Source organism: Sorex fumeus, unplaced genomic scaffold, assembly GCF_029834395.1.
Source record: "Sorex fumeus unplaced genomic scaffold, SorFum_2.1 ptg000226l, whole genome shotgun sequence".
Classification (NCBI taxonomy): Eukaryota; Metazoa; Chordata; class Mammalia; order Eulipotyphla; family Soricidae; genus Sorex; species Sorex fumeus.
Window position 1 is genome coordinate 1,713,119 of NW_026606283.1, and position 70,397 is coordinate 1,783,515.

The window sequence follows — 70,397 nt, forward strand, 5'->3', positions numbered from 1 at the left end:
AGCTGTTTTGGCAAACGTTGAACCGGCTCGTGGCAGGCTCTCACCCATTCACCCCGTTTCTGATTCTCGTTTCCTCTGGGAGAGAATCACCCCCGGGAGACTGTGAAGTGGCGATTGTTCTCCGGATGGCCAGGGTCAGTTTGGAGGCTGCCCAGGGCGGACGCGCCCCTCCCTGCTCCCTTCAACTCTCTTTCATGGGGTGATTAGGATGTGTGATGGGAAACGTCTGGCCGCCTCTGGGCCCGCACCCAGCATTCCTGCTGGAAATGAAATTGAGTGCTGGATGCTGGGTCATGGTTCTTCCTGCTCCTCATCAGCGAGGATGTGCCTGTCTCCCCCAAAACCCCATCTTCTCTTACTCATCCATCAGACTCTTGGGCGCTCCGTGGCCTCGGATGAACTAAATAGTTTTGAGTTTGTGTTTCCGACCGTTGGGAAGGGAGATAGTGGGGTCCCCCGGCAAGGACTATAGGCCAAAGGGTACCAGAGAGAGAGAGAGAGAGAGAGTTCAGGGGAAGGGCTTTCACACGCATCTCACCCCACTCTGTTTTGTTTTGTTTTGCTTTGTTTTTTGGGTCCCACCCGGCGATGCCCAGGGCTGACTCCTGGCTCTGCACTCAGGGATCACTCCTGGCGGTGCTCGGGGGACCCCAGGGGATGCTGGGGATCGAACCCGGGTCAGCCATGTGCAAGGCCAATGCCCTCCCTGCTGTGCTATTATTTAGGCCCCTGGCCCCACTTTGATCCTGGCACCCCAAAGGACCCCCGTCCCCCCTGAGCCTGAGGGAGTGATCCCTGAGCACAGAGCTAGGAGTAAGTCCTAAGCATTGTCAGATAGACGCCGGCAGATAGGTTAGGGAAGGCCCCCGCCCTCCAACGTGATGGCAATGAAATTTCTGGGAAGGTAAATTCTATCCACCTTGTGGATACAGAAAGCAAGACCTGAGATAAGACCTTCAGCAGGGGCTGGAGCGATAGCACAGTGGGGAGGGCGTTGGCCTTGCATGCGCAGTCGACCCGGGTTCGATTCCTCCATCCCTCTCAGAGTGCCCGGCAAGCTCCCAAGAGTATCCCGCCCGCACGGCAGAGCCCGCATGGCAAGCTCTTTGTGGTGTCTTTGAGATGCCAAACACAGTCACAACAAGTCTCACCATGGAGACTTTACTGGCGCCCGCTGGAGCAAATCGATGAACAACGGGAGGACAGTGCGACAGTGCTTACTTAAAAACAAACAAACAGGGGCTGGAGTGATAGCATCGCAGGTAGGGCATTTGCCTGGCACGCGGCCAGCCAGCCGACCCGGGTTCGATTCCCAGCATCCCATATGGTCCCCAGGGCACCGCCAGGGGTAATTTCTGAGGGCGGAGCCAGGAGTAACCCCTGTGCATCGCAGGGTGTGACCCAAAAAGCCAGGAAAAAAACAAATGAAGAATGTGAGTCGATGGCAAATGAATAACATCTTCATTCACACCAAAGTCCAGACCGCGAGAACAGACAGACAGACAGACACTGTCCCTTGCCACCCATTGCCTTGTTTCTCCCCGGAAGCAACGGTCCAAATCGGAGCCGGTCACAGCTGCAGGTGGGCTGGGGTGGGGGAGGGGCGGTCGCGGGCAGGAAGGGGGCTTGAGGGTCCCGTGGACGCTCCATCCTCAGGCGGTGCCGGGACTCCTTCGTCTTCCTTGGTGGGGCTGGACTGGAACTTGCTCCCGCAGACGAGGCCTTAGTAGGGGACATTCAAGCTGCAGAGACGGGTGGAGGGAAAGGAGGGAGAGGGACGTGAAGGGGCCGGAAGGAGCACCAGGAGGGAGCTCCCGGAAGGAGTACTGGGAAGGAGCACTGGGAAGGGGCACCAGGAACAAGTACCAGAAAGGAGAACCAGGAAGGAGCACCAGGAAGGAGCACCTGGAAGGAGCACAGGAAAGAGTCCCCGGAAGGAGCACCAGGAAGGAGCACCAGGGAAGTGCATCAGAAAAAAGTACAAGGAAGGAGCACCCAGAAAAAGCATTAGGAAAGAGCACTAGGAAGGAGCACCAGGAAAGAGTACCCAGAAGGAGCACCAGGAAGGAGCACTTGGAAAGAGCACCCAGAAGGAGCACCAGAAAAGAGTACCCAGAAGGAGCACCAGGAAGGAGCACTCAGAAAGAGTACCGAGAAGGAGCATCGGGAGGGAGCACTCGGAAGGAGCACTCGGAAAGAGCACCCAGAAGGAGCACCAGGAAAAAGCACCCAGAAGAAGCAGGAAAGAGCACCAGGAAGGAGCACTAGGAAGGAGTACTGGCAAGCAGGGAGAGCCTGGGAAGGGAGTGGAACCTTCCATGAGTGGGCCGTGGCCTAGACCTGAGCGGTGCTGTACCCCACACCCGCATCTCCCCAGCGTCCCCAAGGCTGATACTCAGGGCAGACGTGACGGCCCCGGTCTGCTGGGATCCCGGCCCCGTGCCTCACTGTCCCGTCCTGAATCCTTTGCTCCTCATCCCTGGAGCAACGGGAGGCAGGTCTGAGGGGGCGGTTCTGCCTTTGGGTCTGGTGGGCTTAAGGGAGAGTGCAGGAGGGAGAGACAGGCGGGAAGGGGGGAGGTTGTAGGGGGAGGCAGCCAACCTCGGCTCGAGCCCCAACACACGGTTTCCTGAGCACTGCCAGACCCTGAGAAGCTTTCGAGCACTGCCAGGTGTGCACCGTACCCCCAATAAATAAATAAAGAGAAATCAGAAAAAAAAATGGGCTGGAGCAATAGCACAGCGGGTAGGGCGTTTGCCTTGCACACGGCCGACCCGGGTTCGATCCCTGACATCCCATAGGGTCCTCCGAGCACCGCCTGGAGTGATTCCTGAGTGCAGAGCCAGGAGGAACCCCTGAGCATCGCCGGGTGGGACCCAAAAAGAACACTGTCACTGTCCTGTCCTCCCGTTGTTCATCGATTTGCTCAAGCGGGTCCAGTAACGTCTCCATGGTGAGACTTGTTGTTACTGTGTTTGGCATATCGAATACGTCACGGGGAGCTTGCCAGGCGAGATACTCTCGTAGCTTGCCGGGCTCTCCGAGAGGGGCGGAGGAATCGAACCCGGCTTGGCTGGGCTGGCTGCGTGCCAGGCAAACGCCCTACCGCTGTGCTATCGCTCCAGCCTTACCCAAAAAGGAAAAAAAAAACAAAAATAAAACAAAACAAAACAAAAAAACACCTAAATTCCTGACCTAAGTCAGAGGGAAAAAAAAAACACATCAAAGTTCCATGAAACGTGGTTCTAACTCACTCTGTGGGGATATGTCTCAGGGGAAGGGGCCCGCTGGGTTTCCTGAGACGAAAAGATCCTGGCGTGTGGGACGGTCTGATTCTTGGAGAGGAAGGGGAGACCTAGAGGTTGTCTGTCTAGATGCCACCTCTTACAGGAAGCCCTCCCTGCTGACATGGCTCTCCGTCTGCTGCCAGTTTATGCCAGCTGCAAATGTGCCTGCATGACTCGGCAGAAGCCGTCCTCTGAGGTGGGCACTGTACCTCCTTCTACATCTCCATGGTCACTTTCCCCCGAATTCAGACCCGAGAAACCCAGTGAGGTGAAAAGAACCAACGGCGTCGAGAATGCCAACAGCCCCGGTGAGAAATGGAAAGAAAGACTGAGTGACGCTTCTCCAAAGACGGCGCGCAGACGGCCAATGGGCTCACGGAAAAGTGCTCATGGCCACTGGTTAGGCCAAAACACAGGTCAAAAGGACAGTGAGACACGGCCTCACGCCATGAGAATGGTCTAGAACAAACAGGACGGGGATGTGGCCGGGAATATGATTCCAGCACATTCTTAGCCCAGGTGACAGCTTGAATTCCCTCCCCAGCGGGTGTGGCCCCCACTTTGAAAAATGTTTACAGGGCCAGAGCGATAGCACTGGGTAAGATTAGCACGCGGCTGACCCGGGTTCGATCCCCAGGATCCCATAGGGTCCCCTGAGCACCGCCAGGAGTGATTCCTAAGTGCAGAGTCAGGAGGGACCCCTGAGCATTGCCAGGTGAGACCCCAAAAAAAGCAAAAAAAAAAAAAATCACAAATGCTGGGATGGCTGAGGAGAGAAAGAAATTCTACCTCTTGGTTGGTGGGAATGAAACTCTGCTCAGCTTCCATGGGAAGCAGAAAAGAGAGATTTCTCCCACAAACGGCACTGGAATCGTCGTTATATACTGAAATTCCACTTCTCAATCTTTCACCAAAGAATTCTTTTATAAAATTTCAATTATGAAGGGATAGCGCGGCCAGTTGGGCACTTGCCTTGCACAAGGCAAAGCCGGGTTCGATCCCCAGCATCCCATGTAATCCGCCAAGTCTACCAGAAGTAATTCCTGAGCACAGAGCCAGGAGTAACCCCTGAATATTGTCAGGTGTGACTCCCCCAAGCAAAAAAACCTGGGAGTTGGAGTGATAGCACAGCGGGGAGGGCGTTTGCCTTGCATGAGGCCAACCTGAGTTCGATTCCCAGCATCCCATAGGGTCCCCTGAGCACTGCCAGGAGTAATTCCTGAATGCATGAGCCAGGAGGAACCCCTGTGCATCGCCGGGTGTGACCAAAAAAAGCAAAAAAAAAAAAAAAGACAAAAAAACAAAACAAGCAAACAACCTTTCGTCTCCTCATAGAGAAGCACCTTCATTGTTCCCTGCAGTGCTATCTGGAACTAACCCAAGCACCCAGCAATGCACTGGAGAAAGTTGTGGGACCAGGGACGGGGTGCTATGGGCTGGACAGTGCTGAAGGGGCGTGGGTGTTTTGGGGGTGCCGTGGCAGTTTTGAACACCAAAAGCCTATAAACTTGACGCTCATATAAACCAAGTCGACTTGGAGGAAAAAATTTAAAAGAGGCAAAAGAGAATTGAAACCGCCAGTGCCCCAGGAGACAGATGGTGATCGGCCAACCCGGAGCGACAGAGGAGCACCAGGGACCATCAGCGTCTGCTCAAGGACTGAGAAATAACCAAGGTGGTTGTTTCACCTTGGGTGTGTTCTGGCAACACACCCTGTTTCCCCTACTCCACCCTTCCTCCGTTTCGCTGCGGTTTTTGTGTGATGAAAAAATCATGGCTGGAGAAGCAGGAGGTCTAGGAATTGGAGTCAACAAGCTGGGAATCGGGAGTTCTGAGGTCCGGAAGAACCGAGATTAAGTACCTGATCCTTGGCTAGAAATCCTTGGTCACCGGGAGTGACCTCTCTCTCTCTCTCTCTCTCTCTCTCTCTCCCTCTCTCTCTCTCTCTCTTTACCTCTAAAATAGGGAAACCAATCATAGTAACCCACAGGCACTGTCCTCCTGTTGTTCATTGATTTGCTCGAGCGGGCACCAGTAACGTCTCACAACACATTGTGACACTTGTTGTTACTGGTTTTTGGCATATGGAATATGTCGCGGGGAGCTTGCCAGGCTTGCGAGATACTGTCAGTAGCTTGCCGGGCTCTCCGAGAGGGGTGGAGGAATCGAACCCCGGGTCGGTCATGTGGGCCACCTGCAAGGCAAACGCCATACCCGCTGTGCTATGGCTCCAGCCCAACCCAAGGCAATCGTGATTAATGCAAGACTTGTAAAGCGTACAGCATGGAGGACGTTGAATAAACTTTTATCGCTGGAGCGATAGCACAGCGGGTAGGGTGTTTGCCTTGCACGTGGCCGACCCGGGTTCGATTCCTCCATCCCTCTTGGAGAGCCCGGCAAGCTACCGAGAGTATCCCGCCCACATGGCAGAGCCTGGCAAGCTCCCCAGGGTGTATTCGAGATGCCAAACACAGTCACAACAAGTCTCACCACGGAGATGTTACTGGTGCCCGCTTGAGCAAATCGATGAACAATGGGAGGACAGGGCTACAGTGCTACCAACTGATACCCAGGCAATACTATGGATCTGTTGTCAAGAGAAGCTGGGCACCGTACTTGATGACCCAAATCTTAGCCAGACAGCAAATTCTATAATTCTGTGACTTAAAGTCACTGTGCTCGAGCAGTGAATGGTAGGGATTCCAAAGCCGCTGGACAAACAAAGGATTCTTCTTTTCTAGATCTTTCTAGAAAGTGGGAATTTTTGGGGGGTGGGGCAGGGATCTTTTTGGGTCACACCCAACAATGCTCAGGGGTTCCTTCTGGCTCTGCACTCAGGAATCATTCCTGGCAGTGCTCGGGGGACCCTATGGGATGCCGGGGATCGAACCCGGGTCGGACGCATGCAAGGCCAACGCTCTCCCCACTGTGCTATCGCTCCGGGTCCTAAATCTCTTCTTCCACCCCAAATCCATCAGCCGCCACCCTCTTCTCCCTTGCATGTCCCTGACAAACATTTCCTGCGATTTCTGTCCTCACAATTCAATGCAGTAATAAGAATCTCGGGCGCTCAGGGCAATTGACTTCGCCCCAGCTTTGTCTCAGGCTCAGCCTGGTTCCAATACGGGGCCGTTTCCCCCGGGGTGGGGGGGGGGTGTGGAAAACGTAGCACGACCCGTTTCCACGGAGCAAGACACACCCTCCCCACCTCTGCAGGCAGAAACCAGCTCTCTGGGCAGATGGTAACTGTTGAAACTTTCACTCCTTGGATGCGAACAGTAGCGAAATCGTTACATCTTGCGGTTTCCTGACCACAACTCGGGGTGGGGTGTGGGGGGTGGGTAAGAGCAGGCCCCCAAAAAGGGAAGCCGTGTGGTGTCACCGAGAGGGCTCAGAGGGTCCAGGGTCCATCCTGTCCCCTCCCACCCCCACCCCTTCCCAACAACCCTGAAGCCTGAGTCACCTCCTCCACCTTTATTTACTGTCTCTCTCTCTTTCTCTCTCTTTTGGGTCCCACCTGGCGATGCTCAGGGCTGATTCCTGGCTCTGCACTCAGGAATCACTCCTGGCTGGTGCTCGGGGGACCCTGTGGGATTCTGAGGATCGAACCCGGGTCGGTCGCGTGCAAGGCCAACGCCCTCCCTACTGTGCTATGGCTCCAGCCCCATTTTTTTTTCTTTTTGGGTCCCACCCGGCGATGCTCAGGGCTGACTCCTGGCTCTGCACTCAGGAATCACTCCTGGTGGTGCTCGGGGGACCCTATGGGATGTTGGGGATCGAACCTGGGTCCACCGCGTGCAAAGCAGATGCCCTACCTGATGTACTGTCTCTCGGACCCTGATCTATCTCATTTATTTTTTGTTTTGTTTTGTTTTTAGGTAACACCCAGCAATGCTCAGGGGTTACTCCCGGCTCTGCACTCAGGAATCACTCCTGGCAGTGCTCGGGGGACTCTATGGGATGCTGGGGATCGAACTTGGGTCGGCCGAGTGCAAGGCAAACGCCCTCCCCGCTGTAGTATGGCTTTGGTCCCTGTTTATTGATTTCATCTGCTGCGTTGGCATCTCCAGGGAACAGCGTAACCTCTCTTGTCCTGCCCCGTTTCCTTGCTGAGGTCAGGGGGAGGGACGTTGAGGTGGACGGAGAATGAAGAACTTGAGAAGTTGTGGTGTGTGTGTGTGTGTGTGTGTGTGTGTGTGTGTGTGTGTGTGTGTCTTTGGGTCCCACCTGGCGATGCTCAGGTCTGACTCCCGGCTCTGCACTCAGGAATCACTCCTGGCAGTGCTCAGGGGGGACCCTATGGGATGTTGGGAATCAAACCCGGGTCGGCCAGGTGCAAGGCCAACGCCCTCCCCGCTGGGCTATGACTCCAACCCCCCTCCACCTCCTCTTACCTCCACACCCCTGCAGGTTTCTGACACCCGCCAGCCCTGCTAATACTCCTGTTACACCCCTCCTGCAGGGGCCAGCTGGGTTGGAACATTTAGAAAGTAAACGTTCCATCCCCGCCCACTCTCCAGCTTTGTCCTGGATGTCCCCCGTGCTGGTCACCTCCTGTGGCATCAGGACCTCCTCTGAGCTCAGGTAACCCCCCTGCAAGGCAGCCACAGGAGGGGGCGAATTGGGATGCCGATGGCCCCAAGGGTGCTCACGTTGGTGCTGTCTCGGGCGCTGGTTTAGGGCATTAGGACTCAGGCCTGGCTTCCTGCTTTAGAACCCAGAAACTCCCCCAAGCCCCTTTCTCCCTCCCAGCCTAGCCCCTGCCGTGTTGGTTTGATCTTCCTGTTTTCTCGTGAGGTTGGAGCGATAGCACAGCGGTAGGGCGTCTGCCTTGCAAGCCGCCAGCCCGGCCGAGCTGGGTTCGATTCCTCCGCCCCTCTTGGAGAGCCAGGCAAGCTCCCGAGAGTATCCCGCCCGCACGGTAGAGCCTGGCAAGCTCCCCATGGCATATTTGAGACGCCAAAAACAGTAACAAAAAGTCTCAGCATGGAGACGTTACTGGTGCCCGCTGGAGCAAATCGTTGAACAATGGGAGGACAGTGCTGCCTCATCCCAGGGTCTCCTGACAGGCCCTTGAATAGAGGCACTTGGACCCAAGAGACTTTGGATTCCATCCTCAGGACCACCCATCCCTTAGGCTGATTCTTACAGTTCCCTTGAGGTCCCAGGGGAGAGGAGGGAGTGGGGGGTTGGGGGAGGGGTAATCTCCCTGAGCACAGAGCTGGGCTCAGCCCCTGAATGCCACCTGCTGTGCCCTCAAACCACAGAACAGGAAAAGAAAGGAGAAGAGAGAGAGAGGGGGAAAGGGAGAGAGACAGACAGACAGACAGAGACAGACAGAGAGACAAATTCACAAATCCGGAAACTCTTCAAAAGGGAACTTACTTTTGCCGAGACTTTTGACCTAAAATGAGAAGAAACAGAAAAGTGTCGTTAGCCAAAGCAAATACCATTCTTTAAAAAAGAAGTTTAAGAAGGAGGAAAAGGAGAAGGAGAAAGAGAAGAAAGAAGAAGAGAAGGAGAAGAGGGAGGAGGAGGAGGAGAAGGAGGAGGAGGAGAAGAGGAAGAAGAAGGAGCAGAAGGAGGAGGAAGAGGGGGAGGAGGAGGAGGAGGAGGGGGAGAAGGAGGAGGAGGAGGAAGAAGAAGGGGAGGAGGAGGAGAAGGAGGAGGAGAAGAAGAGGAAGAAGAAGAAGAAGAAGAAGAAGAAGGAGGAGGAGGAGGAGGAGGAGGAGGAGGAGGAGGAGGAGGAGGAGGGGGAGGAGGTAATTATCTAAAATTTTAGAATCCCAGGAGTGCGCAGCCGCCCTTGCAGCCGTGCGACATCTTATACTATTCACAACAAGCAATACAAAAGAGAGTCTGGGGGAGATTGTCTGCTACGGAGGCAGGGGGAGGGCTGGGATGGTGGGAGGGATACTGCGGACACTGGCGGTGGGAGATGAGCACTGGTGGAGGGGTGGGTGTTCCGTCATTGCATGCCTAGAACTCAAACAGGAAAGCTTGTAACTATCTCACGGTGATTCAATTAAAAAAAATAAAAATTAAAAAAAAAGAGAGAAGGAGGGTTGGAGCATTAGCACAGCGGGGAGGGCGTTGGCCTGGCACGCGGTCGACCAGAGTTCGATCCCCAGCATCCCATAGGGTCCCCCGAGCACCGCCAGGAGTGATTCCTGAGTGCAGAGCCAGGAGTCAGCCCTGAGCATCGCCGGGTGGGACCCAAAAGCAAAAAACAAAAAAGGAGAAGAAGGAAGAGGCAGAGAGAAAGGTGTGGTTCAAAACCCAAAAGATAAAGGGGAAAATATGAAATCGAAACCCGCAGGAAGGCGGGGCGGGCTCGTGGCTGGCAGTTGTTGAGGTGGGAGTGTGAAGCGGGTCGTTAAGAGCTGGGCAGTGTCTGTGAACTGCCTTGTTTTGAATTTTTCTGCCACGAGAGAGGGTCTCCGTGTGGCACCACCCGCCCAGGGTGGGCTGGGGGCGTGGCCGGCCTTCCGGTCCCCACCTGAGAGAAGTCGCCCTCTCACACCCTCCTGCATGGTGAGGCGTGGAGTTGCTTCTCAGGATCCGGGGGGGCTTCACCCAGGGACTGGAAGGCCCCCATGTGTACATCAGAGCCAGCTAAGCCTCTGCTCTCAACAAGGGCACGAGGAACCGGCTTCTGGGCATTCTCTTGTCCCCAGTGGACATTTATCAGAGACCCATCCTGTCTTAGGGGACAGAGTTTATGCATCTTTTTTTTTTTTTTTACAGAATTAAATAAACACAAAGGACCAGTGGAATGTCCTATTAGGGGGCCCAGGGCCTAACAGAGAGAAAAGACTTATTTTTTATCTTTATTTATTTATTTTTAAAATTAATTTATTTTTATTTTTTAAATTAATTTATTTTTATTTCTTTGCTTTTTGGGTCACACCCAGCGATGCTCAGGGTTGACTCCTGGCTCATGCACTCAGGAATTACCCCTGCTGATGCTCGAGGGACCATATGGGATGCTGGGAATCGAACCTGGGTCGGCTGCGTGCAAGGCAAATGCCCTTCCCGCTGTGCTATCTCTCCGGCCCCACAAGACTTTTTTTTTTTTTTTTGCTTTTTGGGTCACACCCAGCAACGCACAGGGATTACTCCTGGTTCATGCACTCAGGAATTACTCCTGGCCGTGCTTGGGGGACCATATGGGATGCTGGGAATCGAACCTGGGTCGGCCGCGTGCAAGGCCAACGCCCTACCCTCTGTGCTATCACTCCAGCCCCACAAGACTTATTTTTAAAATATATATATATATATATATATATATATATATTACAAGATTAGCCAGAGACAAAGCAAGACTCAACCAGTTTGTCTCAAAGAAAGAGGGCTTGAGAGGTCATCCTGTTTGGTCCTTGATCTACTCTCAGCACACATCTCCCATCCCAAGCGACCCCTCCATCCATCACTGACTCAGTGACCCCTTCTCCATCCCAGCTGCCTTCTCCCCCAGCTCATGAGGCAGGCTGCCAACCATGGAGCAATCCTCCTGGCCCTTGTCGCTACGTCCTTGGGTGTCAGTCTCATATTATGTTATTTTATTTATTTATTTTTATTTTAGTTCTTGCTTTTGGGGGTCATACCCAGCGATGCTCAGGGCTGACTCCTGGCTCTCTGCTCAGGAATTACTCCTGGTGGTGCTCGGGGGACCATATGGGATGCCGGGGATCGAACCTGGGTCGGCTGCATGCAAGGCAAATGCCCTACCTGCTGTACTATCGCTCTAGCCTCAGTGTTATTTTATATCTCACGGTGATTATATATATATATATATATATTTAAAAAAGGAAAAGAAAAAGAAAGAAAGAAAGAAAGAAAGAGACAGGAAGGAAGGAAGAAAGAAAGAAAGAAAGAAAGAAAGAAAGAAAGAAAGAGGGCTTGCATAGGTCTATGTATACCTCCAGACATGGGTGTCTACACTGCATGGAGCTTGGAATCCAGTTGCCTCTCCCACACCTCCCTGGGTTACCGTTTTTGCCTTGCCTGTCAGAGTTGACTTCTCATGCCAGACTCACCTTTTCGGAGCCTCCTGGCCAACCAGAGAAGAAACACCAGCCCCACAAACGCAGTGACCAGCACGCCCAGCGGGATGAAGAGGGGCTTGTAGTCTCCATCCTTAATCTGCGAGAAGCTTCTGTCTAGTTCTGAAAGAGACCCCAGAGAGATCCAAGGGGTGATGGGCCATCTCTGAGTGAGACCCCAATCTCCTAGCAACGCCCCACCCCCTTACATTCTCCTACTAATCACCTCCGTCCGTGCCAGTGGCCAGGTGGGGGCGCTGTGGGCGGACATCCTTCTCACACACGCTAGGATGGATGCCAGGTACTTCATGTCCCTATGCTGAGACCTTTCGAGTGACTTTCAACCCCGCACCCCAATGTATAACGGGGGACAAGCTCACGTTCCCACAGGACCCAAACAAACAGAGGGGACCTCCAGGCTTCTTTAAGGACCAAACGGGATGGCCTCTCGGTATCTGTATTGCAAACCAGAATGCCCCAAAGTAGAGAGAGAGTCTGGGGGAAGTTGTCTACCATAGAGGCAGGGGGAGGGGTGGGGTGGGGGGATACTGGGGACCTTGGTGGTGGGGAATGTGCCCTGGTGGAGGGATGGGGGTTCCATCATTGATTGAAACTCAAACATGAAAGCTTTGTAACTGTATCTCATGGTGATACAACTGAAAAAAAAAAAAGAATGAAACAATGGAACTGGAGCAATAGTTCAGTGGGTAGGGCGTTTGCCTTGCATGCGGCCAACCCAGGTTTGATCCCTGGCATCCCATAAGGTCCCGTGAGCACCGCCAGGAGTAATTCCTGAGTGCAGAGCCAGGAAGAATCCCTGAGCACCACTGGGTGTGACAGAAAAAGCAAAAAAAAAAAAAAAAAAATGCTTGGTCCTAGACCACATGGAGATCTGCTTTTTCTGGTAACTTCCTGGATGGTCCCAGGGCAAACATGGCTCTCTGGACCCTTTCACGGGATGATATAGGAGATCTTCATTCAACCCCTTCCACCCCTCTGCCTAGACCTTGTGCTTGAGGGATGGGACAGAGAGAGGAAGAGGCATAGTCCTCCAGGCAGAGACAGATGGCGGAGGCTCCAGCGGAGTGCTCCTTGAGAAGTGCTCACTGTGGGGCCGGAAACGGTCTCTGGGGACCCATGCATGGGTTTGTGGATGAACTCACAGAGAAGTGGGTGGGAATCGGGCAAAAACATGGGTAACATTTAGATCAGTAGAGACAGAGGGGCTAGATCCTAGGAACTGAGTTGGGAGGGTTGAGAATGCTTTGAAAGAAGAAGGGAGAACAAGAGGGTGTTTTAGAGGAGATGAGTGTGTCCAGGTTGCAAAAATATTATTATTTTTATATGTCTTTTCTTTTTCTTTTGGGTCACACCCGGCGATTCATGGGGGTTACTGCTGGCTCATGCACTCAGGAATCACTCCTGGAGGTGCTCGGGGGACATATGGGATGCCGGGAATCGAACCCGGGTCGGCTGGGTGCAAGGCAGACGCCCTACCCGCTGTACTATTACTCCAGTCCCTACAAAAATATTTGAGTGGGTGGGAGCACCAAGCATTGAGTCCTGGGGTTCATTCTTGCAATAATTATTAAACCCTATATATAGTGCATTATCTCTGAGCATGCCACCTGCTGATCTGTCAATATTTGATGTTTTATAATAATTATTATTATTGCTTTTGGGGGCACACCCAGCAGTGCTCAGGGGTTCCTCCTGGCTCTGCACTCAGAGATCAATCCTGGCGGTGCTCAGGGGGCCCTATGGGATGCTGGGATTCGAACCCAGGTCAGCCCCGTGCAAGACAAACGCCCTCCCCGCTGTCCTATGGCTCCGGTCCCAATATTTGGTGTATTGGGACAAGATACTCACTTTGACATATTGGACTGGGGTACGTCCAGTTTCCAGAAGATTCACAGACGGTTCTGTTCACCCCGATCAGTTCACTTCCTTCGGAGCACGTGAAGGTGCAGGCAGAATTGGGGCTGAAGGTGGCCAGGGGGTGGCTACAGTCCATGGTCCCCAGCTCCGGAGCCCTTAGGGGTTCACACTGAGTGACTTCATTAAAACAGAAGTTGGGGGAGACGGAAAGTTGGTTAGCACAGGCGAGGTGCTTGCCTTGCATGCAGCCAACCCAGTTCGATCCCTGGCACCCCATATCGCCCCCATATGATCACTGAGTGCAAAGCCAGGAGTAAGCCCTGAGCACCCCAGGGGTAGCCCAAACCACCGTCCCCCCAAAAATGAAGAACAAAAGCAAGCCTCACTTTCTGAGCAGAGACCCGCTTTTTTTTTCAACCCAGTGATGCTCAGGGGTTCCTCTGACTCTCCACTCAGGAATCACTCCTGGCAGTGCTCGGGGACCCTATGGGATGCCGGAGATCGAACCCAGGTCGGCTGTGTGCTAGGAAAACGCCCTCCCCGTGGTATCATTGCACCAGCCCTGTCGTGGTGGTTTTTATTTATTTATTTTTTTTGCCTTTTGGTTCACACCCGGTGATGCTCAGGGGTTACTCCTGGTTCATGCACTCAGAAATTGCTCCTGGCGGTGCTCGGGGGACCATATGGGGTGCTGGGAATCGAACCTGTGTCGGTCATGTTGGCTACGTGCAAGGCAAATGCCCTACCCGCTGTGCTATCACTCCAGCCCCTGTCGTGGTGTTTTTTTGGGTGGTGACACCAGACCACGTTCAGGGGTTCCTCCTGGCTCTGCACTCAGGAACCGCTCCTGGCGGTGCTCGGGGGACCCTATGGGATGCTGGGGATCGAACCCAGGTCGGCCATGTGCCAGGCCAATGCCCTCCCTGCTGTGCTATCGCTCCAGCCCCCAAAGACCCACTCTTGACTAAAGGGCTTTGGCCAAAGCGGCTTTCCAGAACTCAATACAGTCCACCTGGGCTTGGACATTTGCCACTTCTAGAAATGACCCCTGATGCTTGAAGCGGGGTTTATCCATGTTACCATGAGTGTGGGCCTGACCGGAACGGGGAGGGTCCTGACAGAGATGTTTTTTCTTTTCCCCATGATTACCATTTTTATTGCAATGTGTGAAAACATATATTCACCTAAACTTCAGATGGCAAAGAAAGATTTGGAGACAAATCCTCAGCAAAATCAGGGCAAGTGTTTCAGAGATTTTAACACTCTGGGTGGAACTGTTTAAAGATTTCACCATCCGTTTTCTTATCTTTTCAGGAAAATCCTCTGGAGAAGTGACTTTATAGAGGCAAACATAAATGTTGGTTTCTAGGCTTTGGCTGATGGGCCAGTTCGGGGTTAGGGGGGTTGCCTTACATGTGGCGAACCAGATTCAATCCCCGGCACCAGAGGGTCCCTCAAGCGTTACCAGATGCAGCAGGAGGTCCCCTGAGAGCCACGATTATAGACCCAGGGACTCCTGAGCACTGGGGCGGGGGGGGGGGGGCTGGCAGTCTCTGACACATTCGGGCAGAAACAATAGCCCCGGCTGCGTCTGTCATTGAACCACTGGCCTAGTTAGACTGAATTTTGGGAGGGTCCCCAGAGATGTCCTGAGAATAGCTTTCAATCCCCCCCATACTATATATATATATATAATATATATATCCACTATATATATAGAAAACCTTGCCCCCGCACCAGGCTGTCCTCACCCGGGCCCCCTTGGAGGGGGGCAGGTTGAGTCTCCCTCCCCGCCCCAAGCAGAACCCCAGCAGAGGAAAACTTCCAGAACCCACAGAGGCTCAGGCCACCCTCCACATGCTCGGATGAGCCTCACACATGAAGGAACCAGCAGAGAAACCCAGGTGTGTGGGACCCGGGGCTGAGATCTCCAAGGCTGCTCGGATCGGGACTGGTCCTCCTCCACCCAGATCTCCCATTTTCCTGTAGCTTGGCAGTGACACCCACAAACTGCCCCCGGTGCCAAGTAATCTCATCTTGGCCAAGATCCAGAGACTATAAAACAAAACTCCCGGAGGAGAGTGACACAGTATTTCCTGGAGCGATTAGAAGTTGCCTCAAAAGCCATCATCCCTCTCTGAGAGCCTGGCCAGCTACCGAGAGTATCCCGCACATACGGCAGTGCCTGGCAAGCTCCCCGTGGCGTACTCGCTATACCAAAAACTGTAACAATGACAGTCCTCATTCCTCTGATCCTGAAAGAGTCCCCAATATGCCATCAGGCTACACAAGCACACGATGGGACGAATGGAGACATTACTGGTGCCCGCTTGAGCAAATCGATGAACAACGGGATAACAGTGATACCGTGATACAGTGATATATAGCATATGTATCCACATAAATATATATATATGAATACTATATATGTAGGAAGTATTGAATGTACATTGCACATATGGAATCATTCCTGTAGGTTATGAGGTAGGAAGAGGAAGAAGGACTCACCAAACTGACATTGGGGGCCGTGGTACCCCAGATCACAGTGGCACGTGATGTTGTTGAGGGTTTCCACACATGTTCCATGGCCGCTGCATGACCCCGGCTGACAAGATACTGGGAAGGGGGGGGGGGCAAAAAACCATCAGAGGGAAATTTCATATTTTAGACCTAGATGTAACCTAGATGCCTTCAAGCTAGATGCCTTCAAGAGCGTCGAAGAAATAACTAAGAGGACAAAGAACCTCCAGCTCCGAGCACATCTCTTCGATTCTACTGTTCTTCCTGCATTAAATATGCCTCAGAGACCTGGGCCCTGCGCAAACAGGATGAGAACGCTATTCGGGTCTCCCAAAGAGGAATCGAAAGAGCTATGCTTGGAGTATCACGCTTCACTCAAATGAGAGAAAGAATCCGGAGTTCTGATCTCCGTCAACGCTCAAGAATCAGGGACGCTGTCTCATTTGCCAAGACATCAAAAATCAGATGGGCTGGACACGTAATGAGGTTTACAGACAACCGCTGGACTAGAGCCATTACTGACTGGATTCCACGGGACATCAAAAGATCGCATGGACGCCCACCTACAAGATGGTCAGACTTCTTCATCAAGACCCTGAACAATCGGTTTGAGGCTCTGCATGTTCCTAGAACGAACAGATGCCATTGGGCTACGCAAGCACGCAACCGGGATGAATGGAGACGTTACTGGCACCCGCTCGAGTAAATCGATGAATAACAGGGGATCAAGTGATCAAGTTATAAAGACCTAGATGATGCGGTGGCTGAAGTGAATGTAATATGCGGGACAGGCCAGTTTGTACCTTCACACCATGTCTTACCTTTCTACATGCGCCCGGAATAGTCTCACAGCCATGAAGATCTGTTTTTAGAATCAATTGACAATATGGGGCTGGAGCAATAGCACAGCATGGAGGGCGTTTGCCTTGCATGCGGCCAACCCGGGTTCAACTCCCAGCATCTCATAGGGACCTCTGAGCACTGCCAGGAGTAATTCCTGAGCACAGAGTGCTCAGGAGAAACCCCTGAGCCTAGCCGGGTGTGACCCAAAAAACAAATAAAACAAAACATAAAAACAAAACAATTGATTGGTAATATTGATCTTTTTTCACGTTTGGGGGAGATCGTGTCTACCACCAAAACTCTCAAAATGACTGATTCTATTTTTTTTTAATTTTTAAAAATTTTGTTGTTGTTGTTTTTAGTTGAATCACAGTGAGATATCCTGACTGGTCTTTATTCAACTTTAAAAAATTGTTGTAGGGGCTGGAGTGATAGCACAGCGGGGAGGGCACAGCGGGGCCTTGCACACGGCCAACCCGGGTTTGATTCCCGGCATCCCATATGGTCCTCTGAGCACCGGCAGGAGTAATTCCTGAGTGCAGAGCCAGGAAGAATCTCTGAGCACCACTGGGTGTGACACACACACCCAGTACTACCCACTGTACTATTGCTCCAGCCCCTACAAAAATATTTGAGTGGGTGGGAGCACCAAGCATTGAGTCCTGGGGTTCATCCTTGCAATAATTATTAAACCCTATATATAGTGCATTATCTCTGAGCCTGCCACCTGCTGATCTGTCAATATTTGATGTTTTATAATAATTATTATTATTGCTTTTGGGGGCACACCCAGCAGTGCTCAGGGGTTCCTCCTGGCTCTGCACTCAGAGATCACTCCTGGCGGTGCTCAGGGGGCCCTATGGGATGCTGGGATTCGAACCCAGGTCAGCCCCGTGCAAGACAAACGCCCTCCCCGCTGTCCTATGGCTCCAGTCCCAATATCTGGTGTATTGGGACAAGATACTCACTTTGACATATTGGACTGGGGTATGTCCAGTTTCCAGAAGATTCACAGACGGTTCTGTTCACCCCGATCAGTTCACTTCCTTCGGAGCACGTGAAGGTGCAGGCAGAATTGGGGCTGAAGGTGGCCAGGGGGTGGCTACAGTCCATGGTCCCCAGCTCCGGAGCCCGTAGGGGTTCACACTGAGTGACTTCATTAAAACAGAAGTTGGGGGAGACGGAAAGTTGGTTAGCACAGGCGAGGTGCTTGCCTTGCATGCAGCCAACCCAGTTCAATCCCTGGCACCTCATATCATCCCCATGTGATCACTGAGTGCAAAGCCAGGAGTAAGCCCTGAGCACCCCAGGGGTAGCCCAAACCACCGTCCCCCCAAAAATGAAGAACTAAAGCAAGCCTCACTTTCTGAGCAGAGACCCGCTTTTTTTTTTCAACCCAGTGATGTTCAGGGGTTCCTCTGACTCTGCACTCAGGAATCACTCCTGGCAGTGCTCGGGGACCCTATGGGATGCTGGAGATTGAACCCGGGTTGGCTGTGTGCTAGGAAAACGCCCTCCCCGTGGTATCATTGCACCAGCCCTGTCGTGGTGGTTTTTTTTTTTTTTGCCTTTTGGGTCACACCCGGTGATGCTCAGGGGTTACTCCTGGTTCATGCACTCAGAAATTGCTCCTGGCGGTGCTCGGGGGACCATATGGGGTGCTGGGAATCGAACCTGTGTCGGTCATGTTGGCTGCGTGCAAGGCAAATGCCCTACCCGCTGTGCTATCACTCCAGCCCCTGTCGTGGTGTTTTTTTGGGTGGTGACACCAGACCACGTTCAGGGGTTCCTCCTGGCTCTGCACTCAGGAACCGCTCCTGGCGGTGCTCGGGGGACCCTATGGGATGCTGGGGATCGAACCCAGGTTGGCCATGTGCCAGGCCAATGCCCTCCCCGCTGTGCTATCGCACCAGCCCCCAAAGACCCACTCTTGACTAAAGGGCTTTGGCCAAAGCGGCTTTCCAGAACTCAATACAGTCCACATGGGCTTGGACATTTGCCACTTCTAGAAATGACCCCTGATGCTTGAAGCCGGGTTTACCCATGTTCCCATGAGTGTGGGCCTGACCGGAACGGGGAGGGTCCTGACGGAGATGTTGTTTTTTTTCCCTATGATTACCATTTTTATTGCAATGTGTGAAAACATATATTCACCTAAACTTCAGATGGCAAAGAAAGATTTGGAGACAAATCCTCAGCAAAATCAGGGCAAGTGTTTCAGAGATTTTAACACTCTGGGTGGAACTGTTTAAAGATTTCACCATCCGTTTTCTTATCTTTTCAGGAAAATCCTCTGGAGAAGTGACTTTATAGAGGCAAACATAAATGTTGGTTTCTAGGCTTTGGCTGATGGGCCAGTTCGGGGTTAGGGGGGTTGCCTTACATGTGGCGAACCAGATTCAATCCCCGGCACCAGAGGGTCCCTCAAGCATTACCAGATGCAGCAGAAGGTCCCCTGAGAGCCACGATTATGGACCCAGGGTCTCCTGAGCACTGGGGGTGGGGGGCCCTGGCAGTCCCTGGCACATCCAGGCAGAAACAACAGCCCAGACCAAGGCTCTCTCATTGAACCACTGGCCTACTTATACTGAATTTTGTGAGGGTCCCCAGAGATTTCCGGAGAATAACTTGAGACCCCGCAAAAATACTATATATAGTATATCACTGTATCTCTGTATCACTGTCATCCCACTGCTCATCGATCGACTCGAGCAGGCACCAGTAACGTCTCCATTCACCCCAACCCTGAGATTTCAGCAGCCTCTCCCTACTCGTCTTTCCCAACGCTGCCGTATTGGAGGCTCTTCAGGGTCAGGGGAATGAGACCCGCTATTGTGACTGTTTTTGGCATATCGAACGCGCCAAGGGAAACTTGCCAGGCCGTGTAGCCTGGCAAGGATACTCTCGGTAGCTTGCCGGGCTCTCCGAGAGGGACAAGAGATTATAAACAAGTATGTTAAAACCAAGCACATGTGTGCTGCTTTTACGTGCACACATGTGTTTGGTTTTAACATATAGTAGTGTATATCAATTCTTCCGCCCCTCTCAGAGAGCCCAGCGAGCTACCGAGAGTATCTTTTTTTTTTTTTTTTGCTTTTTGGGTCACACCTGGCGATGCACCGGGGTTCCTCCTGGTTCATGCACTCAGGAGTTACTCCTGGCGGTGCTCAGGGGATCATATGGGATGCTGGGAATCGAACCCGGGTCGGCCGCGTGCAAGGCAAACGCCCTACCCGCTGTGCTATCGCTCCAGCCCCCCCGAGAGTATCTTGCCCTCACGGCAACGCCTGTGGCAAGCTACCTGTGATGTATTCGAGATGCCAAACACAGTAACAAGTCTCACAATGTTACCGGGCCCGCTTGAGCAAATCGATGAACAACGGGAGGACAGTGTCATAAGTGTCATTGAATGTACATTGCACATATGGAATCATTCCTGTAGGTTATGAGATAGGAAGAGGAAGAAGGACTCACCAAACTGACATTGGGGACCGTGGTACCCCAGATCACAGTGGCACGTGATGTTGTTGAAGGTTTCCACACATGTTCCATGGCCGCTGCATGATCCCGGCTGACAAGACACTGGGATGGGGGTGGGGCAAAAAACCATCAGAGGGAAATTTCATATTTTAGACCTAGATGATGCGGTGGCTGAGGTGAATGTAATTGGCAGGACAGGCCAGTTTGTACCTTCACACCGTGTCTTACCTTCCCACGGATGCCCCGAATAGTCTCACAGCCATGAAGATTTGGTTTTAGAATCAATTGGTAATATGGGGCTGGAGTGATAGCACAGCGCAGAGGGCGTTTGCCTTGCATGTGGCCAACCCGGGTTCGATTCCCAGCATCTCATAGGGACCCCTGAGCACTGCCAGGAGTGATTCCTGAGTGCAGAGCCAGGAGGAACCCCTGAGCATTGCCGGGTATGACCCAAAATACAAAACAAAACAAAACAAAACAAAACAAAAAACCAATTAATCCTCCCAGGATGGGAGATGCATGCTGAAAGTAGACTCTAGACCAAACATGATTGCCACCCATTGCCTATTTTGCAAACCACAGCACCCAAAAGGAGAGAGAGAACAAAAGGGAATGCCCTGCCATAGAGGCGGGGTGGGATAGGGGGATGAGGGGTGGGAGGGATACTGGTATCCATGGTGGTGGGAAATGGGCACTGGTGGAGGGATGGGTATTCGATCATTGTATAATTGAAACCCAAGCACAAAAATTTGTAAGTCTACAACTGTACCTCATAATGTCTCACTAATAAAAATTTTAAAAAAACACAATCAATTGGTAATGATCTTTTTTCACGTTTGGGGGAAATAGTTTGGTCTACCACCAAAACTCTCAAAATTACTGATTCTAATTTTTTTTAATTTTTAAAAATTTTGTTGTTGTTGTTTTTAGTTGAATCACAGTGAGATATCCTGATTGGTCTTTTTTCAACTTTTAAAAAATTGTTGTAGGTGTTGGAGTGATAGTACAGCGAGTAGGGCGTTTGTCTTGCACAGGGCCAACCCGGGTTCGATTCCCAGCATCTCATAGGGTCCCCCGAGCACCGCCAGGAGTGATTCCTGAGTGCAGAGCCAGGAGTCAGCCCTGAGCATCGCCGAGTGTGACCCCAAAAGCCAAAAAAATAAATTGTTGTTTTTTAAAAATTGAATCACAGTGAGATCCGCAGTTGCAAAGCTGGTCATGATTGGATTTCAGTCATATAATATTCCAGTACCCATCCCTTCACCAGTGTACATTTCCCAGCACCAGTGTCCCCAGGTTCCCTCTTGAACCTCCTTTTTTATGCAGGCAATTTTCTCCTCCCCTTACTCTTTCTTTCTCTGTCTCTCTATGTCTCTCTCTCTCCTCTTGAGCATTATGGTTTGCAATACAAGTAACTGAAATATTATCAGGAATATCCCTCTACCTACTTCCAATACTCAGTTCTTGTTCAGAGTGACCATTTCCAACTACTATTGCCATACTGGGCTGGAGTGATAGCACAGCAGGTAGGGCGTTTGCCTTGCAATGTGGCCGACCTACTGACCCGAGTTCAATTCCTCCGCCCCTCTTGGAGAGCCCGCCAAGCTACCGAGAGTATCTCGCCCGCAAGGCAAAGCCTGGCAAGCTACCTGTGACGTATTCGATATGCCAGACACAGTAACAAGTGTCACAATGGAGACGTTACTGGGCCCACTCGAGCAAATCGATGAACAACGGGAGGACAGTGACAGTGACAGTGATTGCCATACTGGTTGACCAATGGCATTAGGAAGAAGTGAACGAAGAAAGACGGAGCCAGAAATAGAAGGGAATTGTTGGGTATTAACTTGGACGCCGCACTGAAAGTAGACTATGAATCAAACATGATGGCAGCTTAGTACCTATATTGCAAACCATAACACCCAAAGGGAGAGAGAGAGAGAGTAAAAGGGAATATGTTTGCCACAGAGGCAGGGTGGGGTGGGAAAGGGTGGCGGGAGGGATACTGGGAACATTGGTGGTGGAGAATGGGCACTGGTGGAGCGATGGGTGCTCGATCATTGTATGACTGAAATGTAACCGTGCAAGTTTGTACGTCTGTAACTGCATCTCACAGTGATTCATTAGAATTAAAAAATAAAAAACTTGGACACTGCGTGAGTCAGGTGGAAGGGGGCTAGAATTTGGGCCTCCCCAAAGCAACGGAACAGGAGAAGAAATCAGAAACTAAGCTGCCCCGGGCTGCTGGCAACTCCACAATCCGGGAGGCATCAGGGGGCTCTTGCTCCTTTTGCGTCTTCCTTACTTCATTTCAGTAACGAGACACCCCCCCCCTACACACACAAGTCCGCCCCCCTGCCCAATCAGTGCCCTAAGCTCAGGAAGCATGCCAAGACCTTGGCCAGCGGTTCCTGTGTTTTCTCTGCCCGCAGCCCAGGGTCTGGCTGTAGGCAGGGACTCACCCCGACAGGTTGGTGGCTGCGATGACCACTGTCCCCAGGGGCCGCAGGTAGTGGCCGTGGCCCCCCGGACTTCGGTCCCCTCGGAGCAGTTGAAGGTGCAGTGTGAACGGAAGTAGAAGTTGCCCAGGGGGTGGTCACAGGTCATAGTCCCCATCTCCGGCGCCTCCAAGGCCTGGCACTGAACCACTTCAAAAAAAAAGAAAGAAAGAGTTGGGGCTGGAGCGACAGCACAGCGGGGAGGGCGTTTGCCTTGCACACGGCCGACCAGGGTTCGATTCCCAGCATCCCATAGGGTCCCCCGAGCACCGCCAGGAGTGATCCCTGAGTGCAGAGCCAGGAAGAATCCCTGAGCATCGCTGGGTGTGACCCAAAAGGGAGAAAAAAAAGAGAGGGTGTTGGAGTGGGGTGGGAGGGCTGGGGTGCCCCCACTGGACACCCTGAAGCAGGGGAAGTTGCTTTAGCGGCTCTCTAGAGAACTGGCTAGAGTTGGGAGCTGGGGGTTCAAGCAATAGCACAGCGGGGAGGGCGTTTGCCTGGCACGCGGCCAACCCGGGTTCGATTCCCAGCATCCCAGAGGGTCCCCAGAGGAGGAATTCCTGAGTGCAGAGCCAGGAGGGACCCCTGTGCATCGCCGGGTGTGACTCAAAAAGATTAAATAAATAAATAAATAAATAAAGTTGGGAACCGGGGGCATTAAACGCTTCCACCAAAATGTGGGTTCACTGAGCCTGGCTCCCAGGAATCCCCGTGACATCCCAGCCGGCAGGTTCCCTGGCGTTGTCTGGGGAGAGGGAGCTTAAATCTATCCAGGTTTGCATGGGACGCATTAATTCCACTGGGAAATAACTCAACACGCGTAACTGAGCTCCCCAGAGTCGGAGAAGGAAGTATGGAATTCCACACAGGGGAGAAAGTTTTCTTGGCCACATGAAAAGTAGAGTTTTTTGTTGGTTTTTTTTTTTTTTTACTTACACCCAGGTGTGCGGGACCCAGGGCTGAGATCTCCAAGCCTGCTCGGATCGGGACAGCTGGGCCTCCTCCACCCAGACCCCCCATCTTCCAGTAGCTAGACAGTTACACCCACCAACTGCCCCCGGCGCCATGTAATCTCACTCATCAACAGCCAAGATCCAAAGACTACAAAACCAAGCTCCTGGAAGCGACCTCTTATTGTCTAGTTCTCACTCAGAGAACCCGGCAGGCTACTGAGAGTATCCTGCCCACCCATATGCCTACTGGGAACACCTGGAAAGGTGGTTAGAGGCTGCCCCAAAAGCCTCCATCCCTCTCGGAGAGCCCAGCAAGCTACTGAGAGTATTCCGCCCACACGGCAGAGCCCGGCAAGCTACCCATGGCATACTCGATATGCCAAAAACAGTAACAGTGATGGTCCTCATTCCCCTGACTCTGAAAGAGCCTCGAATATGTCATCGGGCTACACTGGCACGTGACAGGCACGTGACAGGGACGAATGGAGATGTTACTGGTGCCTGCTCGAGCAAATCGATGTACAACGGGAAGACAGTGACAGTGACAGTGACTTACACCCAGTGATGTTCATACTCCTGGCGGTGTTCAGGGAACCCTATAGGATGCTGGGAATCGAACCCGGGTCGGCCGTGTGCAAGGCCAACGCCCTCCCCACTGTGCTATTGCTCCAGCCCCAGAAAATAGAGGCTTTAGGAAGCCTGTCTATGTTAGCCGCAGAACTTGGGTGCTTCTGAGCTGACAACCCTCTCCCTCCCAGTTCTGAGCAGGGTTGAGTTGCAAGATCCCAGCGCATGAGGAAACCTTGACGGAAAGTCTTGGCATTGGGCAAGCTCGGCCTTCCGGTGGCTACTTCCCATTTCTCAGAATGGCTTATCAGTCTGTGCCCCCAACTCCAAAAGATGCAATGACCTGAGCACCCAGAGATAGCACAGGGACCAAGGCGCTTGCCTGGTACACAGCTGACACAGTTCAATGCACGGCACCAGCCCAAGTTACCACCAAGCCTGGCCTCCTAAGCCAGGCGAATCCCCTCCCACACCCAAGTCGAATCCTGGAGCTTGTATCAGGGGCCGGAGTGATAGCACAGCAGGGAGGGCGTTGGCCTTGCACGCGGCCAACCCAGGTTCGATTCCCAGCATCCCATAGGGTCCCCCGAGCACCGCCAGGAGTAATTCCTGAGTGCAGAGCCAGGAGGAACCCCTGAGCATTGCCGGGTATAACCCAAAAGCAAAAAAAAAAAAAAGAGGAAATGAAGAAGGAGCAGTGACTCACCAAACTGACATTCGGGACCGTGGTACCCTGAGTCACAGTGGCACGTGTAATTGTTGATGGCCTCCACGCATTCTCCACGGCTGCTGCATAACCCCTCCTGGCAAGACGCTGGGGTGGGAAGAGGCAGAAAAACCATCAGCAGGGAATTCCTCGGGGAAGGACGGTTTGCGTTTCACGGTTGAGACTCAGTTAACAAGCGGGGAGAGTTGTGTACATTTGCACCATTTCTATGGCATGAAATCCTATTCCAAAAACTCTCAAAATAACGGGGCTGAGAGATAGGGCCGTGGGGGGAATGTTTGCCCAGCACGAGTCTGATCCAGGCTCAAGCCCGCGGAATGATCCCTGAGCAGGGTCAAGGGTGCAGACAAAGAAACAAAACTAAAACCGACAAATGACTGTTTATTTTATTTTATTTTATTTTATTTTGCTTTTTGGGTCACACCTGATGATGCAAAGGAGTTACTCCTAGCTCTACACTCGGGAATCACTCCTGGCAGTGCTCGGGGGACCCTATGGGATGCTGGGAATCGAACCCAGCTTGGCCGCGTGCCAGGCAGACACCCTTACCCACTGCGCTATTGTTCGTTCCAGCACCATGACTGATTTTTAGAGAGTTAGTGGGCTAGATGGTGACCAGAGGCTTGGCAAACATTTACTTTCTTTCCTTCCTTCCTTCCCTTTCTTTCCTCCTTCCTTCCTTCCTTCCTTCCTTCCTTCCTTCCTTCCTTCCTTTCTTCCTTCCCTCCTTCCTTCCTTCCTCCCTTCGTTTGCTTTTTGGGTCACACCCGACGATTCTCAGGGCTCACTCCTGGCTCTGCACTCAGGAATCACTCCTGACGGGGCTCACGCAGCCGACCCGGGTTCGATTCCCAGCATCCCATAGAGTCCCCCAAGCACCGCCAAGCGTAATTCCTGAGTGCAGAGCCAGGAGGAACCCCTGTGCATCGCCGGGTGTGACCCAAAAAGAAAAAAAAATTAAATTTATCATTCAAAACCAAATGAGAAGCAAAATCATCTAAGAGCCTCCATGAGCAGAGGGTCTGGCTTCGAAACAATGTTGGGGCTCAACATGGCGTGGGGTTACACTCACAGAAAACTAGACTGTTCTGGAAAGGACCAGAGTATTCTAGAACGTTCTGGAAAAAAACTAGATTTTTTTTTTTAGAACATTCTAGCAACATAGCCCTTGCCCTAGTCTTCCCTTCCCTCGGGGGCCCTCCCCAGGGTGCCTACCTGTGTAGCAGAGGGCCACCTTCTTCTTGTGACAGCCGTCATCATTCCATTTGCCCGAGTCTTTCTCCCTCTTGATGTAGATCTCCACACAGTCCTCATTCAGCGTCTTGCCGTTGGGCTCCCCTTGGCCCCAGTTCTCGGCTTCTGGCGTGAGGGACTTGTTGGTGCCCACCCACATCCAGACATCCCCCACCTTCCGGATCCCGATCCAGTAGTAGTTTCTGTGGCGGGGCAGGTGTTCGTTCAGGTACTCAATCTCCTCCTTGTTCTGGATAGCCACCAGATCCGTGTAGTTCTTTTGGCAGAACTTCCGGGCCTCGGCCCAGTTCATGGGCTTCTCAGAATAATGGTAAGTCCAGCCCTCGGCCCCGTGCTGGGCAAGGAAATCTGAAAGACAGGGGCACGTATGACAGAGCCTGGCAGTACTAGCCAGGACCCCACACAGGTTGTGTCTACACTTGGGGAGGGGAACTGCAGGCATGGAGGATGCGGTGACTCTAACAGCCTCACACTGAGTTCTGGCAGCTGTGTTTGTTCGTTTGAGCCGTAGCTGACTCAGACATCCCTCCTGGCGATGGTCATGGGGGAAACGGACAGTGAGCCAGAATTCAAAGCAGGGACGCAGTTAACTCTAGGCAAGAGCCTTCCTTAGCCCCTGGACTAGCATTCCGGCCGTATGTGCAGTTATCTTTTTTTTTAAAAGATGTTTTCTTTTTTAAAATTTTTATTTTTTTATTGAATCAGAGCCCGGCAAGCTACCGAGAGTATTCGATATGCCAAACACAGTAACAACAAAGTCTCCAATGGAGACGTTACTGGGCCCGCTCGAGCAAATCGACGATCAACGGGAGGGCCTTTACCTTTACCTTTACCTTTACCTATTGAATCACTATGGGATACAGTTACAAAGCTTTCATGTTTGAGTTTCAGTCATACAATGAACACCCATCCCTCCACCAGTGCACATTTCCCACCACCAATGTCCCCAGTATCCCCCCACCCACCCTCCCCCTGCCTCCATGGCAGACAATCTCCCCCAGACTCTCTCTCGACTTTTGGGCAATACAGATACTGAAAGGCCGTCATGTTTGGTGCTTTTTCTACTTTCAGCACACATCTCCCATCCCAAGCGACCCCTCCATCCATCACTGACTCAGTGACCCCTTCTCCATCCCAGCTGCCTTCTCCCCCAGCTCATGAGGCAGGCTGCCAGCCATGGAGCAATCCTCCTGGCCCTTGTCTCTACTACTGTCCTTGGGTGTCCGTCTCATATTACGTTACTTTACATTCCACAAATGACTGCAGTTATTCTATGTCTATCCCTCTCTCTGACTCATTTCACTTAGCATGACACTCTCCATGCCCATCCACTTAGAAGCAAATTTCATGACTTTCATCTTTCTTAACAGCTGCATAGTATTCCATTGTGCAGATGTACCAAAGTTTCTTTAACCAGCTGTCTGTTCTCGAGCACTCGAGTTGTTTCCAGATTCTGGCTATTGTGAACAGTGCTGCAGTGAACATACAGGTGCAGGTGTCATTATGTGCAGCTTTTAAGGAACCTGGACCCTGTCTTGCTCCCTTCGATCTCCATCAGACATGCCTTTCTTCACTTTGGTGGTTTTCTAGATTTATTTTCAGAAAACAAAATTTTTCCAAGGGGCTGGAGCAGTAGCACAGCGGGTAGGGCGTTTGCCTTGCACACGGCCGACCTAGGTTCGATTCTCGGCATCCCATAGGGTCCCCTGAGCACCACCAGGAGTAATTCCTGAGTGCAGAGCCAGGAGTAACCCCTATGCAATGCCGGGTGTGACCCAAACAGAAAAACACATTTTTTTTTTCAAAATTCAGTCAAGATATATTGCACCAATATTTTTTTTTGCAATTGGGTATTTTTTTTTTTTTCTGGTCATGGTCACGGTCGTCCCGTTGTTCATCGATTTGCTCGAGCGGGCCCAGTAACGTCTCCATCATGAGACTTGTTGTTACTGTGTTTGGCTCTTAATTTGGTTCTTTGCTTTATGGTGCTCATCTCATGCTATTCTTTTTTTTTTTTTTTTTTTTTTTGCTTTTTGGGTCACACCTGGCAATGCACAGGGGTTCCTCCTGGCTCTGCACTCAGGAATCACTCCTGGTGGTGCTCGGGGAACCCTATGGGACGCTGGGAATTGAATTTGAGTTGGGGAATTGAATTTGAGTTGGCCGCGTGCAAGGCAAACCCCCTCCCCACTACAAAAGAAATGATCTCGCATCTGTTTATGAAGCAGGCTTGAGTGGTGGTGGGAAAATTCGAAATAATGGTGGGAAGGTGTCATGGTAGTGGGGCTGGTGTTGGAATAGTGACTGCGATCCATTACTGTGAACAGCTTGATGCAAATAAAATTTAAAAAAGGAAAAAAAAAGAAAAAGCGCTCATCAATACACAAACATTCAAATAGGCAAACGGGACCCACCAGAGAACAGCACCATCCACGCCCACAGTTTGAAAACATCCCATACGACGTGCTCGGGGCCCTGGTATCTCCATGGCAACAGCTGCAATATAAAACAAGGACTTTAGACTCACTTTTCAGTCAGAGAGAGAGAGAGAGAGAGAGAGAGAGAGAGAGAGAGAGAGAGCGCCCTTGTGATGTATCTCCAGTCCACAGCCTTGAGATTTTCTTTTGGTTTGTTTTTGACCAACACCCAGCAGTTCTCAGGGCTGACTCCTGGCTCTGTGCTCAAGGCTCACTCCTAGCTCTGTGCTTAGAGCTGACTCCCAGCTCTGTGCTCAGGGCTCACTCGTGGCTCTGTGCTCAGGGCTCACTCCTTGCTCTGTGCTCAGGGCTGACTCTTTTTTCTTTTTTTTAATCCTTTTTTAAATTTATTTATTTATTTTCTTTTTTGGGTCACACCTGGTGATGCACAGGGGTTACAGCTGGCTCTGCACTAAGGAGTTACTCTTGGTGGTGCTCAGAGGACCATATGGGATGTTGGGAATCGAACCCGGGTCGGCCTCGTGCAAGGCAAATGCCCACAGGGCTGACTCTTGGCTCTGTGCTCAGGGCTCACTCCTGGCTCTGTGCTTAGGGCTAACTCCCGGCTCTGCTCAGGGCTGACTCCTGATTCTGTGATCAGGGCTGACTCTTGACTCTGTGCTCAGGGCTCACTCCTTGCTCTGTGCTCAGAGCTCAATCCTGGCTCTGTGCTCAGGGCTGACTCCTGGCTCTCTGCTCAGGGCTCCTGATTCTGTGCTCAGGGTTGACTCCCAGCTCTGTGCTCAGGGCTCACTCCCGGCTCTGTGCTCAGGGCTCACACTTGGCTCTCTGCTCAGGGCTGACTCTAGGCTCTGTGCTCAGGGCTGACTCCTGCTTCTGTGCTCAGGGTTGACTTCTGGCTCTGCACCCAGGGATCACCCCAGGAAGAGCTCAGAGGACCCTAAGAGATGCCGGGGATCAAACCCAGGTCAGCCACGTGCAAGGTAAGTGCGTTACCTGCAGTACTGTCAGCCAAGAGCCCTTGACAACCTGGTGGAGCAACCTTTAATTCAGTTCCTCCAATTCAACCCAAAAGGGCCTCCTACCCCCCTGTCCCGGCTCTTGCTTTGCATCCTCGGGTGAGATTTGAGGCTTCGATGTGCCTCCAAGCAGACGCCTGGGTTTCTTGCTCCTCACTAATTCTCAAGCTGCAGGTGTGGTGGTTCTGACATTTGCCTCGTGTCCTGGAGGAACTGTGGAGCTGATGAGGGGTGGGCGCGGATTGAAACACGCTCCTTGGGGCTGGAGAGATAGCACAGCAGGGAGGGCATTTGCCTTGCACGCACCCGAACCGGGTTCAATTCCCAGCATCCCATAGGGTCCCCTGAGCACCGCCAGGAGTGACTGCTGAGTGCAGAGCCAGGAGGAACCCCTGAGCGTCTCTGGGTGGGACCCAAAAAAGAAAAACAAAACAAAACAAAACAAAAAACACGCTCCTTGGTGGGGCTGGAGAGAGAGTTCAGGGTGCTTGTGGGAGGACTCTGTTCAGATCCCTCCACATCGGCTATGGCCCCCTGAGCCTCGGAGTGTGTCCTTGCTTCTAAAAGAGGAAGTTTAGGGGCTGTTTTTAACTAGAGAGCAAAAAAAAAAATTTTTTTTTTTGGCTTTTTGAGTTGCACAGTGATTCCTGGTTCTGCACTCAGGAATCACTCCTGGTGGTGCTTGGGGGACCCTATGGGATGCTGGGAATCGAACCCGGGTCAGCCCTGTGCAAGTCAAACGCCCTCCCTGCTGTGCCCTGCAATATTTTTTTTCTTTTTTTCATTTTGTTCGGTTTTGTTTTGTTTTGGTGTTTGGGCCATGCCTTGCAATGCTCAGGAATTACTTCTTAGTGATTCCTGCATTCAGGAATCACTCCTGGCGGTTCTCGGGGGACCCTCTGGGATGCCCGGGCTGGAAACCAGGTGGGCTGCGTGCCAGGCAAATTCTCTCCCTGCTGCTATTTCCCTTAGCTCTGGCCCCAAGTGCATTTCCTTAGCACGGCTCTCTCTCCTGGCTTAGAAGCTTCTAGAAATGCTCCCGGTGTCCAGGCCAAAAGGGCCTCCTCAGAGCAGTTACTTCTCTGGAGGCCTCCTCAGAGACAGCCTTGGGGCGAGATCAGGACCCACCACCCCCTGGGCCTCCTTTAAGGCCCCTGTGTGCAAATCCATGGGGCCTGGAGCGATAGCACAGCGAGGAGGTGGTTTGACTTGCACGCGGCCGACCTGGGTTCGATCCCTGGCATCCCATAGGGTCCCCCGAGCACTGCCAGGAGTGATTCCTGAGTGCAGAGCCAGGAGGGACCCCTGAGCATCGTCAGGTGTAGCCTCCAAAAAAACAAACAATAAACAGAGTCAAAGATTTCTTTCTTGAGCACAGAGATAGCACATTGGTAAGGCACTTGCCTTGCATGCAGCCGACCCAGGTTCAATTCCCAGCATCCCATAGGGTCCCCTGAGCACCGCCAGGAGTAACTCCTGAGTGCAGAGCCAGGAGTAACCCCCGTGCATTGCCGGGTGTGACCCCCCCCAAAAAAAAAATCAAACTCCTGATGAGCTGGGCCTCCTTGCTCCTGGCCACTCCCGCCCCTGTCCAGCTGCCCGGCGACTCTCACCATGTCTGCCTTTTCCTCCAGGCTCTGTTCTCTCCGCGGGGGTCCCTGCAGATGCTTTTGCTTCAGTGAACCTGCAGGGACAACAGAGGAAGAGGAAACCGTCATGACAACAAAAAGTGTGTGGTTTCCGGTGAGCTTTCAAATCTGGGCTGGTCCCTCCAATTGCTCCCTTCTCCTTCCCTCCCCCAAAACAAGGAGCACTGGTCAAAGAGCTCAGAAATGAACCGTGTCCTCGAACCCGAGCTCATCCCAGCAGCGAAGGGGTCACCCGGAGACGTGTGTGTTCCAGGCAGTAGGTAGGGAGGGGATTTGGTCTCTTGGTCCCCGTGGGTCTGAGCTTGTTCCCCGCCAGGCCTGGGTTCCAGAGGCTCAGAACAGGGAAGATGCATCTTCTTCAGGGGAGGGATGAAGAATGCTGACTCTAATCCTGGACCATATCTAATTGTTCTCGAATCCTGGCGTCGGGAACAGCCATATAAAGGTTTGTTGATGTGTCTGAGCAACTAGGTTTGAGATGGGCAAAGACTATGACAGAAGGACTTAGCTTTGTTGCCCATAAATGATGTGTTTTGGGGATAGAGCCGGAGATGCTCGGGGTTGACACCTGACTCTGCACTCAAGGATCACTCCTGGCAGTGCTCGGGGGACCCTATGGGATGCCGGGGATCGAACCCAGGTCAGCTGCATGCAAAGCAAGTGCCCTATCCATTGCTCTATTTCTCCTGCCTTTATTATTATTATTATTATTATTATTATTATTATTATCATTTTGCTTTTTGGGTCACACCCAGCAATGCTCATGGGTCACTCCTGTCTCTGCACTCAGGAATTACTCCTGGCAGTGCTTGGGGGACCATATGGGATGCTGGGAATCGAACCTGTGTCAGCTGCGTGCAAGACCAACGCCCTACCCGCTGTGCTGTAATTCCAGCCCCCCTTTTATTATTTCTTTTCTAATGTAGGTGTACTGCTATTTATTCAGTTATTGAGTAGCTGATTGAATTGGACATGAAGTCCACATTACTTTTTTTTATTCCGTATGCTAATTTTATTTGATTATTTGATTATTCTTGTTTTTTGATCATCGTGAGATACAGTTACAAAGCTTTCCTGTTTGAGTTTCACTCATACAATGATGGAACGTCCTTCCCTTCACCAGTGCACATTGTCCACCACCAAGGTCCCCAGTATGCCCCCTAATCCCACCCCTCCCCCTGCCTCTATGACAATCTCCCGATACTCTCTTGTTATATTGCTTGTTATGAATAGAATAAGATGTCACACAGTGCTCCTGGAATTCTACAATTTTATTTTATTTTTTCAGCTTTTTTTTTCTTTTTGGGTCACCCCCGGTGATGCACAGGGGTTCCTCCTGGCTCTGCACTCAGGAATTACTCCTGCCGGTGCTCCGGGGACCCTATGGGATGCTGGGAATAGAACCCCGATAGGCCATGTGCAAGGCAGATGCCCTAATCGCTGTGCTATCGCTCCAGCCCCAATTCTACAATTTTAGATCATTAGGGTCTGGAGAAATATCTGCAGCGGAACTGTTCGGTTTGGGGATTCTTTTGTGTGTCTCTGGATCATGGCTGTTAGTGTTGGGATCGGGAGTTCCCTAGCCCTGGGAGGCGCGGAGAGACCAGATAGACACAATTCCTGCAGGAGTAAAAACGGGGTTTATTTAGACCAGCATGCTGGGGCTCCGCAGCATACCCCAAAAACGGGCAGTGGCTGAGAGCCCCGAACTTCTTCAAAGGGGATCTTATATAGGCCTTCACTGGCCGTTACAGCAAAGCCCGCGCATTTCATAGCCAATAGATTTGTAACAACATACACTTTCTTAACCAATCCATTTAAAAGTACCTCACTCCTTAGCCTATAGATTCAAAGATCAGCATTTACGTACATCATTGTCAGCACAAGCAAGGTTATAGCTGGAATCATTAAGCCTTAGGTAATCTCCCTTGACCATCCTCGTTTTGAGTTACCCAAGTCTGCAGGGTGCTTTAGTGAGACAATACACTCCAGGAAAGGGCAATTTCCCCCAACCACCCGCATCCTGAGTTATCCTTTACTCAAATCTGCAGGGTGCTTTACTGAGACAATACATTTCAGGGACAGTAAATCACTTTCCAAGTCCCCTCTCCCCCAGGTGCAAAGCAGCCAAGCAGTTTTACAGAAAGCAATGTTGCAAGTTAGCTAAAGTACACAAAAATTTGATGCCCTAATATGGATTCTTTCATTAGGAGCTTAAGTAACAGCCAGCCCGGAGGCAGTTGGTGGGTGTCACCTCCAGGGTCCCATGGGGATGGGGTGGGGGGGATGAGAGGGACCTGCCCATCCTCTATCTCTTGAAACCTGAACCTGCCCACCTGTACTTCTCACTGAATTCTGAAAGTTGGCAGCCACTGGGGTTTTTAGGGGGCAGGTGGGACGACGCCCGCCCCCATCTGAGGCGCCCCAGTGAAGTCAGCCTGGCTTTAAAGTCTGGAGGAATCTCCCCAGCAAGCTGTTCAGGTTGGAGATTCTTTTGTGTGTCTTTGGATCATGGTCATTAAGGATGCTCTGACCTTTAAATGGGAGATGCGTGCTGGAAGCGGACTATGGACCAAACATGATGGCCTCTTAGTATCTGTATTGCAAACCATCACACCCAAAAGGAGAGGGAGAGGGAGAGGAAAGGTGCCTGTCACAGAGGCAGGGGGTGGAGGGATGGGGTAGGGGTGGTGGGAGGGATTCTGGGGACATTGGTGGTGGAGAATGGGCACTGGTAGAGGGATGGGAGTTCAATCATTGTATGATTGAAATGTAATCATGAAAGATTCTAGGTCTGTAACTGTGTCTCTTGATGATTCAATCGAAAAATGTTGACGATTTTGACACAGTTTAGCGATATAAGGTCCCAGATACGCATAAATCACACTCATGCCCAGCACTAAATATAAACATGTTTATTATTAACCCTGTATAGTGCCCTGTCAAATACAGTGGATGACAGAGCTTAAATAAATACTTTACAAAATGATAAAATAGTTTAAATTCTCCTTTTAAATATTTTATACAATCCATACAACAGTCATCAAATCCAAACACAGACCACATTTAGATTCCACACAGATATTTCCAACACGGTATATATAAATATGTACAACCCTTGATGAATCAGCTCAGAGAAATATTTCTCCTGGACACAGTACATAGCAAAATTGCCCTCATTGTTTTTTTTCCCCCCCTCTGGTGGTGATTTCCCAGAGTTGTTTTGTCTTTATAAGTGCCCCTTTGATCCTGGTCATGCTTTTTCTGTTTGCTCCAAGCTGGGCTTTTGCTGCTATGTCGTCAGCAATTTTCTTTGAATTTTCCTTCTTCCGTAAGTACTAAGTTAAGAAGAAGGTAGCAAATTGAATTCTCACAACTTGGGAAGTCACAGCAGCCTGGTCCCCGGTTTCCTGAGCATTTGTCTCTGGTAATCCTCAGCCAGGAACCAGAGATTCCTTAGATTTTTTTAAGCTCCCTCATAAATAAATATAAATATTTGCTTTATGGGCTTTCCTTCACTTTCAGGGTATATGGACACAAAAGAAAACTCTCAAGACTTGATTATGAGGCAGCATTATTTTAAAAAAATATTCACTGCATGTACTATTCTCCTAGTGACTCCTGGCACTATTTTTTTTTTTTGCTTTTTGGGCCACACCCAGCGATGCTCAGGGGTTCCTCCTGGCTCTGCACTCAGGAATCACTCCTGGCGGTGCTCAGAGGACCACATGGGATGCTGGGAATCGAACCCGGGTTGGCCATGTGCAAGGCAAACGCCCTCCCCGCTGTGCTATCTCTCCAGCCCCCCCGACATGTTTTTAAACCTCATCACACACAAGAATTTCATGTGGCTCGATCACATCCAACAAAAACCCCTCCTTCCTCACACACGTTTCAACAAAGACAATCATAAAACTGTCCCTTCACCGACCCACTCGCCAAACCTGAACATCTGGCGCCCTGGATAGTTTTCATCTTGGAAACCATCTTCAGAAAAAAATAGGATGGACCCACCACTAGGGGTGATTCTCCTGGTACTTCTCATATTATTGAAATCAACGGTCATAAGACATTTGTGACTTTCCACTGACTGGTGATCTATGTAGAGGTCAGTGTTTGCTACCCTCCGTGTGTGTGTGTGTGTGTGTGTGTGTGTGTGTGTGTGTGTGTGTGTGTGTGTGGACAGAACGGGAGAACATAAATTTACTACAAATACAACATACAAATTGCTCGTCAAGAAAGAGGTGACCATGTGGGACAAATAATGCCCCCTGTCATGGTTCTCCCTTCTACACATTGTAAAATCTTTTGCACTAAGGGCAGTTGGCAGCTATTTTCGGGCAAGTCAGAGGAAGTCAGGATTTTCAGGTTTTTTTCAGACGAATCCTGAAAAGCACGGTATCCCACAGGGATCAAAGAAGACAGGGATCAAAGAAGGAGCCCTCACAGGGGGTGGAACTGAGAGTTGCAGCATGCAGCCCCAGTCACTGCATTTTCAAGTGAGTCATCAAATACCTCCCTGGTGCATGCAGTTTCCTTGAAACTGCTATCCCGATTTTCTCCTCCCCCCAGCACAACTGGGATGAGAGAGAGAGAGAGAGAGAGAGAGAGAGAGAGAGAGAGAGAGAGACAGAGACAGAGAGAGACAGAGAGAGACAGAGAGAGAGACCGAGAGACCATAGCTGGAAGATTCCAGCTTCATTTCTTCATTTCTTCATTTCTTCCAGTTTGTCTGGACAAGACGCATCTTCCCTGCCCTTTCTCATGTAACAGGAAAGGAAACGGCAGTGCTGGGGTCTCAGCAGTGGCTGGCTGGTCCCCTGGATGTTGATCTGGGGCAGCCTTGTTGGAGGTCCTGCGGGGCAGGACAGCTGCTTTGCCTTGGAGGCCAGGAGCGTGGTGGGTTTCTGGACCTGTGAAGAGGAAGACATGAGGTAAGAGAACATCAACCCTTCTTCCAGCTGGCCAGGTCGCCAGAGCAAAGTGCTATTTTTCTGCTTTTCTGTCACACTCAGTGGTGCTCAGAGCTCACTCCCAGTGAACTTGGGGGACCATATTTTGTGCCAGGAATCTAGCTGAAGGGCTCACTCCACACCCATCATTATCCACCTTCATAAATTAAGTCACTTGAGGGGGCTGGAGCAATAGCACAACGGGGAAGGCATTTGCGTTGTAAGCGGCCGACCCGGGTTCGATTCTCAGCATCCCAAAGGGTCCCCCCAGCACCGCCAGGAGTGATTCCTGAGTGCAGAGCCAGGAGCAACCCCTGTGCATTGCCGGGTGTGACCCCCCCCAAAAATTAAGTCACTGACTCAATTCCGGGTCCTTGCCCCTTCTCTCTCCTTCCACAACAAAATGAACCACTTTCCATAAAACTCAGCATGGGAACCAGAGCGATAGTCTAGTGGGGAGTGCATCTGCCTTGCATGTGGCCGACCCGGGGTTCAGTTCCCAGCATCCCACAGGGTCCCCCAAGCACCGCCAGGAGTGATTCCTGAGTGCAGAGCCAGGAGTCAGCCCTGAGCATCGCCGGGTGAGACCCAAAAAGCAAAACCAAAACAAAACATAGCACGATCTACACCCTGCCCTCCTCAAGCCTGCAGTTGGCAGAGTTCCTGGAGCAAGAACCCGAGAGACAGACCATCTTCCCCAGAAAGCTGACGTATCGCTCAATTCCTACCTGATTAAATCAACTCCGAGGCCATCTGGTAGGACCCATCTGATTCCAGGCTCTGGCAACTGCTGTGGGAACAGAACCAGGGGTAAGTCAAGGGCTGGTCACCTCACACCAAGCAAAGGGTCGGCATAGATGGGGCATCGGGTGCTTTGAGGGAGAACTCAGCTTACCTGGCGGGCACGAATTTCTTGGCTGCAAGAGAAAGAAAAAATGTCAATACGGGCCAGATTGGGGCTGGAGCGATAGCACAGCCGGGTAGGGCGTTTGCCTTGCACGCAGCCCACCCAGGTTCGATTCCCAGAATCCCATGGGGTCTCCCAAGCACCGCTAGGAGTAATTCCTGAGTGCATGAGCCAGGAGTAACCCCTGAGCATCGCCGGGTGTGACAACCCCCCCCCAAAAAAAACCATGGGCAGATCACATTAGCAGAACTCACGCAGTTCAGAAGCAAATCAGCTTCAACCAACGCCTTTAGGGGGTTGGGGCCCCCCATAATGTTCAGAGCACAAATGCAGTTGGCCTTGGGACGACCATGCTCTGAGGTATCCCTCCCCAAGGGCCCTGCAGCCCCCCAAGGCATGCATGTCTCAACAGGGTCAACCCCCCCCCCCCAGATGTGCCTTGGTGTTTTTCATGAGTTTTTCAAAAACACTATGACATTTTTCTAGTTTATCAAAACTTGTAACCAAAACCTTCCATAACGGGCAACATGCGGATGTCAGTGTGACCAGCGCCCCCTGCAGCCGGGGAATGGAATTACCAACTAAAAATCCCATGTCAGGGGCTGGAGCCATCGCACAGTGGTGAAGGCATTTTCCTTGCACAAGGCCCACCCGGGTTCGATTCGCAGCATCCCATAGGGTCCCCCGAGCACCTCCAGGAGTAATTCCTGAGTGCACAGCCAGGAGGAACCCCTGAGCATCGCCGGGTGTGACCCCAAAAAGCAAAATTAATTAATTAATTAATTAAAATAAAAATCCCATGTGTATTTCAGGAAACTCCATCCTTGGGTGGGGCAGGAGAAACTCTCTCCTTCATTTCCTGCTTCCCGACCAATTCTGAGTCGCTCTGGAGCCAACAAACACGAATGACCGTTGGCATGCCCGAATTACGACCGCTCATACCTGCAGCGGTGGTGGGGTGTGTGTGTGTGTGTGTGTGTGTGTGTGTGGTGTGTGGGAAGCCCACGGTTTTCATAAACGGTTTTGGGGTGCCTTTAGGGGGTCTCACCTTTCTTGCGGAGACGCTTCAGAAGCCACAGGAGAAATGATGACCCGCCCAGGAGGGACGTTCCCGCTGCAGACAGTCCTACGGCCAGGGGTGTGCTGGAAACCTCCAGCGCTGAGGAAGCAAAGAGGAGAGAAACGGTCAGGTTAGGGGGGCTCTGGGGGTACCTGTCCTGCCCACTGCAAACTGTCCCATGCCTATGGATCACCGGAAGCAGGAACGCCTGGAAGAGCCTCATCTTATTATTATTTTTTTTTTCTTTTTGCGTCACACTCGGCAATGCACAGGGGTTACTCCTGGCTGTGCTCGGGGGACCCTATGGGGTGCTGGGAATCGAACCCGGGTCGGCCGTGTGCAAGGCAAATCCCTCCCCACTGTGCTATCGCTCCAGCCCCAAGAGAGCCTCATCTTAGAGAGCTCGGAGCTCTCTCTTCTTCCTCCTAAGCAGGCAGGAGTTTCAGCCTTGGTTCCCGTGATACTGTGATCAGAATTCCAGTTCTTTTTTTGGGGGGGGTCCCACCTGGCAATGCACAGGGGTTCCTCCTGGCTCTGCACTCAGGAATCACTCCTGGCGGTGCCCAGAGAGAGTGTGTGTGTGTGTGTGTGTGTGTGTGTGTGTGTGTGTGTGTCCCTATGGAATGCTGGGAATTGAACCCGTGTCAATTTTTTTTTTTTTTGCCAGGCAAACACCCTTCATGCTATGCTATCGCTCCGGCCGGCCCCAGAATTCCAATTCTCTTCCTTCACCTTATCTTTTCCGTTTGCTTTTTGGGGGGGCCCACACCTGGCAGTGTTCAGAGCTCAGTGCTCAGGGATCTCCCTCCTGCTGGAGTTCCTATGGGTGCCAGGCAAGGCCAGCACCCTCCCCTCTGGATATCTGCAGGGTCCAGCACCTGATTCTCCTCTGTCCCCTGCAACCCTGTAGCACCCGCTCGGACGTTCCTACATCGCCCAAAGCAGAAATTCCCCTCTGCATGCAGTTAACCCCCTCTCTCCCCTCTCTCCTCGCCTCCCCTTCATTTACCTTCACAGGTAGGGACCGTCCCTGACCACTGCCCCCGGGCCCCGCAGGTCAGCACGGCCGAGCCATTAAGCATCCAGCCCTCGGGACACGTGAAGTTGCAGGCAGTGCCCGGCACGGGGTCCCCGTTGCAGCTGGCGTCCACCTTCCCAGGAACATGCAGGCTGGGACACTGCACAGCTGGAGAAGAGAGAAGAGGGAGGTGGAGGTGAACCCTGACCGCCCCTACGTCCACCTGCATGCAGGGGCTCCAGGCTGGGCCGGGGCGGGCTCACGGGCTTACCTTGGCAGGAGGGGACGGCGTGAGACCACTGGCCCTGGGCACTGCAACTCAGCTGGGAGGCGCCCAGAAGCGTCAGGCCTTCCTGGCAGCTGAAGGTGCAAAGGGTCCCGGAGGTGAATTCGCCGGCAGCGGCGTGGGAGCAGGTGACGGCGCCCCCCGGAGGCAGGTGGACGGTACTGCACTTTGTAGCTGCAAAGAATCAAGAGAGTTTGTTTTTGCATCCCACTACCCACGGGGTCCTCCTCGGGGGTCCCCAAGAAGAGAAGAGAAGAACAAATTCTACCTTGGCAGGTGGGCACTTGTCCGTTCCACTGCCCTGTGGGGCCACACCACAGCTTGGAGGGTCCCCGCAAGGTGTAACCGGGCTGGCAGGAAAACTCACAGCTGCTGCCACTTTGGAAACTTCCAGAAGCCCCTGGGAGACACCGCATGTGGCCTCGTTCTGGGCTGGACAGGGCTGGGCACTGCAGAGCTGAGACAGAAGATGGGAGAGTGGGGAGGGTTAGGAAACACGGAGGGGAAGGCGTGGGGTGGGGAAGGCGCTGGGCCATCTCTGAGCAGGGAACTGCATTCGTTTGGAGGTAGGTGAAGGCAGAGAATTGTTTGTGTTGGGGTTTCCGAGGGGGGGCGTCCAACCCCCTCCTTGGCTTCCAGGGGTCCCTATAGGCTCTATCCTTCCTTGGGAGAGAAAGGAAGGTCAAAGGGCAGAGCTTGGGGGCTGGAGCGATAGCACAGCAGGGAGGGCGTTTGCCTTGCACCCAGGTTTGATTCCCAGCATCCCATAGGGCCCCCCGAGCACCGCCAGGAGTGATTCCTGAGTGCAGAGCCAAGAGGAACCCCTGATCGTCGCCGGGTGGGACCCAAAAAGCAAAAAATATTTTAATTCCCACCCTCAGTTGTGGGCTGGAGCCGTAGCACAGCGGGGAGGGCGTTGGCCTTGCATGCGGCCGACCCGGGTTCGAGTCCCAGCATCCCATAGGGTCCCCTGAGCACCGTCAGGGGTGATTCCTGAGTGCAGAGCCAGGAGGAACCCCTGTGCATCGCCGGGTGTGACCCAACAAGAAAAAAAAAGGAGAGAGCTCACGGCTGAGTTAGACGCATTGCAAAATGGTCCTGCTCTGCAGATGCGTTTTGGTCTGGGGCCCTTTCTTGTTCCCTCCTGGGAAAACAGATCTGGCTCTAGGAACGCTTCGAGCAGGTAGAAAAACTGTGGCCCCTTGTCCTTGCTCTGGTGAACGGCACCTGAGCACTCATGGAGGAGCTGAGAATGTCTGTCTAAGTGAGCCTAAAATCTACATCCCTAGGGAGCACTGTAGGGCGAGTTCAGAGTCGAGTCGCGTGCTTGCCCTCCTACTTGATCATTTTCCTGCTGTTATTTCTTGCCCTGTCAGCTCTGGGCCTGCACTGGACGGTGAGAACCTAGCTGAGACGCCCCCACCCCCCTCTCCCCTAGATGGGTCTAGATTCTTTTGTTATTTTTATTATTATTATTGCTTTTTGGGTCACACCCGGCGATGCTCCGGGGTTCCTCCTGGCTCTGCACTCAGGAGTTACTCCTGGCAGTGCTCGGGGGGACCCTATGGGATGCCGGGGATCGAACCCAGGTTGGCCGCATGCAAGGCCGATGCCCTCCCCGCTGTGCTATCGCTCTAGCTCACCCCGGGTCGAGATTCTTTCCAGGAATCTCAGAGGTGGAAAATGAAGCCATCCCTGGAGGTCTACTGCCAGTGGCCCTCTGACCCATGTGGACTTGGGGACCCCACCTGGGGTCCACCCAGGGCTGCAGTGTGCAGAGCTGCCGGGACACAGGCATTGAGTGAGCGGAACCCTCACCTTCACACACGGGAGCGGGCTGGGTCCAGTGGCCAAGCGTCGTGCACTGCACCAGGTCGGAGCCCTGCAGCCGGAAGCCGGGCGCACAGGTGAACTTGCAGGAGGTCTGGGAGGTGAAATCTCCGGCGGGCGCATGTGTGCAGCTCACGGAACCGTTGCCAGGCGGGCCCAGGGCGCTGCATGTCACGGCTGGAACACAGGGGCGTGGGGCATTAGCAAGGCGGCGGGTACCAAGGGGCTGGGGTGGGTGGGGCGGGACAATGTCCTGGGGCCAGCATCTCTACCTCTGCACGTTGGCCTCTCGTGGTCCCAGGTCCCGGAGGAGGAGCACTGGAGGAGCGAGTCTCCCACCAGCTCAAAGCCGTCCTCACAGCCGAAGGAGCAGGTGGTGTTCCAGGAGAAGAGGCCGGGGACCGGGGAACAGTCCATGAAGCCATGGGGAGGTTGGGCTAGCGTCTCGCAATCCACCACTGCAGGAGAGAAAAGATGCCGTGAAGATGCAGAATTTTTAATTTTTTTTTTCTGGAGGGGGTTTATAGCAGGACAAGGCAGCTCTGCCTTCTGGGTCAGACCCCCAAGTTCTAGGTTAAATCTCAGGTTCCTATATCCAGGGACATGTACTCCCCCCCTTTTCTTCGGTGGGGGCTGGAGAGATGGCCAAGGACGGCAGAGACGGCCTTCCTGAGCGAACAGTGGGCACGGCCACCGCCAAGACCGGGGAGAGAACATTCTAGAACATTCTGGAATAGTCTGGAACATTCTGGAACATTCTGGAACGCGTGGTCCCCACTCACCCTGGCAGGTGGGGCGCGGGGTGCTCCACTCTCCGGAAGCCAAGCAGCGCTGGGCCTCGGGGGTGCTGGGCTGGTAGCCCCTGGCACAGGTGAGCTGGCAGGAGGACTCGTAGCTGAAGTGGCCCCAGGGGTGGCTGCAATCCAGGCTTCCGTGCTCGGGGACTTCTGGGGCCGGGCAAGTGACAACTGAAAAGGGACAAAGCGTCAACCCCGTCCACGCCTTGCCGTGTGGGAAGGGGGGGGTACAGAGCTGAGGACCCTAAGGGACAGTCACCCGCACTTCCTGCTTAGTGGGGGAGGGGCTTTGCTTATAATTTGGAATTGGCTGGGGTGGTCATTGGAGGACCCCGTGGTACGGGGGAACCCAGTCCGCTATAGCTTGAGTTTAGTCCGTCCTGTTGGCCTTTGGCCAAATGGTAGCTGGCACACTGGGTCCTCCATCCCGGTGAAAAATCCACTTAGAGCAAAGCTGCACCCCCCCCCGGCCCCCTACTTTTCACCCAGGATGGGACGGAGGCCTTCGGGGAATGCTCCCTGGGCTCCTCCTGCTGTCTGGGGACCTGTGTTCATAGACCCAAGCCAGCTAGAGCAAACGCAAAGTCATCACGGAACTCCTCAGGCAGGGAATGCGGGCCGGCAGTGCTGTGACTGGTGCCCTAAGTATGCACCGCCTGTTTACAGGAAGCTGCGTGCCAGCAACCTTTGGTGGGCTTTTCTGAGTTTAGAGAGGGAGAGTCGTGGACTCGATGAAGCCCCTGGTCGAGCGCTAAGAAACGGGGACTGGGGGCCTGAGCGATAGCACAGCGGGGAGGGCGTTTGCCTGGCATGCGGCTGACCCGGGTTCTATTCCCGGCATCCCAAAGGGTCCCCCGAGCACCACCAGGAGTGATTCCTGAGTGCATGAGCCAGGAGGAACCCCTGAGCATCGCCGGGTGTGATGCAAAGAAAAAAAAAAAGAAGAAACTGTGGGGACTGTGGGGTCGGAACTCAGCAAGGGGACCCTCTCTTCTGGCTTCGGTCCCACCCCCTGCCCTCGGCTGGTGGGACGGGCAGAGACGAACCTTGCTCGCAGGTGAGCCCGCTGAAGCCCGGGTAGCAGCGGCAGGTGTAGTTGTTGATGGTCTCCACACACTCCCCGTGGCCGCTGCAGGAGTCGGCGGTGCAGGCAGCTGTGGGGACACAGAAGTGAGTGTCGGCCTCGGCGGCTACAGGCTCGCGACCATCCCGGTGCCTGTCAGGTGCCCACAGCCGAGTGGGCGCTCCAGGACGGGCCATTGGCGTGGGTGCAAGGAAAGAGATGGCTCGGACGCCGGGCGTGGGGACGGATCTCAGCACAGGGAGAGCACTGGTGGTAGGCGTGAGGCCACGGGTTCGATTCTGACACCACACACAAACACACAGACATACAGACAGACAGACACACAAACACACACACAGACATACATACAAACATCACACACAGACATACATACACACAGATACACACTCAGACATACAGATACACAGACACACACAGACATACATACACACAGATACACACTCAAACATACACACAGACACACACACACATACACGGACACACACAGACACACAGAAACACAAACACACTCAGACACATACAGACATACACACACATAATAGGGAATGCATTTTTCACAAATGCTAAACAGGTCACCCCAGGTCCAATTCCCAGCACTACAAACACACAGACACACACAGACACACATAGACACACATACAGACATACACACAGACACACGCAGAGACACAGACACGCACACACACACACCCGGGAACGCACTTTGCCCAAATGCTCAGCAGACCGCCCCTCCAGCAGGTAAGGAACCGCGGGCCTCGAGTGCCCGTCCTGTGCCCGTGTGCCCCCCTGCGCCCGCCCGGCCCCTGCGTACCCGTGTAGCACAGGGCCAACTTCTTCTTGGAGCAGAGCTCGTCGTTCCACATGCCGGCGTCTCTCTCCCTCTTGATGTAGATCTCCACGCAGTCCTCGTTCCTCCTCTTGTTGTTGGGCTCGCCGGGGGCCCAGTTGGTGGCCTCGGGGGTCAGGGCCTTCTGGGTGCCGATCCACGTCCACGTGTCGTTGACCTTCCGGATGCCGATCCAGTAGTAGGTGGGGTTGTGGCTGAAGAGGGCGTTGAGGTGCTGGATCTCCGCCTGGTTCTGGATGGCCACCAGGTGTGTGTAGTGCTCCTGGCAGTAGGCACTGGCCTCGTCGAAGCTCATGTTGTGGCTGGACGCGCTGTAGGACCAGGCCCCGCTCTCCTGCCACCGGAGGAGCACTAGACGGGAAAGAACAGTGAGTCTCATCGTGGCTTGATTTTTGGTTGTTTGTTTTGCTTTTGGGGTCACACGCACCCAGCGATGCTCAGGGTGCATCCTAGCTCCTAGCTCTGCACTCAGGAATCACTCCTGGCCGTGCTCGGGGGGACCCTATGGGATGCTGGGGATCGAACCCGGGTCGGCTGCGTGCAAAGCCAACGCCCTCCCCGGCTGTGCTATCGCTTCAGCCCATTGATATTAAAAAAAATGTAATAGATTACAAGATGAGCCATTGGGTCACTTTGCCCGATATATCTTACTTGGGTGCCCCTTATGGTGGCAAGGATACATTTCCCACCATACTCGGCCAACGGGGACCTGGACAGTTCAATGAAAGCCTGATGGTGTTGGGCTCGGAGCATCTTATCCTGGGGATTAAGGTCCAGGCCCCGGACCGATAAGGCATATGTAATCACCCCAGCCCAAAACTAGGCTTCAAGGGGACCCTTCCACTTGACGGTACTGTCTGAGGCTCAGGACTTAAATCAGGGTCCTAGACCTTCACTGTTCCTTGGAGAAAATACGCCTTCTAATCAGAGACCCAAAACGGTGTAACTGCCTCAAGTCAGGATGCCACACAGGCTGAGGGGTGGGGATCACACTGAGCATCCTCCAAATGCACCCAGAGAAATTGCCAGAATAAAATGCCAATTGCACCAAGGCATTGAGGTCCTCAGGGGCACCAACCTACCCAAGGCGAGTGTGAAGAGAAGGTGAGAGGCTAACATGGTGTCCGGACTTCTTGCCTTCGATGGAAGATGCTTGAGATGTGTTTCTGAGGAGAGAGAAGAGTTATTTAGAGCAGAAAAAAATTTTTCTATTTCCGGGGCTGGAGCGATAGCACAGCAGGTAGGGTGTTTGCCTTGCACGCAGCCAACCCGGGTTTGATTCCCAGCATCCCGGGCACTGCCAGGAGTGATTCCTGAGTGCAGAGCCAGGAGTCAGCCCTGAGCATCACTGGGTGGGACTCAAAAAGAAAAAAGTCTCTGTTTCCTATCCACTGGTTACAACCAATGGCTATTTCAGCCTACAATCATATCAAATGAATGTCCCACAAGGACAGAGCCTAGCAAGCTCCCCATGGCATATTCAATATGCCAAACACAGTAACGACAACAGGTCTCATTCCCCGGACCCTGAAAGAGCCTCCAATCTTTGGGGAAAGACGAATAAGAAGAATCTGCTAAAATCTCAGAACTGGGAGGAATAAAGACGTTACTGGCGCCCGCTCGAGTAATGAAATGACCATCAACGGAATGACAGAGACAGTGATAGAGTGATTCACATCAAAGGCATTAGCTGAAGGAGTGGTAGAAAGTCTCCCACGGTTCTCCTAGAGGCCAAAGGGAAACACCAGATTCTAACTAATCCAAGTGCCCAACAAGCTTGCATGCATTTATAATAATCTAGAGGTTTTTGGTCTACACTGGCCAAGTTGGTGGTCTATGCCTCCTGGCTCTAGGGAGGACCCAGTACTTACTGCTTTCAACAAGCGGGTGTTTTTTCCTCGAATTCCTTGCGAAGCTCAGCTGTCTGGACTTCTGGTGGCGATTCTGCAGGCATGGAAAGTGATCAGGCAGGAACATGCCACGGGCTCGCTTCAAAGCCCTTTATAGTGGCCGCTTCCTCTGAGTCACGGAAGGATATGCCAAATTCAGTCAGAAGGAATTCCCCGACAGCCTCCCAAAAAGATTCCCGGGAATATCCATAGTGATTAAAAAAAAAAAAGTGACAATGCTATCAGCAAACCCATCTCTCTCTCTCTCTCTTTTTTGATGGAGACTTTTTAGCTAATATGAATTCTTTTGATCAGTGATGTGGCTGGGGTTTTTCATGCTGATCTCTATTGGGTCCTTAAAAAGCTCTGAGTATCCCTCCCAACCCCAATCCCCCCTATCCCACCCTGCTGTCTCACTAATAAAAATTTAAAAAAAAAAAAAAAGCTCCGAAAAGGGTATTTGTCTGCTTTTGCTTCAGGCTCCGCTGGAGTTGTTGGAATTTTGTGGACATAAAGTGAACTAAAAATAGGGTTATTGGAGGCTGGAGCGATAGTACAGCGGGGAGGGTGTTTGCCTTGCACGCGGCTGACCAGGGTTCAATTCCCAGCATCCCATATGATCCCCCAAGCACCACCTCGAGTGATTGCTGAGTGCAAAGCCAGGAGTAACCCCTGTGCAGGTGTGACCCCCCAAAAAAAGATGGGGGTGTTGTTGGATTTTCGGGTAATAGTGGGGAAGGCGTTTGCCTTGCACATGTCCAATTTGAGTGTGACCCCTGGCACTCTGTATGGTCGATGTATCACAGCCAGGAGTGAACCCTGAGTTCAGAGCCAGGAGTAAGCTCTGAGCACTGCCAGGACTGGCCCCCAAACAAATGTTTCATAAAGATGGGGTTCAAGGCTGGAGCGATAGTCCAGTGGGTAAGGCATTGGCTTTGCATGTGGCCTACCCGGGTTCGATCTCCAGCATCCCTTAGGGTCCCCGGAGCACTTCCAGGAGTAATTCCTGAGTGCAGAGACAGAAGTAACCCCTGAGCATTGCCAGATGGACCCAAAAAGCAAAAAGTAAATAAATAAATAAATAAATAAAAATGGAGTTCTAGGGACTAGAGCAATAGCACAGATTGTACAGTAGAGTCTAGGGTTCTTGCCTTCCATGCAGCCATCCCGGATGGTCCCTGGCATCCCATAGGGTTTCCAAAGCACCCCCAGGAGTGATTCCTAAGTGCAGAGACAGGAGTAACCCCTGAGCATCGCCGGGTGGGACCCCAAAAAGAAAAAAAATGGGGTTCTCTTGGGGTTGGAAATATACTTCCTTTAGCAAGTAGGGCGCTTGCCTTGCATGCAGAAGGTGACTGGGTTTGGACCCCTCCACATCCCATGTGGTCCCCTGAGTACCACCGGAAGTAATTGCTGAGCACAGAGTGAGGAGTAAGTCCTGAGCACTGCTGAGTATGGCTTCGAACAATAAAACAACAACAAAATGGGATTCTCGTCATTGGTCCATGAAATAGCAGATTTCATGGCTCTCCAGTGAGCCAGCCTCTTGGCTGATATAGGTAGATGCCAACAGCTACCTGCACTCTTTATTTTTTTGTTGTTGTTGTTGCTTTTTGGGTCACACCCAGCGATGCTCAGGGGTTCTTTCTGGCTCTGCACCCAGGAATCACTCCTGGCGGTGCTAGGGGACCCTTTGGGATGCTGGGAATCGAACCTGGGTTGGCCGCGTGCAAGGCAAATGCCCTACTCGCTCTGCTATCATCACTCCAGCCCCTACACTCAGGTTTTGCTCACTCACCTGCCAACCCACCTGAGCCACTATTTCAGCAGGCTGAGACTCTGACTTTTTTTTTTTTTTGCTTTTTTGGATCACACCCAGCGATGCACAGGGGTGACTCCTGGTTCTGCACTCAGGAATCACTCCTGGCGGTGCTCGGGGGACCATATGGGGTGCTGGGAATTCAACTCAGGTCGGCTGTGTGCAAGGCAAACGCCCTCCCCGCTGTGCTATTGCTCCAGCCCCAAGGCTGAGACTCTGGAGTTGGGGTTGGGTTAGGCTGACATATTCAGAGGAAGAATATCTCCCCTGAAACGTTGGAAGGCAGCCCTGCTTCCTTATCAGTGAGGACCAGGGAAGAAGGCTGAGGTGTTTGTGTCTGGAAAACTGTGAGACAGTTTCAGGGAAAACAGAGAGACTTCCCGTTCACCCAGATTCTCTTAAAAAATCTTCAAAGCTGAATTGCCAAGAAAAAGATCAGACAGAAATGGGAATAACCCAGGTGATGTCTCGTGGCGGTTGATTGGGGGTGAGTTTTTTTTTTCTTTTCTTTGTTTTTTTTGTGGGGGGGCGGCACACCCGGTGATGCTCAGGGCTGACTCCTGGCTCTGCACTCAGGAATCACTCCTGGCGCTGCTTGGGGGGGCCCTATGGGATTCCAGCGATCGAACCCAGGTCAGCCAAGAGCAAGGTAAACGCCCTATCCGTTGCTGTACCATCGCTCCAGCCTAAGTGGGGTAATTTTGACAACCTCTGTGACAATGCTTAACATTCGCAGTTTTGGCAGTGGGCCTCCATAACTGTGTCAAAATCCAGCCCCTTCCTTATTTATCGCATGCGAGTATCAAATAATGCATGGGTGGGTCTCTTTACATTTGACTACCTAGGAGCAATTTGCTTTGTATGTGGCCAAACCGGGTTCGATTCCTCCATCCCTCTCAGAGAGCCCGGCAAGCTACCAAGAGTATTCTACCCGCACGGCAAAGCCTGGCAAGCTCCCCGTGACGTATTCAATATGCCAAACACAGTCACGAGTCTCACAATGGAGACGTTACTGGTGCCCCCTCGAGGAAATCGATGGTGAGCAACGGGAGGACAGTACTACAATGCAGTGCTCCTACGAGACCATATTAGGGGCTGGAGTGATAGCACAGCGGGTCGGGCGTTTGCCTTGCACACGGCCAACCCAGGTTCGATTCCCAGCATCCCATATTGTCCCCTGAGCACCGCCAGGAGTAATTCCTGAGTGCAGAGCCAGGAGGAACCCCTGAGCATCGCTGGGTGTGACCCAAAAAGCAAAAAAAAAAAAAAAAAGAAACCATATTAAATATTAAAGTTTGGTGGTGGAATAATACTTTCTTTTACTCCTTGAGGTTCCAATTGTCTGCCCTAAAGCTTTCCCCGGTATCCCCTTGTCTGGTTCTGCCTCCTGGTAGGGCTCCTGGGAGCTGAGGGGTGTCCTCAGCCAAGGAAGGACCCTAATTGAGATGCAGTAGACCCCCACGAGAGACCCCAGCAGAGAGACTAGCAGCAGCCTGTCCCCCATGGAGGAGGAGGAGATGGGGAAAAATCAGGTCCTGGGGGAGACCCACAATTACTTCTGCACCCCCTGTTAAAGGAATTTCCCCAAGTCATAGATGAGTAGAACCTCGAGACCCTGGGTGTCCCCCCACCCGCCAGCCCTGTGATGGAGTCAGCCCCCCCCCCCCCCCGCCAGAAGACTCGGTTTTCCTCTCTGGCCCCAAAGAGGCCCCCTTGGCACGCTGCCTCTTGGGTGGATAAATGAGAGATACGGGTGCTGGCACACCCCAGCTCCGGGAACTGACCCAGCTCCACCCCGAGGCGCCAGGAGCTGCCCGCCACCTCAGCCCGTTTCCTGGAAGGTCTGTGCCCCCTCTTCCGCCCCTGACACCCCAAAAGGAGCCTTGAGGACTTGCAGCCCGTTTGCATCTCTGCCCAGGCTCAGTCTCACCTTCGTGGAGAAGGGGCATATCCGGGTGGAGGTGATGAGGAGGAGGTGAGTGAGAGTGGCCGACCCGGGTTCGATTCCCAGCATCCCATAGGGTCCCCGAGCACCGCCAGGAGTGAGTCCTGAGTGCAGAGCTGGGAGGAACCCCTGAGCATCGCCGGGTGGGACCCAAAAAGAAAAAACAGAGGGGGAGGTTGTTGAGTCCCCAAGGTTGGTCCTGTCTTTGCCTGTGAGAGGCGACTTCTCGAAGGTTCTTCTGGGCTGGCTAGCTGGGAGCCCTGGAATGTTGGGTGGTGAATGCACCTGGATTTTAAAGCATCATTTATTTAAACTTGGTGCCAGCCAGAGAAGCCGAACTTTGTCAGTTTTCTGATCTCTGAGCTGCCTGATAAGAAGCTTACTTTTTTTATTATAGTGAATAATATTTTGTTATATATATGAATATATAACACTGTAGCACTGTCCTCCCGTTGTTCATCGATTTGCTTGAGCAGGCCCAGTAATGTCTCCATCATGAGACTTGTTACTGTGTTTGGCATATTGAATACATCACGGGTAGCTTGCCAGGCTTTGCCATGCGGGCAAGATACTCTCGGTAGCTTGCCGGGCTCTCTGAGAGGGGCGGAGGAATCGAACCCCAGGTCAGCTGCATGCAAGGCAAACACCCTACCCGCTGTGCTATGGATTCAGCCCATGAATATATATACACTAATGAATTATAATATGAATATACACTATTATGAATTGCTGGGTATGACCAAAAAAGGAAAAAATTAGTGTGTGTGTGTGTATATATATATATATATATATATATATATACTAATTTTTTTTTTTTTGCTTTTTGGGTTACAGCCAGCAATGAACAGGGGTTATTCCTGGTTTTGCACTCAGGAATTACTCCTGTCAGTGCTTGGGGGACCATATCGAACCCAGGTTGGCTACATGCAAGGCAAATGCCCTCCCTGCTGTGCTATATCGCTCCAGCCCTATACACTAAATTTTTTAACCTTTCACCACTGGTTTGTGTTTTGTTTCTACTAGGGTACTGTGAACAAAAGTATGCAAAGCATGTATGCATAGCACTTGAACAAATATGATGTTATCAAAGATAAATAATAAAAAATAACTTATGGATATGAAAAGCATACTCGTGGGAAATACACCGAAGGAACCAATAAAATATTTCAACAGGCAGAAAAAAAGAATCAGTGAATATGAAGATGACGTTATTAGATGTGTTCAATAAAGGAAACAGGAAAATGAGGGAATGAAGACAATGAAGAACAGGAATGGAACTGGAGCAATAGTACAGCGGGGAGGGCGTTTGCCTTGCATGCAGCTGACCTGGGTTCGATTCCCAGCATCACATATGGTCCCCTGAGCACCGCCAGGAGTAATTCCTGAGTGCAGAGCCAGGAGTTAGCCCTGAGCATTGGAGGGTGTGACCCAAAAAGAAAAAAACAACAGGAATGAAGACAAATTAATAGAGCCTGAGGCATCTGTTGGACACAATTAATTGTTCCGATACATGGCTAAACACTTCAGTAGGCTTACTCTTAAAAGTCTAGGTCTGGGTCTGGAGCGATAGCACAGCGGGTAGGACGTTTAACTTGCATGCAGCCGACCCGGGTTTGATTTCTCCATCCCTCTCAGAGAGCCCGGCAAACTACCAAGAGTATCCCACCTGCACGGCAGAGCCTGGCAAGCTCCCCGTGGCGTCTTTGAGATGCAAACACAGTAACAACAAGTCTCACAATGGAGATGTTACTGGTGCTCGCTTGAGCAAACCGATGAACAATGGGCAGTGCTCAAGGGACCCTATGGGATGCTGGGAATCGAATCCGGGTCGGCCGCGTGCAAGGCAAACACCCTACCCGCTGTGCTATCGCTCCAGCCCCTTGCCCACAGTCTTGAGCAAGCAGAGGGTACACAAGCGAACAGACAAGAGTGGTTACTGCATCTTGTTACGTTGACTTGACTCATCCCTATTATCTGTGGTCCCATGTCTGGGCATTCACATCCTGGCCCTTGGAGTCCGGCATATTTATTTATTTATTTTTTAATTTATTGAATCACCATGAGAACAGTCACAAAGCCTTTCAGTTCAAGTCTTGGTCAGTCATACAATGATCAAACACCCGTCCCTTCACCAGTGCACATTTTCCACCACCAAGAACCCCAGTAGACCCCCTCTCCCAGCCACCCCCCACCTGTGTGGCAGAGTTTCACTTTACTCTCTCTCTCTATGTTGATCACTTTCAATATTCCAACAGAAGACACAACATTGTTATTTGGAATTTTCCCCAACATTCAGACCTGCCACAAGGACATCACTAGATAATTTGTTTTCTAAAGCTGATTACGAAGAGCATATGATGTCATGTGGCCGCAATAGCGGCCACGTGAATTTGAATTTCTGATATTTTCGTAATAAACCTAGAGGGATCACTGCCGAAAGTCCCAGGGTTCCGAGATTGGTATGTGTGCCTCTGGGTTCATGGTCTGTCAGAAGCCGGAGGAGGCGTTTGAGGGTGGCAACCCGGAGCACTGTCATGGCAGGGGGACAGGGCTGATTCCATGAAGGGTCTGGCACATTTTTTCTTACTAGTTTGTACACTCGTGACCCTACGGCACAAAACAGAGTCTGACTTTCCAAAATGGGCTCTCAGTGGTTCTTTCGAAATCTCTGGAACCCCACGGGTGGCTCATGTGAGGCGGGGAGGAGAGAGACGGTCACTTTCTCCCCATCCGCCTCTGCCACGCGGGACCCGGGGTTACTGGGTTCTTGTCTGGCCTCGCAGAAAGGAATTTCAGGAGTAGATGGGCACTGAAGTGAAACAGATTTCATTTGGAGGTGTTGAAGGGAAGGAGGGAGAGAGAGTAGAGAGGAACACGCCCAAGAGAGAACACAGACTTCTCCAAGGACACAGAGCCCTACGCACACCCCAGCATTAGACAGGAAAGCATGCAAGTCCCCATCTCAAGAGGGACCTGAGATGCGGGTGACATGTGCGCTCGGTCACGTGGGTGCAAGCATCACTTAGGCTCAGACAGCATATGTGCCCTTCCTTTGTTCAAGGTGGCCTTTACAGGGTCTCTCCAACCGGCCCCCATGTGGGACCTCTACCTAGGTCAGAGTCCCTTGCTAGGGCGGTTGCCTGGGAGTTGAGTAGGGAAGGTGGGTGGTCTTCCTTGAAATTCCTTTCCTGGCCTTTTATTCCTGCTGGCGCTTATCTCTGAAGGGTGTCCAGCATCTCTGGTCTGTTGCTGGTGTCAGGTGAAACTCTTATCAGGCCTTATGTGGGCCCTGACAACCTTAAGGCCAGGCGGTTTGGTTACACCCTAGGAATTCCATTTCCTTGGGCCTCTCTCGTCTCTTGCCTACATCAGATTCTGTGTTTTGGATTCTCACACCTGGAAGGCAAATGAGGGAGTGAGTAAGGGGGCCTTGGGCACCAGTTGTATGGTAGAAGTTGGAAACGAGGAGGGTTGGAGCAATAGCACAGCGGGGAGGGCGTTTGCCTTGCACTGGCTGACCCGAGTTCGATTCCCAACATCCCATAGGGTCCCCTCAAGCACCACCAGGGGTAATTCCTGAGTGCGGAGCCAGGAGGAACTCCTGTGCATCGCCGGGTGGGACCCAAAAAGCAAAAATAAATAAATAAAAATAGAAGAAGAAGAAAGAATAGTAGCTGAAAAAAAAGTTTTGTTTTCCCTTTCCTTTCCTTTTCTCCGCTGACTCAAGAGGCTTCTAACCCCATTAATCCCCTGTCTGAATTTCCTAGAGGATTCTGAGCCTTAAAATGGCCATGTTCTTCCTGGCTTCCTGTTTGGCAGGCCCTTATCTCAAGACTTCTGTTCTCAGCCTCGGGAGTGAAGCGTTAATATTGGGAATATCTGGAAAGTCAAGCGCGATGGCATTTCCCCGTGTGGGAGATGGCGCTGCCGGCGGGGGATCAGCGGCCACAGCATTTCCTGAGAGCGACAGACAGTTTGTCGACAGTTATGAACCGGGATAAAAGCTCTGGGTTTGAGAAAGCCCCTGTTTATTTGGCTACACTCTCGGGTCAGGCTGAAGTGCCCGCAATACTATTATTAGCTGGATCTCCAGGGCTCACACAGAAAAAACTCCTGGCCATAGGTCATGGTTTGAATAATGGATTTTTTTCCCCCACCTCGCTGTGCTCTGGGGCATGGAGCCAACCTCACTGAAGCAGGGAATTCTCATCTAGGACCCAAAGAAGCTTGATTCTCATCCCGGCCAGAAAAATAGAAGGCGATCTCATTTCAAAACACAGTGAAAGGCGTCATTCTGATGTCGGGGGCCCCCACGGGTGGCTTATGTGAAGTGGGGAGGAGAGAGATGGTCACTTTCTCCCCATCCGCCTCTGCCACCCGGGGTCCCCAGGTAGTGACAGTGTTCTTGTCTTGCCTTGCAGAAAGGAATTTCAGGAGTAGGTGAGCAGTGAAGTGAAACAGATTCTATTTGGAGGTTTTTAGGAAGGGAAAGGAGGGAGAGAAAGTGAGAGAGAGTAACACGCTCAAGAGAAAACCCAGGCTCCTCCAAGGGCAGGGTGACCCCTACACACACAACCAGCATTAGACAGGAGAGCATGAAAGTCCCCATCTCAAGAGGGGAGATGCGGGTGACATGTGTGCTGGGCCACGTGGTGTTAGAGTCCCGAGTTGACCACCCTCAAGGACAGAGAACAGGCCGATAATGCAAATCACATAGCAAGGGTGATTGCTCCAGCTAGCTGGAGTCCAAGTTTCCACTCCATCTCAGGGGGCTTCAACAAGGACCCCCGAGCACTAAATTCAGTGAGTTTATAAAATACTTTGATTTTGGCAAGCAACATTACTCAGCAATTTTCTATTACCTACAGAGTACATATGTTGTTGTTTTGGCCGGCAACATCCAGCCCACCTCCTTGACAGTTACATTCCAGAGACCTAATCTTATTCCTGGAATGTAGCACTGTCCTCCCGTTGTCCATCAATTTGCTCGAGCGGGCCCAGTAACGTCTCCATTGTGAGACTTGTTGTCACTGTGTTTGGCATATTGAATACGTCACGGGGAGCTTGCCAGGCTTTGCCATGGGGGCGAGATTCTCTCGGTAGCTTGCTGGGCTCTCCAAGAGGGGCGGAGGAATCAAACTCAGGTCGGCCGATTTGGCCTCGTGCAAGGCAAACGCCCTACCCGCCGTGCTATCGCTCCAGCCCTCCGGGAATGTAATCTCTGACAAAAGCATCTGTTTTTTTCTGATTTTCTCGTTCCTGGAAGAGGCCTAAGTCACTCAGAAGGCCACAAAGCCTGTCTTGGAAGTTTTTTGTCTAAGTGGGTCCTTACAGTGGGTACAAGCAGCACATGGGCACCCTTCCTTGGTTCAAGGTGGCCTTTATAGGGTTTCTCCAACCTGCCCCCACGTGGGGCTTCTACCTAGGTCAAAGTCATTGCTCAGGAGGTTTCCCAAGGGGTTAAGTTGAGAATGGTCAATCACTTGTATCACTTGTCATCCCGTTGCTCATCGATTTGCTCGAGCGGGCAACAGTAACATCTCCATTCATCCCGGTCGTGTGCTAGTGTAGCCCAATGGCGTCTCCTTGGTCTAGGAACATGAAGACCATCAAACCGTTCATTCAGGATCTTAAAGAAGAAGTTTGGCCATCTCGTAGGTGGGCGGCCAGGCATTCTTTTGACATCTCATGGAATCCAGACGGCTCTAGTCCAGCGGTCGTCTCCAAATTGCATGACGTGTCTGGCCCATCTGATTTTTGACACCTTGGCAAACGAGACAGTGTCCCTGATTCTTGATCGTCGACGGAGGTCGGAACTTCGGATTCCTTCTCTCACTTGAGTGAAGCCTGATACTCCAAGCGTAGCTCTTTCTTCTTTGGGAGACCCGAATAGCGTTCTCATCCCGTTTTCATAGGGCCCAGGTCTCTGAGGCGTATGTTAGTGCAGGGAGAACGGTGGAGTCGAAGAGATGTGACCATGAGAATGGTCAATGGTCTTTGAAGTTTCTTTCCTGGCCTTCTGTTCTTGCTGGGGTTTTTCTCTGAGGGAAGGGTCCAGCCTTCTCTGAGTATGTAGCTGGCCCAGGTGAGGGTCTTCCTGTGAGAGTGAAACTGATGTCATGACAGACTGCAACTAACATGAACTCAACTAGGGAGTTAATGTTTGATTTCCCTCTATGATTTGTTGCCTACTATCTGGACAAATCATAGAGGACTTGCAGTTTCTGATAAACTCCCAGTTGAGTAACTTCCTGAGATAAGGAATTGGGCAGTTGGGTCTGGCCAGTCATGAGGGGGGGTCACTGTGTCCTCCTTAGAAACTGTTACTAACCGTTGTCTCATTGCTGACCACCACCCTTGTAATAGGGCCGATGTTAAAAATAGATCAGTATTGGGGCTGGAGTGATAGCACAGCGGGCAGGGCGTTTGCCTTGCACGCAGCCAACATGGCCGACCCAGGTTCGATTCCCAGCATCCCATGTGGTCCCCTGAGCACTGCTAGGAGTAATTCCTGAGTGCATGAGCCAGGAGTAACCCCTGAGCATCGCCGGGTGTGACCCAAAAAGCAAAAACAAAAAAAAATAGATCAGTATATAAACTGCCTCTTCACTCTGAACCCTATAGAAACTGCATGTGAGTTGGAGTCGGGGTCCTTGTCAAGACTTCACTGTGTCGGATGAGACTCGGACCCTAGCTCGCGCTAGTAATAAAGTTCTTTTGCTTTTGCATGATCATGTGTGGACCTGGGTCTCTCTGCGATTGGGGATCTGAAACTCGGGCACAACATTACCAGGCCTGAGCTCACAAGGCCTGGGCTCTCTGCCTTGGGCTGTTGGTTAGGAGTTCCATTGCCATGGGGCCCTACTTGTCCCCATAACTGTCCCTCCCTCACACACACACACACACACACACACACACACACACACACACATTCGGCTGTGCGTGGAATCCGGCTGTCCCTCTGTCAAAAAATTCATATTTAGGTGGAGAAGAGTCAGGGCTCAGATCAAGAAGGGTCGCAGTTCGGGGAGGGTGGGAGGGTGCTGGGGGGGGGGGATAGCACAGCAGGTAGGGCGTTTGCCTTGCACGTGGCCGTCCTGGGTTCGATTCCCAGCATCCCATAGGTTCCCCCGAGCACCAGCAGGAGTAATTCCTGAGTACAGAGAGCCAGGAGGAACCCCTGTGCATCGCCGGGTGGGACCCAAAAAAGCTAAATAAAGAAATTAATTAATTAAATAAAAAGAAGGGCCGCGGGAATGATTTGGGTCCCACATTCCACAGAATTTCCCCTATGCTTGGGCGTTGGCTTCCTTGATCTGTGGGGTTGAGCAGTTCCTTCTGCTGTCCTGTCCACCGACCCCCCCCCCCCGCCCCCTCCATCATGTTGTTGATTTTGGAGAGAAGGCTTCAGGAACTTAGGGGCCTTCCTGGAATCCACAGGGGGCAGAAGCTCAAATGTCGGGCCAGAGAGGAAGAGAAGGAACAATAGAGCTGGAAGAATCTCAACCTTATCTGATGACATTAAAGGATTCCTCCAGCCTGGCTCTCTAGAGGGGAGTAACCGTGAGCTGAGGGGTTTCACAGATGCTCTATTTTCTGGACGAAGAGGGCAGGGCAGATGCTGGGAAATGAACCGTTTTCTCTGGGCGCAAAACTCCCGGGAACAAAAAGGCATTTGGTTATAGGGTCCCGAATGAGCTCTGTGTCTGCCTGGAAAGATGCAGAAATTGAAGCAAAAATGCAGGTTTTGAGGATTTCTGGGACAGATCTTCTTTCTTTTTTTTTCTTTTTATTTTCCTTTTTGGGTCCCACCCGGCGATACTCAGGGGTTCCTCCTGGCTCTGCACTGAGGAATCACTCCTGGCGGTGCTCGGGGACCCTATGGGATGCCGGGAATCGAACCCGGGTCGACCGCATGCCAGGCCAATGCCCTCCCTGCTGTGCTATCACTACTGCCCTTATCTGTCTGTCTGTCTCTGTCAATTCAGCGATGCTCAGAGCTGACTCCTGGCTCTGTACTCAAGGAATCACTCCTGGCGGTACTCGGGGAACCCTAGGGGATGCCGGGGATCGAACCCGGGTCGGCTGTGTGCAAGACCAACACCCTGCCTGCTGTGCTATTGCCCAGGTCCCTGGTTCATCACTCTTTATTGATTGATTGATTGATTGATTGCTTTTTGGGTCCCACCCGGCAATGCTCAGGGGTTCCTCCTGGCTCTGCATTCAGGAATCACTCCTCGCCGTGCTTGGGGGACCCTGTGGGATGCCGGGGATCGAACCTGGGTTAGCCACTTATTAGGCAAGGACTCTACCCACTGTACTATCCCTTCAGCCCCTAAATTTGTCTTTTTGATTTAATTAAATTCCTCTGAGTCTTTTTTCTTTAGAGTGGGAGAGGGCCACACCGGGCAATGCTCAGGGCTGACTCCTGGCTCTGCACTCAGGAATCACTCCTGGTGATGCTCGGGGGACCCTATGGGGTGCTGGGAATCGAACCCGGGTCGGCCGCGTGCAAGGCAAAGGCCCTCCCAGCTGTGCTATCGCTCCAGTCCCCCCCTCTCCCGCAAGCGTTTCTATGAGTCTCCATTTCCCTTCTCCAGAAATGGGCCTGTTGATCTAAATGAGACAAGTACCTTGCACTGTCTTTGACTTCCCTCCATCTCTTTCTCGAGACAGAGATTTTCTTGTGAGTCCCACTGTGACCAGGGAACAGCTTTTGTCCTTTTGCACATAATCGTGTAAAAGTTCGAGGTGTTTTCAAGTTTTTTGCTGAGGGATCGCTTCCCCCAAGGAAGTTAGTTGGCTTTGATTTTGCAGCGCTCAGCACGGGAGTGAGTGTGGTTTGTCAGAGCCGAAGCGTTTTTGTTTTTGTTTTTGTTCATTTGGGTGTTTGAAGGTGAGGAGGTGCCAGAGAAGCAGTTTCTCTCAAGGATGCTTTTTGGGTCCCACCCGGGGCGATGCGCAGGGGTTCCTCCTGGCTCTGCACTCAGGAATCACTCCTGGCAGTGCTCAGGGGACCCTATGGGATGCTGGGAATCGAACCCGGATGGGCCGCGTGCAAGGCAAACGCCCTCCGCGCTGTGTTACCGCTTCAGCCCCGACTCTTCTCAATTTTTTTTTTTTGCTTTTTAGGTCACACCCGGCAATGCACAGGGGTTCCTCCTGGTTCTGCACTCAGGAACCACCCCTGGCGGTGCTCAGTGGACCATATGGGATATTGGGAATCAAACCCAGGTAGGCCGCGTGCAAGGCAAATGCCCTACCCACTGAGCTATGGCTCCAGCCCCCCTAAAGAAATTTCTTGAGGCCTGTTGATGTCTGCAGTATTTCCAAAGACTGAGGGGAACTCAAGCAAAATCCAATAAACAAACAAACAACAAACAAAACAAAAACAAGGGAAATGATAAAGGTTCCACTGGGTGTGGCCCCCCCCCCCCAGATCAATCCCATCCCCCATAATAAAGGAGGCTTCAGGCAGCTTCTATCTTAATCCAGTGAGGAAGTTTAGCACCAATGACTGCAGCTCTGAGACTTGTCTCCACATGGGACAATGCCCCCTCACCCTCAGCCATGGATGACGCTTTTGTGTCAGGAGTCTCTGAGGTAAAGCCATCTTCCTTTCCAGGGTTGTTGAAACTCCTCCAGTCAGAGATTTTTAGAGTCCTTATCTTCTGGTCAGCTCAGGAATTTATTTCAAAAGGTAAGTTTTTTGGGGGGTCGAGTGATAGCACAGCGGGGAGGGCGTTTGCTTTGCACGCGGCCGACCTGGGTTCGATTCCCAGCAACCCATAGGGTCCCCCAAGCACCACCGGGAGTGACTCCTGAGTGCATGAGTCAGGAGTAACCCCCGTGCATTGCCAGGTGTGACCCAAAAAGCAAAAAAAAAAGATCGTTTTTGTTTTTTATTCCAAATGTACTGTAAGGGCAAAAGTAACGCCATGAAGGTGGCAGAAATGAGAAAAATCACCCAAGCCTCAGGTTCCGTTCCTGGAGCTGAAATAGTTTCAGGGGGTGGGATGATAGCATAGCAGGGAGGGCATTTGCCCTGCACATGGCCGACCCGGGTTCAATTCCCAGCATCCCACAGGGTTCCCCCAAGCACCACCAGGAGTAATTCCTGAGTGCATGAGCCAGGAGTAACCCCTGTGCATTGCCAGACATGTTGGGAAAAAAGAAATAAAATAAACCTATATATATATATGTGTGTGTGTGTGTGTGTGTGTGTGTGTGTGTGTGTGTTCTATAAGGGCTGGAGCAATAGCACAGCGGGTAGGGCGTTTGCCTTGCATGCGACCAACCCGGGTTCGATTCCTCCGCCCCTCTTGGAGAGCCCGGCAAGCTACTGAGAGTATCTCGCCCGCACGGCAAAGCCTGGAAAGCTACCCGTGAGGTATTCAATATGCCAAAAATGATAACAACAAGTCTCACAATTTGTTGTGAGACGTTACTGGTACCCGCTCGAACAAATCGATGAACAATGGGAGGACAGTGACAGAAATAAATAAATAAATAAAACACTTTCATTTTCCCAGCAATGAAACATATGTAACTAGCCATCTGGGAAGTTTCTGGGCCCACCAAATGGGTTCAATCAATCAATTCTCACAATGCCCCAGAAATTGCCTTTTGTCAACCCTGAAAGAATGAGTAGTGGAAACTATTGTTTAACTGTTGTCTGAACCCTGTTACCCTAGACACTGGCCAAAACACCTTTGTTTGGTAACTAAGTGAGAGTTCTTTCTGAAACAACAAGGCAAGGACTGCTTATGTAACCAAGCCCTATATAAACTGCATGCTGCCTGAAGTCTGGGTTGCTATCAAGAGACCATTCTGGGTGAGATGCTTGACCCCAGTATACTGGAATAAAACTCCTACTGCTTTTGCACTATCGAGTTAGTGTCTGTCCGTCTCTCTGCTTGGGAACCCAGAATCCCAGGCTTAACAGTACTTCGAGGGGCTGGAGCAATAGCACAGCTGGTAGGGCGTTTGCCTTGCACACAGCTGACCTAGCATCTCCAGCTTCCCATAAGGGTCCCCTGAGTACCACCAGGAGTGATTCCTGAGTGCAAAGCCAGGAGTCAGCCAGCCCTGAGCACCGCTGGGTGTGACCCCAGTAATAATAATTTTAAAAAAAAGTACTTTAAGGCTGTCTAACTCACCAGCTTATCAGAAACGGAAAAGAAAAAATGCTACGTGAATACCCTCTTGCGTGCGTCTGTTGGGCCAAGCTACCCTTCGCCTTGTTATTCCTTGGCTATCAACAACGTCTCCAAGCTCTTTATTCAACGGTATCACTCTGGAGGGTTCATTCTAAGGTCATAATTGCAAAGCGGCAAAACAACAATTAACACAGCATCCTAATTTGATTTTGGCCGCCAGATGCTGGAAAGAACCAAGTGGTTATTAGGGAAATTGTATCCAGTAAAATACTGCTTCTAGAGATTTTGTAGGGTAAGACAAGGACGGTTTCCTGGTGTGGAAAAGCGGGTTATAAATCCCAGGATTAAGGGGATAATATCAAAGAATCTAGCCTGGGTTCCATTTCTGCCACCTCTGTGCCCCCAACATCTTTTTGGGAAAGGAAAATAGCGTTAAACAGACATGTTTTCACTCTCTCTCTCTCTCACTCATCTTTTTGGGTCACACCTTGCAATGCTGAGGGGTTTCTCCTGGCTCTTCGCTCAGGAATCACTCGTGGCAGTGATCAGGGGACCCTATGGGATGTGGAGGATCGAGCCCGGGTCAGTCAAGTACGAGGCAAACATCCTCCCCGCTGTGCTATCACTCCGGCCCCATTTTCTCTTCTTTCAAAGGTGAATTACACTTCCCAGAAGTCAACCAGTTCAGACCGAGGTTTTTTTTTTCCGGAAGAGTGGATATAATAGGGGTTTCTAGAAGCTTCTAACTGTAATTGGCCTTTAAGAGCATTCTTCTTTGGAGAGGACAATTCTACATTTTTTTCTGACACAGGCAATTCCTTTCTCTCTCTGAAACTCAGTGCCCTGGATCAAGCATTCCCCTTCTTGTTACGTGGAATATCCCTGAGATCCTTCTAAATGAGAAAACAGATCATGGCCGAGGGTATGAAGTACAACAATACCCCTGGCATAGGAGAGGCACTAATGAATAGTAAGTGAATTCTAGTGAATTCTATTTATTTATAATTTATAATAAATAAATAAATTATTTATTTATTTATTATTAGCACAGCGGGTAGGGTGTTTGCCTTGCACGAGGCCAATCCGGGTTCAATTCCTCCGTCACTCTCAGAGAGCCCAGCAAGCTACCGAGAGTATCCCGCCCGCACGGCAGAGCCTGGCAAGCTCCTTGGGGTGTCTTCAATATGCCAAAAACAGTCACAACAAGTCTCACCCTGGAGACGTTACTGGTGCCTGCTCGAGCAAATCGATGAACAATGGGAGGAGAGTGCTATTTATTTATTTATTTATTTTTGACTTTCTGAGTCATACCTTGCGATGCTCAAGGATTATTTCAGAGTCTGCACTCAGAAAATACTCCTGGCAGTGCTCAGAGGACTCGATGGGATGCCGGGGATCCAACTGGGATTGGCCATGTGGAAGGCAGATGCCCTCCCCACTGTGCTATCGCTCCAGCCTCAGTAAATGAATTCTTCCCTTAAGTCACGCCATAGGGGCAGAGCTAGACGCGTCTCCCCAATGTCCCAACTCTTGTCCGAAGGATGCATCGACGAGTCGTTAGTAGACGGTGGCAAAAGGCATTTTGGTATAAGTTTCAGGGGTACCTTTCCTTTTTAAATTTTTTTAAGCAAGAGGTTTCCTTTTATTATTATTTTTTATATTCTAATTTTTTAAATTGAATCCCTGTGAGATAGACTCTTACAGAGCTGTCCATGTCATACAGCGTTCCAACACCCGTCCGTCCACCAGGGCACATTTCCCAGCACCAGGGTCCTCAGGTTCCCTCCCATCACCCCCACCCCAGCCTGCCTCTATGGCAGGCGCTTTTCTCTCTGTCCTTCTCTCTCTCTCTCTCCTTTTTGGGCATTGTGGTTTGCAATACAGATACTGAAAGGTTATCAGGGATATTCCTTTACCTTCTTTTAGCATTCAGTTCTTGTCCAACGTGATCATTTTCAGCTATCATTGTCATACTGGTCCCTTCTCGATCTTACCTACCCTCCACCCCCCACCCCCGTGGTTGATTCCAACCATTGGTGGGTACAGACTTTCACTCGTGAGATTTTTGGACTCAAGTCTAAGCCCCTGAGCTCCTAAGTAAAGGTGGAAAGCCTTTGCTCGCTGGGTGTGAAAGATTGAGACAGGGGCCAGAGCGATAGTACAGCAGGTAGGGCGTTTGCCTTGCACGCAGCCGACCCAAGTTCAATCCCCGGCATCCCATAGGGTCCCCCAAGCACCGCCAGGAGTGATTCCTGAGTTCAGAGCCAGGAGAAACCCCTGAGCATCACCGGGTGGGACCCAAAAGCAAAAGAAAAAAATTGAAAATAATGGAAGACAGACAGAGCAAAAGGGAGAGGGCGTTGGGGGAGGAAGAGAAACTTCATTTACTGTTGCTGACTTTGAAGGTGGAGGGAGAAAGTATGGCCCAGAGATGGTGGGTCTCATGAGAATCTCCTTTGGGACTGGAAGCTACCAACAAACAAGGACCTCCATCCTTATACCCCAGGGAATGCAATTCTGCCAAGGACTCAAATGAGCAAGAAAAATGGACCAGGGAGCCGGAGCGATAGCACAGCGGGGAGAGCATTTTCCATGCTGTGACCGACCCAGGTTCAATCCCTGGCATCCCATAGGGTCCCCCAAGCACTACCAGGAGTGACTCCTGAGTGCAGAACCAGGAGGAACCCCTGAACATTGCTGGGTGTGACCCAAAAACCAAACAAATAAATAAATAAATAAATGGAAGGAGAAAATGGATCATATGCTTTTTTAAAATGTTGATGAACTTATTTATTTTTAAATCTAAAAAAATTTTATAAAGTAGTTCACAATATTTGATCACGTTTAATATTCAAACGCAAATCCTACCACCATGACATCTTCCCACCACCATAGTTCAGATGTTTCTATCCTGAACCCCAATCCCTGCTCCAAAGCAGAACTGAAGTAATTTATTTTGTATTGTTTGTTATGAAAAACCACTGAAAATGCTACAAAAAAAGTTTCCTTAGAGGAAAGAGTGTGAAGATTGTTGTATTTCACTGTGGGACCATTTAGCCTTTCTATAAGAGATCATTAACATGTTGTTAAAGGTTGAGCCTTGTGTTTATATATATATACACACATATATACATGCACATACATATATATGTGTATATATGTAAAAATTTTTTTCTCTAAGATTGGTCGCCTCTTACTTTAAACCCCATCACATGTGATGCAGTACTCTTGGAGTATGGGTGGTGTGAGGTATGAGATGTCTAGGAATAGGTTTCCTCATGGGTGAGGCTTGGTCCGAGCATGTAGAGAGCAGCCGTGAGCCTGGCGGCGGGTGAGTTCTAGAGGTTTTTGGCTGCCGGGGCTGGGTCCCTTGGGGTGGGGTTGGGATCTCACCCGCCCCTCCTCCCCAACTAGGGCAACCCCAAATGAAATAGCCTAGTGCCGGGTCTGGCGCTGTGGTTCTCAACAGGAGACTCTCCCATGTGCTCTTAAACCTTGGAAGCAAGGAGGGGAGCACCACTACCACCTGCCTGGTACCCAGTTTACTGTTTATCAAGAGGAGGAAGATTTCCTGATGTAGAAAAGAGGGTCTAAATCCCCCTTTTCATCACGGTTGGTCACAGTGAACGGCATATGCAGTTAATTACAACTGGGAGGGAGAAAGCAATGATCCGACGCAGAAAGAGGGACGGGGAAGGTTTTCTGAGCCTCACGCCAGACAACCTGATGCTGTCAGACCCTCCAGCTTTGGCCGATGCCCAAATAATCCACGTCGAAGTCAGATCTGGCGGCTGCAGACTGGCTGAGTGGATGAACTGGGAGCAGATAAACTGGCCAGCAGGACCCCCTAGGCAGAGACCAGCCCCTCTTTCTCAGCTGTCTGGGTCCTCCGGCTTGGATGTCGCCCCTCTGCCCCATGAGACCCTCAGAGACAGCTCCTGGCTCCTGCAGGATCCCAGGGAAACAGCCACGCAACAATTCTCACTCCCAATGGTCCCCAGAGCGCCGCTCAACAAAGGCCGAGGGAAATGAGCTTAAATGGGGATTTCCGCCATCTCCTGTGGATTGTTACAAAGCTGCTTCCCCGGCGACAATTATACCCCGGCGTCAGCACCACACAGCCCTGGGGACCTGATATGAGTGTTTTCTCCTGGCACACGTAGCTCGTTAAGAGACATTTACACTGAGAGTCAGAGGTCACTCCACTTGTCCCCAGGGAACCAGGCCTCGCTTGTCACTTGGTTGGTCACTATCACTAACGTTCCCTCTCACCGTTCCTTCCACCATAGCAGCTCACCTACCAGGCTCGCTTGTGGCCACCATCCTCCTAAGTTTTCAACTAGGAATAAACGGGGCTGGAGCGATAGCACAGCAGGGAGGGCATTTGCCTTGTACGTGGCCAACCCGGGTTCGATTCCCAGCATCCCAGAGGGTCCCCTGAGCACCGCCAGGAGTAATTCCTGAGAGCATGAGCCAGGCGTAACCCCTGCGCATTGCTGGGTGTGATCCAAAAAGAAAAAAAATCAACTAGGAATAAACCAATCTATTTATCGTCTTGGAAGCCTCACTTTCAGTGAGATGTGCCTTAGTTCTGGTACCGCAGAAGATCTGGGTATTTTTTTTTTCCTTCTCTCCAGGTTAAAGGCTGGAACTCACAGGAAGAGCGTTACCAGCCCTCCTTCTTGGTAGACACTTTTGCTATCCTATTCTTACTACTCATCATGTTCTAAAACCCAGTACCAGAGTACCTTATCCCAGAGTACCGGAAGTAAGGCGTATGCCTTGCGTGTGTCCACCCCCAGTTTCCTTCATGCAGGCATCATATATGACCCTGAGCATCTCCCTGGAGGCCTCAAGCATCCCTGGGCTGGCTCAGGTAAGCACTGACAACAGGTAATCTAAGAGCAGCCCTTGCATTGAAATAATCGCCCAGTTGGTCAAGAATCTCTCGAAGGCACCAACTCCATCAAACAATGGGGCGAAGAAATGAACAGAAAGTTCCTGAAAAAAGAAATTCAGATGGCCAAAAGGCACATGAAAAAATGCTCTCCATCACTAGTCATCAGGGAGATGCAAATCAAAACAACAATGAGGTATGTCATACCACAGAAACTAGAACACCTAAAAAAGAACAAGAACATCCAGTGCTGGCATGGATGTGGGGAGAAAGGGACTCTCCTTCATTGCTGGTGGGAATGCCGACTAGTCCAGCCTTTTTGGAAAACAATATGGACATTCCTCCAAAAACTAGAAATTGAGCTCCCATATGACCCAGCAATACCAATTCTGGGAACCTATCCTGGAGATGCAAAAAAACATATGGTAGAAATGACATCTGCATTTGTATGTTTATTGCAGCACTGTTTACAATAGCCAGAATCTGGACAAAACCCAACTGCCAAAGAATAGATGACTGGTTAAAGAAACTTTGGTACATCTACACAATGGAATACTATGCAGCTGTTAGAAAAGATGATATCATGAAATATGTGTTGGGGCTGGACTATTCACGCAACAATTTGCATATAAGTGGATGGACATGGAGAGTATCATGCTAGGTGACATTTGTCAGAAAGAAAAGAACAGACATAGAATGATTGCATTCATTTGTGGAATATAAAGTAACATAATGGGAGACTAACTCCCAAGGATAGTAGAGTTAAGGGCCAGGAGAGTTAATTGCTCCACAGCTTGGAAGCCGGCCTCACATGCTGGGGGAAAAGGCAGTTGGGATGGAGAAGGGACCACTAAGTAAATGATGGTTGGAGGGATTGCTCGGGATGGGAGATGTGTGCTGAAAGTAGACTATGGAACAAACATGATGGGCTTTTAGTACCCGTATTGCAAACCACAACACCCAAAAGGAGAGAGAGAGAGAGTATAAGAGAGATTGTACTTGCCACAGAGACGGGGGTGGGAAGGGGTGGGGATGGCGGGAGGGATACTGGGAACATAGGTGGTGGAGAATGGGCACTGGTGGAGAGATGGGTGCTCAATCGTTGTATGACTGAAACGTAATCATAAAAGTTTCTAAGTCTGTAACTGTATCTCATGGTGATTCAATTAAAGAAATAAAAACTTACAAAGACACTGCCAGTGTGAAATAAAGAGGAGAGAGAGAGAGAGAGAGAGAGAGAGAGAGAGAGAGAGAGAGAGAGAATCTCTTGGAGGCAGAACCCCCAGCCCCAAAGAACCCACTTAAATAAAGCCCCCACTGGGCTTAGTTTGGACCTATAGCTGTGTTTGTTTTGCATTGATTTGCATGTGGACGATACTCATAAAAACACGATTATTTTAGCCTCCTTGTTTTTCTCCCTAGACAAGACGAATTCCCGAATATACTCACTCCTTAGAAAACAAGCAGTTTAAGTGCCAACGGGCCCCAGGGCAGACGGGTAAGGACCCTAGTGCCATCCGTTTGCATAGGAAACATATTGTCTCTCTTAACCTTTCAAAATTTTATGACTTGATTACTCACTTAGATCGCCATGGAGATGACTATTTAAAACAAGGCTTCATTAAGAATTGTCCCGCTGATTGTCTCCACTAAAACCACCAAGAATTTTTTTCTTGATTCTCAACGTCGATGGAAATGTCCAGTTCCAAGAAGGCCAGGAGAATTGGGCACCGTCTAAAGGAGGATGCCAAACGTTCTGCCCAGGGCAGGAAGTGGCTTGGCAGCATGGCCCAGTCCCAGAGGAAATGGAGTCCAAGCTTGGACATGAAAGGCAAGAAGGAGGAAGCAGCCCAGGTGAATACAGAGGGGACCAGGCTCTTAGGAGAGATAACAGCATGGGCAGATGGGAATAGGCCTGGTCAAGGTCAAGGAGAATTCAGGAAGGATCTAAGAAGTGAGGGATATGGCGAATGTGGAAGTTGGGCAACTGGTCAACCCCGTGATGTTCCTGCTCTTTATCCTCAATGAAGTTTTGATTGAGGGTAAGTGCAAGACTCATACCAGGCACCCAGGATAGAGCAGTGAGTTCAGGTAAAGGCCCAGATGACACAGAAATAACTTTGCAAAGAATCAACACGTGATTGAAACCTGCTGCAAAGAAAAGAAGCCAAGTTCTTATTTTTATTTATTTATTTGCTTGCTTTTTGGGTTATACCTGGCGATGCTCAGGGGTTCCTCCAGGCTCTGCACTTAGGAATTACTCCTGGCGGTGCTCAGGAAACCATATGGGATGTTGGGAATCGAACCTGGGTCGGGGCCGTGTGCAAGGAAAATGCCCTCCCCGCTGTGCTATCGCTCCAGCCTCCAAGAAGCCAAGGTCTTGAGCAGTGACAGGGTGAGGGATAGGAGGTCCATTTAACTTAAGTGGTGTCAGCTGGGCTGTAGAGGACTGAAAATTAAACTCCTATGTTCTGTGTAAAAGCAAGAAGAGGAGAAGGTACAGAAAGAGAGTAGTGCTGAAACAGGGCGTTACACACTCTAGGGGAAAAGGCAGCTCAGATAGAGAAGGGAGCACCAAGTAAAGGGTGTTGGGAAGATCCGCCCAGGATGGGAGAAGCATGCTGAAAGTAGACCCTAGACCGAACAGGATTGCCACTCAATGCCTCTTTTGCAAACCACAGCACCCAAAAGGAGAGAGAACAAAAGGGAATGCCCTGCCACAGAGGCAGGGTGGGATGGGGGGGCTGGGGGGTGGGAGGGATACTGGGATCCGTGGTGGTGGAAAATGGGCACTGGTGGAGGGATGGGTACTTGATCATTGTATAACTGAAACCCAAGCACAAAAATTTGTAAGTCTACAACTGTACCTCATGGTGTTTCACTAATAAAAATTTTTTTTAAAAAATTATAAAACAGGGCATTAGTGAATCACTAGGAGGCATCATCAGGAAACTAGATTTTATTCCAAGAATAGGGGCCAGAGCGATAGCACAGCAGGAAGGGCGTTTGCCTTGCATGCGGCCGACCTGGGTTTGATCCCCGGCATCTCATAGAATCCCCCGAGCACCACCAGGAGTGAATCTTGAGTGCAGAGCCAGGAGGAACCCCTGAGCATCGCCAGGTGTGACCCAAAAAGCAAAACAAGACAAAACCAAACCAAACCGAACCCAAGAATATCTGATCTGAAAAGTATTAGGAATTTTAAGCTAGGGTGTAAAGTTGGATTTTTTTTTGGGGGGGGGGGTCCACACCTGGTGCTGCCAGGGCTGACTCCTGGTTCTGCACTCAGGCAGTGCTTGGGTGACCATATGGGACGCTGGGGATCGAACCCAGGTTGGCCGCGTGCAAGGCAAACGCCCTACCCGCTGTACGATCTCTCTGGCCCCAAACCCAAGAATATCTGATCTGAAAAGTATTGGGAATTTTAAGCCAGGATGTAAAGTTGGATTTTTTTGGGGGGGGGGAGGAGGGGAGGGTGTTCCACACCTGGTGCTGCTCAGAGCTGACTCCTGGTTCTGCACTCAGGAATCATTCCTGGAGGTTCTTGGAGGGATCCTATGGGACGCTGGTGATCGAACCTGGGTTGGCTGTGTGCAAGGCAAATGCCCTCCCCGCAGTGCTATCGCTTCAGCCCCTGAATTTGGATTTATTATTATTTATTTTTGGTGGAGGGGGCTGTACCTGGCAGTGCTCTGGTGCCAGGAATCCAACCCAAGGTGCTCTCCGCCAGGCATACATTCCTGCCCTTTGTGCCAGCATTATCTTGGCCCTGGCTCTATATTTTTTTTTTGTACTGATTTATAACTTTTATTTGCATATTAAATTTTTATTAATATAGTTGCTTTATCAACTACACACTAAATGAAGATAACCTTTCTTTTTTTTTTTTTTTTTGAGGACAATTCTTTTTTATTTTTTTTTTTTCTTTTTTATTAGTGAAACGACATGAGGTACAGTTGTAGATTTACAAATTTTTGTGCTTGGCCTGGCTCTATATTTTTAAAAGAAACGAGAACTTTGTCCTTCTCTGAGAAAATGCAAAGAGTTCCCAGAGTTAAGACGCGGAGTAAGGTTCCAAGTGCTAGTTCGAGCACATTCATTTCCTGTTAAAGGAACTGCATTTTGCAGCATTAGAAACTTAAGCGGCACTTTTGCTAGGAAAAGTTGCTCTGAGGTTATTTTCTTCAGGAGATAGAATCTCTTCAGTCACAGGTTCCCAATTAATTTGGCCTACTGCCCTCTTTGCAGAAACAAAACAAAACAAAACAAAAAACCCACCAGTTACTCCCTCTTCCCCAGAAATCTATCTCAAGTAAACAGAAAGTGTACCCCCACCCCAAAATGCCAGAAGCTACTATAGAGGTACCCCAAGGCATATCATCCACTCTGGAAAACACAGCTATGGATTTTTTTTCTATATTTTTTTTCTTCTTGGGTCACACACAGCGATGCTCGGGGGTTACTCCTGGCTCTGTGCTCAGGAATCACTCCTGGCGGTGCTTGCGGGACCCTATGGGATGCCAGGGATTGAACCCGGGCTGGCCGCATGCAAGGCAAACGCCCTTCCCACTATGCTATCGCTCAGGTCCAAAGATTTATTTTTGTTTGGGGGGGGCCACGCCCAGTGGTGCTCAGGGCTTACCCCTGGCTCTGCAGTTACGGACCACTCCTGGCAGGGGCTGGCCACATGTGGTGCCGGGGATCGAACCTGGGTTGGCTGCATGCAAGGCAAGCGCCCTCCCTGCTGTG

General features: G+C 51.3%; 2 protein-coding genes across 2 annotated transcripts; both read right to left on the bottom strand.

Annotated features, from left to right (window-relative positions):
* Nucleotides 1-1,671: 1,671 nt before the first annotated feature.
* SELL (selectin L) lies at nucleotides 1,672-35,145 on the bottom strand. The gene is made up of 11 exons (XM_056108605.1): nucleotides 35,103-35,145; nucleotides 31,123-31,193; nucleotides 28,467-28,548; nucleotides 26,014-26,400; nucleotides 24,778-24,885; nucleotides 22,516-22,701; nucleotides 20,048-20,155; nucleotides 17,542-17,727; nucleotides 11,327-11,455; nucleotides 8,673-8,691; nucleotides 1,672-1,742 (listed from the first exon to the last, which is right to left on the bottom strand). The coding sequence occupies exons 1-11, from the start codon at nucleotides 35,143-35,145 to the stop codon at nucleotides 1,724-1,726; spliced, it is 1,338 nt and encodes a 445-aa protein (XP_055964580.1). The 3' UTR covers nucleotides 1,672-1,723.
* Nucleotides 35,146-36,842: 1,697 nt separating this feature from the next.
* Nucleotides 36,843-45,899, bottom strand: SELE (selectin E). Its single transcript, XM_056108570.1, has 13 exons — nucleotides 45,811-45,899; nucleotides 45,022-45,105; nucleotides 43,904-44,290; nucleotides 43,055-43,162; nucleotides 41,994-42,179; nucleotides 41,484-41,669; nucleotides 41,200-41,388; nucleotides 39,650-39,838; nucleotides 39,367-39,555; nucleotides 39,087-39,263; nucleotides 38,066-38,176; nucleotides 37,006-37,027; nucleotides 36,843-36,900 (listed from the first exon to the last, which is right to left on the bottom strand). The coding sequence occupies exons 2-13, from the start codon at nucleotides 45,056-45,058 to the stop codon at nucleotides 36,843-36,845; spliced, it is 1,839 nt and encodes a 612-aa protein (XP_055964545.1). The 5' UTR covers nucleotides 45,059-45,105; nucleotides 45,811-45,899.
* Between the last annotated feature and the right edge of the window lie 24,498 nt (nucleotides 45,900-70,397).

Bases quoted from the DNA above. Each gene is read 5' to 3' on its own strand.
- SELL (XM_056108605.1), bottom strand. From the start codon at position 35,145: ATGGTTTCCAAGATGAAAACTATCCAGGGCGCCAGATGTTCAG. The intron at 31,194-35,102 runs GTTTGGCGAGTG...TTGTCCCTGCAG, and splicing joins CCAGGGCGCCAGATGTTCAG to GTTCACTGAAGCAAAAGCAT. The intron at 28,549-31,122 runs GTGAGAGTCGCC...TTTATATTGCAG, and splicing joins TGGAGGAAAAGGCAGACATG to CTGTTGCCATGGAGATACCA.
- SELE (XM_056108570.1), bottom strand. From the start codon at position 45,058: ATGTTAGCCTCTCACCTTCTCTTCACACTCGCCTTGG. The intron at 44,291-45,021 runs GTAGGTTGGTGC...TTTCCCGTCTAG, and splicing joins TCTCTTCACACTCGCCTTGG to TGCTCCTCCGGTGGCAGGAG. The intron at 41,389-41,483 runs GTAGAGATGCTG...CCTGTGTTCCAG, and splicing joins CGAGAGGCCAACGTGCAGAG to CCGTGACATGCAGCGCCCTG.